The sequence below is a fragment of the Ursus maritimus genome, unplaced genomic scaffold (genome assembly GCF_017311325.1).
Source record: "Ursus maritimus isolate PB19 unplaced genomic scaffold, ASM1731132v1 scaffold_2, whole genome shotgun sequence".
Taxonomy (NCBI): domain Eukaryota; kingdom Metazoa; phylum Chordata; class Mammalia; order Carnivora; family Ursidae; genus Ursus; species Ursus maritimus.
The window spans coordinates 39,243,672-39,313,256 of record NW_024424452.1 but is presented as its reverse complement, the minus strand read 5'-3'; the positions used below and the strand labels follow the sequence as shown (position 1 = coordinate 39,313,256).

Sequence of the window (69,585 nt, the reverse complement as noted above, 5' to 3'; positions counted from 1 at the left end):
TAAAATCCAGCAGCTAGGACAAGTCTTCTTAACCTTTTAGGGGCCTTTGGACCCTTCCAAGGATCTGATGAAAGCCATGCAGAAATGTGCTTATTTACGCAAACGCTCAAAATGATGCTTTCAACTCAGCTCCGTTTCAGAGACGCACGGATAGGCTTCAGTGCATGGGATTAGCAGCAGCAATGGTGAGGAGGACTCAAGAGTGGGCATCCTGGTTGGCCAAGCCAGATGATGCCAGTGGCTCTCACCAAAGCAGTCTTCTCCATGGTCTTTGCCTGGTTTCTCCTTCTGGGCATTACTGCCTGGCAAATGCCTTCCTCCTTCCACCTTTCCTACCCCTCCATGTCCCATCAGAAATTTTCATTCTGTGCAGTGATTGCCCCATTCATCTGGTTGGGAAACCAGAGACTGTGGCAACTTGGGAAGGGAGGAGCTGTCTCTGCACGACCTAGGGCCATGGCAGCTGGCCAAAGCCTGACTTGCTATAAAAGGGAGCCGACACTGAACCCTGCATGTCCTCTGTCAACTCTGTTTCGGGGAGACCTGGTAAGTAGGACTGCCTGAGTCTGCCCCATGCTTTGGGGCTGGGCCCCCAGTGGGGAAGGCTGGAAGTGGAGCAGAGAGGGGAGAGAAAGCTCAGGGAAGTCTGGAGCAAGATCCAGAGCTCCTGGAGGAAGACGGTGAGACAGGGCTAAAGACAGAGCCGGGTCCTCTAACACTGTTGTTTGGCTGAGGGCACAGGGAGAGTTGGCAGGCACTGTGTGTGTGTGGACCCTTCCCCTCCCACACCCCTTTCCATCGTAGCCTTCGGAAACCCATAGCCACCCACTGGGCTTAGCTCTTTGAATGGTGCAGGCCAGGACAAAGCCGTTACTTGGGGTAATGAGTATCCCTCCAGTCTTCACTCTGCTGGGGGCAGAGGCACCACCCCCATCCTGGGATTTCCAATGTGCCCCGTGTTCCAGGTGGAACAGATCCTTGGGCACCATGCTGACGGAACTGGAGAGTGCCATGAACTCCCTCATTGATGTTTACCACAAGTACTCCCTGGAGAAGGGGAATTACCACGCCCTCTACAGGGATGACTTGAAGAAATTGTTAGAGACAGAGTGTCCTCGCTACATGAAGGTGAGGAGGGGGCTGGGTGCGGTCGGGGTTTTCTGCCTGGCTGATGAAGCCCTGGGTCCCTGGTCCCCCACACCACCCTATGTAGACAGCCATGGCTCGGCTTTTGCCAAGGTCTTTACACTCCGGCTTCTTTCTCCTTCATCTTGACAGAAAAAGGATGCAGATACCTGGTTCAAAGAGTTGGACGTCAATAGTGATGGTGCAATTAACTTCGAGGAGTTCCTCATACTGGTGATAAAGGTGGGTGTGGCCGCCCACGAAGACATCCACAAAGAGTAGCAGAGCCCTGGGCCCTGGGGCTGTCCCTGCAGAATAATAAAGTAATTGATACCTCAGGCCTCTTGTTCTGTCTTGCCTTTATCTTGTCGAATGATGTTCCCAGGGCATGGAGGGAGGGCTGGAAAACCCAAAGAAATGAAAACAAACCTCCATTGTCCTGGCTCCTGTCTCACAAACCCTTAATGCTTACCCTTCATCTGGTTGTCTCCCCACATTTTCCTCAAACTAGTCCTGTCCTTCCAGTCCCATCGTCCGGAGGCATTGGTTCTAGGAGTTATGGATTCTAAAAAGTCCACGACGCTGTAGCTGATGATTTTCCTACTTGTTCCCAAATAAGTGATATGGGAAGAGAATGATGTAAGGAAAACTCATATTCTTTCTTTCTTCCTTCCTTCCTTCCTTCCTTCCTTCCTTCCTTCCTTCCTTCCTTCCTTCTTTTAAGATTCTATTTATTTATTTGAGAGAGAGAGAGAGCACACAGAGGAGATGAGCAGAGAGACAGGAAGAGAATCTTACGCAGATTCCAAGTGCTGAGTGTGGAGCCCGAAGTGTGGCTTAATCTCATGACCTTGAGATCATGACCTGAGCCGAAACTGAGAGTCGGACGCTTTACTGACTGAGCCACCCAGGTGCCCCTCATACTGGTTTCTAAATTAAATTTTAGTTTAGAGCAAAATGTCTTAGATGTGACTCTTGGGAAGTTAGGGAGGTAACTAAGTAGACGCGCGTGTGCGAGGGAGCGAGCTGGGTTCTGTGTGTGGTGTGGCTGTAAGTGGGTGTCCGGAGTCCTTTACTAAGTAACACTAACAGTGCCCGCCCCGGTCCCACGCTTGTAATTTCTCCTCAGAGATTTCAGAAGCTTTCCTTCTCGCCCTGCTCTCAACCTCCCGAAGCGATGACATAATAAAGGGATAGGCAAATAGGCCAACGTATTCCTAAAGTTCAAGTCACAGAATAGGTGACTTGAACAGTCTCCGGTGCCTGGATGGCTGAGCCCTCTGCTTATCAGTGAATATCTACCTCCCGATCATCTCTGCATTTTCCAAGGCTGGTAAAATGGGAAGGCCGGTGATGAACGGGCACCTCTCACCAGAATCCAACCCCAAGCTGCGTTTCCAGGCTATGCCTTGGGAAATTTTGTTATGCCCACTTAAGTGGTGGGGCAGTGGTGCTAGTGATGGAGACGGGGGTAGGGAGCTGTCACCAGAATCTGTAAACCAGAGTTCTTAACTTGGTCTTCTGTGCGTCTCTGAAACGGAGCTGAGTTGAAAGCATCATTTTGAGCGTTTGCGTAAATAAGCACATTTCTTTTTTTTTTTTTAAGATTTTATTTATTTATTTGACAGAGAGAGAGACAGCCAGCGAGAGAGGGAATACAGGCACGGGGAGTGGGAGAGGAAGAAGCAGGCTCCCAATGGAGGAGCCTGATGTGGGGCTCGATCCTGGAATGCCAGGATCACGCCCTGAGCCGAAGGCAGCCACCTAACGACTGCGCTACCCAGGCGCCCCAATAAGCACATTTCTGCATGGCTTTCATCAGATCCTTGGAAGGGTCCAAAGGCCCCTAAAAGGTTAAGAAGACTTGTCCTAGCTGCTGGATTTTAGTGGAGAAAGCTGGGCTATTTCTACAATGGCTGTTGTTTGTGTGTAGTTGGACTCTGTGGGACATGTGCTGCTGTATCAGGCTCTCTCCCGCAGCCCACACCCCTTCCCAGCTCTCTTGCTCTGGAAGCTGGGGGTGCACTGTGCCCTGGGACATGGAGGCTGGCTTGGGGTCCTTCTGCATGCAGGAGGGACTGCGTAAACACGGCAGGGACGCTTCAGCCCTTCCTGGCGGGAGTGTGTGCCTCTGACCCCAGAAGTCTGGGCTGAAGAGGAACCCAACTCTGTGGGGGTCAGCTGGGGAAGAAGGGGTTCTTTGGAGAAGTCAGAAGTGCTTTGTGGCCAAGGGGAGAAGAGGAGGTGGCCAATTCCCCCAGGATTTCAGGAGGAACAAGTACTCCCTTCCCCCAACAAGATACCACTCAGATTAACTGGCTTCCAGTGCTCAAGAGGACTTACTGCAGATCATTGGGCTTTTTGTTTGTACTAGACTTTAATCATATAACAGTGGGAACAAGTGGGAAAAGGTAACAGCTTAAACCCTTATCCACCAACAAAGCTTTAGTTACTAGTCAGTTTGATTACCAGCTAACATATTGGTGAAAATGGTTGGCAGCCAGTAGAGAATTAAGATTGGGGCCTAAGGAGCCCTTGTGCACTGTTGCTGGTGGGAATGCAAACTGCGCAGCCACTGTGGAAAACAGTATGGAGTTTTCTCTAATTAAAAGTAGAACTACCTTATTCTCCAGTAATTCCACGACTGAGTAATTATCCAAAGACAACTGAAACACTAATTCGGAAAGATACACGCACCCCTATGTTTACTGCAGCATTATTTACAATAGCCAAGCCACGGGAGCAGCCCAAGTGTCCGTTGATAGATGAGTGGATAAAGAAGACGTGGTATATATATACCATGGAATATTACTCAGCCATAAAAAGCAATGAGGTCTTGCCGTTTGCAACAACATAGATGGACCTAGCGGGTATTATGCTAAGTGAAGTAAGTCAGACAAATACCATCTGATTTCACTTACGTGTAGTATCTAAAAAACAAAACAAATGAACAAACAAACAAAAAGCAGAAGCAGACCCATAAATACAAAGAGCAAACTGATGTTTGCCAGAGAGGAAGGGGGTTGGGAGGATAGACAAAATGGGTAAAGGGGAGTGGGAGATACAGGCTTCTAGTTCTGGAATGCATACGTCATCGGGATAAAAGGCGCAGCACAGGGAATACAGTGAATGGTACTGTAATAACATCATATGGTAACGGTAGCTACACTTTTTTTTTTAAAGATTTTATTTATTCATTTATTTATTTGAGAAAGAGCGAGCGAGAGCGAGTGAGCAAGCATGAGCTAGGTGAGGGACAGAGGGAGAAGCAGGCTCTCCACTGAGCAGAGAGCCCAATGTGGGGTTTGATCCCGGAACTTCAGGATCATGACCTGAGTCGAAGGCAGACGCGTAACAGACTGAGCCACCCCGGCGCCCCAAGGTAGCCACAATTCCTGTAGATGTCAAATCTTTATGTTGTACATGTGAAACGAATATAACGTTTTGTATCAACTATACTTCAATAAAAATTGAATTAATTAAAACAATTAACAGATTGGGACCTAGAATGGGATAGGGAAATCTATCATCAAACATGGAGATGGGCTTCTGCTGCGCAAGTGGAAAGCTCAGGGACAAGGTTGCTTCCTCCTCAGTTTTCCTGAAAGACAGCTTTATCCACCCCCCAAAGCACGTGCTTCCATCTTGTTAGGGGCGTGAACACACTCTCTGCACTGCAGAAACAGAGATGTGGTTCTGAGAGGTACTTTAAAGGTGAGCCGTTGGCCCAAATGTGGCCCAGGCAAAAGAAGATAGGAAAGGTTACAGGTTCACCAAGCTGTAGCCCAGGCCTCACTCAGCATTTGGGAACTGTAATGAGAGAGTGCTCAAAAGGGGAGAGCAATCCAGCTTGTCTCTCAGTTATCCACAGTGATGGTGGTGGGGGGGGTGTGCACGTGTGTGTCTGAGTCAGGGCGGAGGCAACATATCCCGGTGCCTTTGATTGTCCTTGAAAATGCACTGTTGGATTTGCTGTTAGTGGTTTCTTTGGGCAGGGATTTACCATTATTAATTGTTTGCCTTTAGTTGAAAACCCAATAAGTCTGCTTTCTCTGAGCCAGCTTGGAGAGACCATGGAGAAGTTGACCCGGATGCCCTCTGGAGTTTCACCGTAAGTGATGGGCCACTGATTGTGAAGAATCGCATTGACATGGGGCTGTCAACAGTTGATCCTGAATTCATGGTTGGGCAGGGGAGGTGGCTCAGCTGGCACTGGCAGCTTGGAGAAAGAGGTGGAGTTGAGGGAGGTAGTCGTTGGAAGCTTATAACTTATAAAAACACTATGCCCATTACAGGAACCACTGGGCAGAGTCAGACAGGTGTAGCCCAGAGCAAGGTGATCTGGTTTCCTGTTTCCCCAGCTACAAAAGAAGAACGAGGCAGTGGGAAGTTGAGAAATAAGTTGTTTAGCAGGAAACCTCATGCAATATTTGAGTCCACCAAGTAGACCGGGGCTCAACAATTGAGGCAGATCCGGCCGCTGAGAGTTCCGGGACTGTAAGGATGACCTGTCTGAAATCTGCTTCTCCACCCAGGTTCTCCACCCAAGGCTCCTGACTTTAGCCAAGTTCCTCATGTTTGTGACAAAAGTCCTAAGGTGCATGGAGAGGGTTTGGAATTGGACAGTTGGTATCTAGCAGCTGAACAAAAGAGCTTATTCCAATGGAAGAGACTTCCCCATGCATCCCTCCACCTGGGAGCCGCAACCCCTCGGGTTGGGTCCAGATACCAGCCTATTCTCTGGCTGCCTGACCTGGGGAATGCAGCCTAAATTCAAATGGGCTGAAGAGGGCAGGGAAAGCTACCAACACTTACTGGGCTGCTGCTGGGTGTCAGCATGGAAGGAAAAAATCATCTCGAACCCAGAAAAAGACAAAATGGTGGTTGCTGACATCTTTGATCTCATGCTAGAGTCTGTCTGAATAGAAGCAAGTCCTTGTGACTCATTATTCTTCCATCAGTTGAAACTTTTGGGAAAAGTACCATGGTTGGCACAGTGTATTTGATTAACAAATCAGAACGGATACAGCTTGATGAGGTGATAGGATTCCATAGCCTCGTAGAGATGTTAAACCTCTGTCCTGGTGTTTCACCCTATTGGAAGTTGAGTCTTACATCTCACTTAAGAGTCTGACTTCGGCATTCCTTTCCTGACCGTGTATATCCTTGAATACTCTTCAAAGCAGCTTTTAAAAATCTTTGCCGATTCTCTCATTACTGAATTAAAACAAGAATTTTGATGTATATTTGTTGATAATTTTGCTTTTTAACACTAACTAGAGTTTATGATGGTTTATCTTATTCATTTCTCATTACAACCTTATGAGAGAGGTAATTACTGTTTCCATTTTACATAGAAGGAGATTCAAAGAAGTTAAGAACCTTGACAAAATTTATTAATCTGGCAGGTGGCAGAGCTAGGGTTGGATCCCTGACCGTCTCCAGAAGAGAAACCTTGGTTAAGACCCCAAAATGCTCTCTTCTAGTGGGCTTCGATCCTGAGTGTGCACAGGACAGCCCTTCCTCTGTGTTTTCTGGCCCTTTTGTCCTCATCTGCTGCAGGGTCTCTGCCATCCAGGGGTGGGGAGCAAGTCACAGCAGGTGCTAGAACGAGCTTCTCACTTGGGCCCCTCTCCCCTGCCCAGGACATCGCCAGGCATACCTCAGAGCCTGAAAACTGGGTTTTTTCCTGGTGTGAGCAATCCTCCAGACATCAACAATAGAATAAGAAGATTAGCATCTTGATTTCCCTAAACTGTTAGGGGCCGTCCCAGTGACAATTCTCCTTTCTTCTTGAGTTGGGGAGCCTTCCTTCCAGTCTTAGGAGCTATGGAAATTCCCATGAGAATAATTCTCTGACTTGCAAAATTGAGGTCTGAACTGGCTGCTCAGGTCAGGGCGTGGACCTTCAGTAACTCTTTCCAACGACCGTAGCCATCTGTCCTTCAGAGGGCAGGAGCCTTCTCTTGCCCCTGAACAGGCCTGCTTCACAGCTGAAAGCATGGAGCTGTCCTGTAGCCAAAGCCCATACAGAGGCCCCTCACGAATCCAGCTCCAGCAAAGCCTCCATCCAGTTCAGCTTCCTCAGCATTGTGTTTTGCTATGGCACATTTTTTAACACTGTGCTTTCTAGTGTAAAATGTCTGACCAGAAGAGTAGGCTCTGGGTTTCTTTCCTGTTTTGGTCCTAAAACCCTCTATGATAAAGTGTATCTATTAAGACCAAATCATTAGTATCATACTTAATGGAAAAACATTAGACATTTCTCTTTAATAACAGGAGGAAGACAGGATGCCCCCGTTACCACGTCTATTGAATAATTGTATCGGAGGCCCTAGCCAGCGTTATAAAACGAGAAAACATAAACGAGAAGTAATGCGAGCTCTGGAGGCACTGGCTGCATGAAGGAAAGGAAACCCTTGCAGAGCACTCCCGTTTCTGCATTTCCTTGCCTCCTCTGTGTCTTCTGAATGACTGCTGCTCGGGCGTCTGAAACTCCCCGGCTAGGAGCGGGACGATGGTGCTGGACTCCAGGACTCTGGAGACATTGCCACGCCTGAGCCCCCTCCTCTAGGAAAAGGTTCAGAAATTTAGAAATTCAATCTGAGGTTGGGACCTCAAAATTAATTTCTGAAAACTTCCCTTTTCTGTTATCTGTCCTGGGTCTCCCAGAGAATTAACTTTTGAACAAATTCAAAAAATATGTTGCTTGCCTTCTTTTTCCTTCAGTATTTTGCCAACCACTCTGTGCTGTCCAAGGGTTTGATTACCAAAAAAAAGAAAAAAGAAAAAAAGAAAAAAAAAAAGAAAAAGAAAAAGAAAGAAAGAAAAAGAAATGTGCCTTACTGAAAACCAGTTCACAGTGAGGGTGGGGGATGATCCCCAGGAACCCTGCAGGGGAACCTGAGTGAGGAGCAGGTTTCGTCTCCTGCAGGGCAGTAATTGCTCGCATTGACGCACAAACCCCAACCCCTGCTTTGTCTGAGCCCCCAGTCCATCTGGGGAGTCTCTGATGGGCCTGGGTGGGCCAGCTCCTGGTACAGGTTCTGAGCTGGTGGTATGGGATTCACACACAGGGCAAGTCTTCACCCACACCGTCTCATCCACAGGGTCATGGACTCCCCCCCCCCGCCCCCGTTCTGGGGTTCCTGCAGGCTGGGAAGGGAGGGCCCTTGATTCCTGCTGAGGGATCCCTCTTTTGTCTTCTCCTTGTTCTCTTCAGTAGGATGCAGCCTGGGGGAGTGGAGACCTCCACTGACATCCTTTTGGATGGCCATGGGACCTTCGCCTGTGTTTCTGCAGCTGCGGGCAGAAGGAGGCCTTTTTTATTAACTAAGTTGAATCCTTGTGGGAGGGGGAGCTCCACACTCTCATCTCCTACGCACGTGAGCCTTAGCGTCTGGAATGCTAAAGGCAGATTCACAGAATGGGCTCAGGGCACCAGAAAATGGCCACCTTCTCCACAGGTAAAGTGAAGGGATGGCCGTTTTATTTTTTCAAGGCCCTTAGAGGTTGTTTCATAAATAGCACCTTCTCAGACCTTCAGAGCTTTAGACGTTCTGACTGGATTGATGTTCCCAGTGGACCTCAAGCCCTAGCTTGGTGTCCTGGCCTCTACAGGGCCCTTAGCTGCTTTCTCAAGTGAAGTGTGTCCCTCTGTCTTTTCCCTCTCGCAATGGACCAAAGCCTTCTCCTGCCCTTCTGGAATTAGCCCTCAGTGCTGAGCCCTTTGTGATGGGTTGACCCCCCCCATGACTGGGCATGGTCGAGCCTGCCTTGTGCTCCATTGGGCTTTCTCCACATGAAGACCTTAAAGATCCTGCAAGGTGTCTCATGACCTCCTTCATTGCTCCTTTTCTCTGATGTCTGCCACTCTTACAACTTTCAGCCTCGTTCCCAATCCCGTATGGAATGCCTGCTCCTGGGGCAGCAATGTTTAGACCTGTCAACCACACTGGTTCCCGGCACCTCACTGGCCCCACCACTTGCCCTGGGGTTTGGTCGGAGTCACAGGGTGGCTTCATTCCTGGCATCCCCACCCACCCCACCCAGGCACTGTGGGCCAGCCCCTCCTCCTGGAAGAGACGGAGCGTCTTAAAAAATTCAGTCTAAGGTGTAGATCACTCTTGAAGCACATGTGATCACTCTGCTGCCTCACCTGGGGCTCTCAGAGAATCAAGTCACGTGGCAAACAAACATTCTTTCGTTTCCTTCTCTGCTCGGTGGACTATCTCGCCAGTCACCAAGTGCTTGTCCAGGGGACTAAAAGCACCCTGTAGATTCACAGGTGTTTGTGTTTTGTTTTGGTTTATAATGAACTTAGATGCTTCACGTAGTCTTTTTGCATGTTTCAAAATGATACGGAATGTAGTAGCAAAGGGAGGGAAAGAAAACCAAATAAAAGCAAGCATCCCGCAGTTCTTGTGGGGAGGTGGTGCCATCGTTGTTCGGTGGGTGTCAGGTTATGGTTCCCGAGGACGAAGAAGCTCTGGGTATCTGCTGGCTTGTAGTTAACGACGTGGCATTGGGTACGTCAACCTTTCTTAAGAGGGTGGCTCTAATGGTAGGTGTTCTTACCACAACCACCAAAAATAAGACAAAGGGACACAAGCAAACTTGCAGGTGACGGATGTGTCTATTACCTTGACTGGGGTCACAGTGTCCGGGGCGTGTGCATACGTCTGAACTCATCAGACTCTACGCGTTAAATACGTGCAGCTTTGGGATATCAATTATACTTCGGTAAGGGTGCAAAAAAATGGAGTTACTTTCACCTGAAAAAGAAAAAAGAAAGTCAGCATGGACCTTGGGCAGACGCCCCCACCTGATTTCCTACCAGGATCACAACCTTGTCCCAACATCAGCCATTTAATTCTGGAGGAGCAAGTACCCGGTGATGCCCAGTAAACTGGATGGGTTTCCAAAATGCAGCTGCGACATCATTCAACCCTTCAACCCTTCAGGATAAAACTACCATAAAATACCATGGATTCTTTGCCCTGTCAGTTGTCTGGTTTCTCTCTTGTGGCTTCCCCCTACCCTGGGCCTACACCCCAGGGTTATCCTTCTCCATTGTTAAGACCTGTTCTGCTTTTACGTGCCAAGGGGGCAGGGGGCTGGGGTCTCACTCAGTGGTTTGCCTAGAACAGTGGCTTCTCGTGGCTCTGCGGCGTGGCTGCTGAAGCCCAGTGATGCAGTCTTAGGGATGAACATAGCCCGCTGCTGCAGGGGTGGCCTGGGTCCACATACAGGCCTCAGTGATGCCCCTGTGGGGCCCTGGGGCTCTGTTGCTCCTTTCAGTTCATGCTGCCATGGTAACCGGGCTAACACAAAGCTGCAGGGGAGTCTGTATTTTAGAGGCCGTGTTAACCTCTCTTCCTCCTTGCTTTGGTTGTGGTCATCCTTGTCCAACCTGAAACCCCTTTCTAACTGCCAATTTCAGGGATTATGATGGGAAAATGGGGGAAGGTATAGAGGAATTGGTGTCTCACTTCTTGAAAACCCTCGCATCCGTTTTGAAAATGGACCCAGTCATTAGCTTTGCATCTCAGAACCACTTAGGGAGAGGTCTCCCTCCCCTTAGCCTCCTTCCTCCATAGACTTGAAAGATCTTCTGTAAGTTGATCCTCTGATTGCCAAAACGGAGGATAAAGGTGGAAACTTATTTGTTCAAACAGACAAAAACACTAATTTGAAAAGATACATGTACCCCTGTGTTTCTTGCAAATAGCATTATTTACAATAAACCAGACATGGAACCAGCCTGTTTCCAGTGACAGCTGAATGGATCAATGAGATGTGGTGTATATTTACAATGAATATTGTCCAACCATGGAAAAGAATGAAATCTTGCCATTTGTGACAACACGGATGGGCCTGGAGGGTCTGATGCTAAATGAAATAAGTCAGACTGAGAAGGATAAATTCCACTGTATGTGGAATCTAAAAAACAAAACAAATGAACAAAAACAGAAACAGTCTCAGAAATACAGAAAACAAACTGGTGCTGGGGGGGGGGATGGGTGAACTAGGTGATGGGAAATACGAGGCACAAACTTCCAGTTATAGAATAAATAAGTCACAGGAATGAGAAGCACAGCGCAGGGCACGTCAACAACCCTGTAGTACGTTGTATGATCGTAGGTGGTAACTACTCTTACTGTGGGGAGCACTGAGTAATGTATAGAATTGTGGGATCACTGTGCTGTACCCCCAAAACTAACGCATTGTACGACAACAACAATTCAATTAAAATTTAAAATTTGCCAAACTCCCACCCCTGACAGCCAGTAGACAACTGTGCAAAAGATATGAGACAAACCCCGAAGTAGAAATGTAAGGAAAAATGTTCTCATACAGTAAAAATAATTTCAAATTCAAAATGACAAAGGAGCAACACCTCTGCTTCCCTGGCGCTCTTGCTCTGTCTTACCAGGAGCCTGCTCTGACTCTGACTCCCTGCAGGAGAGCCCAGGGACGCCTCTGCTGCTTCCCCTGTGCCTGCCCAGCCAGTGGCTAGCGGACACAAAAGCAAGGGGAGTGTTGGCCAGGTCCCCCTGCCCCCCCTCCCGCCATCGCTCAGAGGCTCCAGCCCATGCAAGGCTCTCTCCCCACCTCCAGGGATGGAAACCCTTTAGATCCAGAGTCTCCCATCCTTTAAAGCAATGGCTCTCCCCCCAACCCCCCAGGGAAGTGGGAGTTCATTTCCCTCTTAGAGATGGTAGCTGTATAGAAAGTGCCTCGTGGGGGCACCTGGGTGGCACAGTGGTTAAGCGCCTGCCTTCGGCTCAGGGCGTGATCCCGGCATTATGGGATCGAGCCCCACGTCAGGCTCCTCCGCTGTGAGCCTGCTTCTTCCTCTCCCACTCCCCCTGCTTGTGTTCCCTCTCTCGCTGGCTATCTCTGTCAAATAAATAAATAAAATCTTAAAAAAAAAAAAGAAAGTGCCTCGTGAGGGCAGACACTCCTAGTTACTGTCTCGGGGCTGACTTGCGCCCTAAACCCAGCTTGGTGGCACCATCCTGCCCCCTTGGGTCACCCTGTTCCTCCTTAAGCTCTGGGTGTGCCTCTTCCCGCTTCTTGGGTGTGACTAAAAGAGTCATTTGGGTTGTCACGAGTACTTTCTTGGATATTTTTATTTTTTTTTTTAGCTGTTGCAAAAATTTTAATTATAAAAGGGTGTTGTACAAGGCGAAACTAGACTCTTTCTGGTGATACTCCTGAAACTAATGTGGGTGACTTTAAATTTTGATACATTTCAATTTGATGTAATTTAATTTGATAATTCCAAACTTACAGAAAAATTGCGAGTATTTCGCAAGAAACTCTCATATACCCTTTCTTCAGATTTACCAGCTTAATCCATCGTCTCTCTACATCACACAGATTTGAAATTGTCGTGATGGGCTTTTTTAAGGTGACTCCATTAGAACATTAGAACACTTATGGATTCCGAATTGAAGTTAAAAGGTTTGAATTCATGTTTTTATTAGTAGTTAAAATTTTCTTGCACCGTGCAAGGTTTTCCAACATTGTCAACGCACTTTGACTAACTTTACAGAGGGAGTTGCAAAATAATCTGTATCAATTTGGCTCAATATTTATTTGAAAAGTTTATTTTTTGTTGTATGGTATGCTATTACTCTTAGTACATAAGTGACTCTAGGTGTATTTTTTTTAATTAATGGACTCTATTTTTTAGGGAAAGTTTTATGTTTATAGAAAATTGAGCAGCAAGTCCCGAGCCCTCATGCGCCCTAGGTCCTCAGGCAGTAACATCCTCCCTGAGTGTGGTACGTTTGCTACCGCCCGGGAGCCAACAGTGACACATTAACTAAAGTGCGTAGTCTATTAAGGTTCACTCTGTGTCCGTTCTGCGGGTTTGGACAGAGGTATGAGGACGTGTCTCCAACACTGCAGTACCGTCTGCATCAAACTATGAACAGAGTAGTTTCCATGTTTTTCATTCTCCTTGGCTGCCCTGACCATCAGCCTTCCTACCCAGTCCTGGCCTAGAGGAGTTCCTGTCCAGTGCGGGAGGCAGGGCCAGCCCAGGTGGTGGCCAGGAGGCCGTAAGTCTCAGGCACAGACTTTGGGGCCCCTGGAACACCAAGGCCAGCAGCAGGACACCAGGGAGCCAGAGGAAACCTTACAGAGGCTTGGCCCTTGGGGCTAATCCTACCTTTTCATTAGGGCCCAGGTGCGGGGCGGGGTGGGGGGGGGGAGGAAGTGCAACAAGTGACATCACTCTACATGCCAAGAACTGCGCCAGGTGTCTGCTCTGTGTTGACTCCTTTGTTTTCTCCAAGGCCTTGCTGGTGGCACAGATCTGGGGCCCGTGCTTGGGTGGGTGAAAGGGGCTTCCTTGAAGGGGAGGCTGGAGAGCAGGCTCCTCTACCAGGGCTGCTGTCAGCTCTCTTCCTCCTTCTTGAAGCCCCAGTGGCCAGTGGCCAGTGGCCAGGCCCCCAGAAGGCTGGCCTGCACCGAATGACCCACCTCCAAGTTAGATAGGTAAGGTAGAAGGGAAAACAACTGTAAAGACCACATTTTACTGTTTTCAAGCACGTTCTTACATATTCTCCCAGTTGAGCTGCAGAACGACTCAGAACTAAAGGAGGACAGTGAGATGACCACACAAATGAAGAAACAGTCTCACAGATGTCAAGGGCTTGCCCAAGGGCTCAGAGCTATTCCCCAACACCCTTCCACAGCTTCCCACTGAGGCCTCCAAAGCAGCCCGTCTCAGCGCGGAATCCGGGTCACTAATCTTGGCCTGATTGGCGCTCAGCAACCCCCACCCCTCTAGACTCTTCAGCCCCCATCCCACCCCTGGCCCATCGGTGGTGAACTCCCCGTATTATTATTTAGGAAGGTGTCTGCACCCACTTTGTTTCAATTTCGGGAAGGCAGACACAGAATTTGTGCTCGTCTATGTCTGAGTCCGGCACGGCACTTTCCACACTGTGGTTGGGGGTGTGGGGGTACATGGAGGAAAGAATTTTTGAAAAAGCTAGTCAAGAATTGACTGTATTAGGCAAAAAACTGGAGGGAAAAGATCGGGATCTTATATTAGATTGTCTAAATCTGCCCCAAATTATATTTTTTACAAAAGGTATGAGCATGTATTATGTTTTTTTTTTTTTAAGATTTTATTTATTTATTTGACAGAGATAGAGACAGCCAGCGAGAGAGGGAACACAAGCAGGGGGAGTGGGAGAGGAAGAAGTAGGCTCATAGCGGAGGAGCCCGATGTGGGGCTCGATCCCACAACGCCGGGATCATGCCCTGAGCTGAAGGCAGACGCCTAACCACTGTGCCACCCAGGCGCCCCTGTATTATGTTTTGATAACCAGAAAAACCCTCTTCTGATTTAGGGAAAAACATACATCAATGACAAAGTTCTTGAAAGCAGACAGATTTGGGTTTGGTACCTCAGTTCTCCAAACTAATTTTCTTCATCCGCATTACGGGCACTCACCGCACAGGGCTGTCTGGAGAATCAAGTGCGGATTTGTATAAAGCAGTGTCTGCAGCGCGCAGCATGTGCTCACCTTTTAAAACACAGAGACTTAAGTTTTTTAGAACAGTTTTTGATTTATGGAAAAGTTGAGAAGACACTGTAGAGAGTTTCCAAATACCTGCACACAGGTTGTATTAATACGATACATTTGTTACAATTGATGAAGCTTTCTTGATACATTATCATTAACTCAAGTCCGTGCTTTATTAGCATTCCTTCAGTTGTAACCCAGTGTCCCTTCTCTGTTCCAGGAGTGCTTGGCCACTTTGATGGTTTTTATTATCGTTATTGTTTTTGTTGTTTAGACACTCAGCAAACGCCTCTCCCCAGTCCTTCCCTTTCCAGGTAGGTGCCACCCAGACAGCATACCCTGTTCCTGGGGTTCTTGTTCCTGGGGTTTCCTAGTAAAAGGCCACAGTTTAGGTCAGGGGACAGAGCTGAAGACTGGGACCTGCCCCAGAACTGAGGGCCCCTTGGGTGGGGTGGTGGGTTTGGGGGGTTTGTGTCAGGCTGAGCAAGCGTGGCGTGGGCCATGGGAGCAATGAGGGGGCTCATGTTGCAGTCAAAGCCACAGGGTAGAAGCTTCTGTTGAGCAACGAAGCATTGTCTAGCAGTTGCCTCATGATGAATCAGAGAGATTTCTTCACTTGAGGTTGAAGGTGAAGCCTGGAGTGCCTTATAAAAACCTCCCCGGCTCAGTACTTCTCACCAACCCTGGCTTCTTGCTACATTTCCACTCTCCTGCACACTGAAGGGTAAGTGTCCTGTCCTTGGTTCCGGGAGGTTCATTGGGTAGTGACTGCAGGTAGCAATTGCAGGCTGTTGGAAGCCATAACCTTCTGCTCGCCAGAGCACCTCTGGACTGACTGCATTTTGGACTCAAGGAGACCAACCCTTTCTGTGCTAGGTAGACCCAGTCTCAGCACCCAAGGGTGGTGAAGGTGGAAGGGGCTGGTGAATGTCTGTAAGAGACCTGTAGCCAAAGTGCCATCACCTGGAGGAAGGGAACAACCTGGCCAGCCACCAAACCCCTCCTGGGTGTGCTTGATCAAAAAACTACCCTCTGAATTATATTTCCTAGGAGAGAGGGGGACATGGAACACTGGGGCAACGGGGGTCGATTCTTTTAGACTTTAGATAGCATTATATGCACCCACCCCAGCCTACCTACAAATGAAAAAATCACCACAGATCAAACGGAGCATAGAGAACACAAAGCAGATGCAGGGAAAGTCATCACTTGTCTACACCAGAAAGCGAGGAGAGAGGGGAATGTGGGCGGGTGGGCGAGGAGCTGCCCCAGACCTCCCGTGTCTCCTAAAGGTTGAGAAGATGACTAAGCTGGAGGACCATATGGAGGGGATCATCAATGTCTTCCACCAGTACTCAGTCCGGGTGGGGCATTATGATAAGCTTTCCAAGGGTGAGATGAAGCAGCTGATCACAAAGGAACTTCCAAACACCCTCAAGGTAGGTGATGCCTCCCTCATCCAAACTCATCCCCTGAAGGGCTGGGCTGGGGTCACCCTGAGGGTGCTCTCCTGAGCTGTGGGATGGGGGAGTCTCCCTCCCTCCCTCCCTCCCTCCATAACTCACTCTGTCACCTCAGGCTCTATTCACCTCTCTCTCTGGGGTTGTTCCCTCACCTGTGGGGATTCGCGAGCTATAGAGACCTTCCAGGTCGAGACTTGTGTGGCTCTAGGCTAGCTCATGACAGCTGCTTCCCTGTTTTCTGTCTCATCATGTTGGATTCTCCAACACAGTTTTGGTGAATGAGTTAATGTCCCTGGGCCTCCCTGAGCTGAGCTTAGGAGAGTCTGAGCTCACTGTCTCTGATGTCCCCCTCTAGAACACCAAAGATCAAGCTACGATTGACAAAACATTCCAAGATCTGGATGCTGATAAAGATGGACAGATCGACTTTAGTGAATTTGTAAACCTGGTGGTCCGTGTGCTACTGACTGCACATGAGGATATCCACAAAGAGTAAGAAGCTCTGAGGGGCTTTTCTCCAGCAAAGTTCCCAAGAATAACTTTCCTTGTAATCACTGAAGCCCCGCTCTGCACGTGGGAAGTGAGAGTTAATAAATGTATTCTCAAAAAGTTCTTAGTAGTATGCACTTTCTTTCTTTCCATGGCCACGGTCCCTAAACTGGAGAAAACCACACCCCTGTGATTCTGGCAGACCTCATTTAGAGCCTTGGGACCCCTTTATCTGTTAGTTCATTTGTTCACCAACTATTAAATGTCCGTTGTTCGGCTCCTTTATTCATTCATTCAACAAATATTCATTGAACATCTGTGAAAGCCGGAGACCAAAGACACACAACCCCGTCCACCTGGAGCTTGTGTTCTACTGGGGAGGGATAGCAAACAAACAAAAGCCCATCCTACGATACAGGGGTAGGCGAGATAAGTGGTATGAAGAAAGCTAAAGAGGGAAGTAAGGTTGGGGCAGGAGGGAAAGGAGAGGCACTCTGGCTTAGTGTAATGCTCAAGAAATGCATCTGAGCAGAAACCCAAGAAAGGGAGGAGAACAGCTTGCAGATATCTGGGCCAAGAGTTCCGGGCAGAGAGAGGCCAAGTCTCTGAGTTGGGCACACACTTGTCCTGCTCAAAAACACGGCACAAAAGGCAACGTGCAGGAACTGAGGTGGGGAGTTGCAGGTGGTGTGTGCCTGTAGGAAGCAGGGAGCAGGGAGCAGGGGCTTGCAGACCTTGGGGCAGACTTTGGATTTAAGTGTGCTAAGGACCCACTGGGTGGATTTGAGCAAGGGAGCAAGATGATTTCATTTATGTTTCAAAAGGGTTACTCTAGCTGCCTTTGTTGAGAAGAAATTGTAGAGGGCAGACCCCAGAGTGCAAGCAAGGAGAACAGTGAGGACGGATTCCCTGGATTAGCACTGGCCAATAGGAACACAATATGGGCCATGTTTGTGATTTTAAGTTTAGTTGTATCCACAACTAAAAAGGTGAAAATAAAGAGGAAATTAATTTTAATAATAAATTTTATAAACCTAATAGATCAAAAATAGTATCACTTCATGGGGCGCCTGGGTGGCACAGTCATTAAACGTCTGCCTTCGGCTCAGGGCGTGATCCCGGCGTTATGGGATCGAGCCCCACATCAGGCTCTTCCGCTATGAGCCTGCTTCTTCCTCTCCCACTCCCCCTGCTTGTGCTCCCTCTCTCGCTGGCTGTCTCTATCTCTGTCAAATAAATAAATAAAATCTTTAAAAAAAAATAATATCACTTCAACAACATAGAAGTCATTTTTTCTAAGGATTTCATTTATTTATTCTTCAGAGAGAGAGCAAAAGGCAGAGAGAGAGAGCGAGCACACAAGCAGGGGGAGCAGCAGGCAGAGAGAGAAGCAGGCTCCCCGCTGAGCAAGGAGCCTGATGTAGGACTCAATCCCAGGACCCCAGGATCATGACCCAAGTTGAAGGCAGATGCCTAACTGACTGAGCCACCCAGGTGTCCCCAGAAGTAATTTTTAATTTATTTTTAGAGAGATTGAGAGAGAGAGAGAGAGAGAGCACGCTAGTGGGGGGTGGAGGGGCAGAGGAAGAGGCAGAGGGAGAGAATCTCCAGCAGAATCCACGTTCAGTGCAGAGCCCGTTGCAGGGCTCGATCTCACGACCCAGAGATCATGACCTGAGCTGAGATTAAGAGTCAGATGCTTAACTGACTGAGCCACACAGGCGACCCAACAATATAGAGGTTATTATTGAGATATTTTCCATCCTTTTCTTTTTTCTAAGCCTTTGAAATCCAGCTTGCATCATGCTCACAATCACTCTTCATGAGGCCAATGGTTATGTGTAGTTCATGGTGATAACCCTGGAAGTGCAGCCCTAACCCGCTTGAGGGATGAGAGGGCTGGACTAGGGTGGCGGGCATCCCGGTGGTAAGGGGTAGTGAGGCTCTGCATACACTTGAAGGCGGCAGTGAGAAATCAAGGATTACTCCAAAGATTTTTCCCTGCGATAGGGGCTGGATGTTGAGGACACAGAGATGAGAGACAAAGTCCTTGCCAGGTGAAAATCTGAGCAGCAGAAATCCCCATACAGTATTGTATTTGTTTTGGCAGGAGTAAGCACAGGGTGTCATGGGGAACAGGAGAGTGGCTCAGCCTTGTGTGTTGGGGTCAGGTAGGTATTCTGGAGGAGTAGACCCTTGAACATGAAATTTGGAGTAGAACTTTGAAAGGGGGAAAATGATGCAGAATTTCCACGAACCTTTCTTTGATTCTCTCAAGGGTGTGGGTAAGGGGTAGGAAGGCGTTGGGAGCAGCAAGGGACATAGGAGCAGGGAGAAGAGGGTTAGTTCTACCCAACACAGGGTATGGCAAGAGAACACTTCACTGGCCAGCCTCCCTCCTTACTGAGGTCTGGGTCAAGTTCTTTGTTAAATGCCCTAGAACTGTGCCTCTCTCCTTCTGGATTCTTCTCTCCTGTTGTGACTCAGCATCCACTGGTGTGATTGTTTAATGTCCGTCTCCTCTATAGACCAGGGTGAGCAGGTGCTGTTTCATTGTGCCTGGCATATGATAGGGTTTCATGAACATCTCTTACATGAATGAATATATGGAAATTGTTATGATTATTGGTTTGATTCTGTATAAATTGTCCCAGGAGAAAGGGGAAGGAGCATGGCCTCCGAGGGCAGGAATCATCTTCTTAAGGGACAGGGTCAGCTTGCCCTGGTGAGAAGTGAATTCAGCAAAAGTCACTGGGGGCGTCCCTGCCTTCAACCCCTCTCTGTGCTGAATTCGGTCTGGGGAAGATGGGGTACCCCTTTGGAGTCACACTCCATGTAGTCGGGTGTCAGAATACCTAAAGGTTATGGGCTGAACGTTTGTTCGCCTGCCAAAGCGATGATATTTGGAGATGGGGCCTTCAAGAGGTAATTAGGTTTAGCTCAGGTCATTAGGGTGGGACCCTCACAATGGGATTAGTGCCCTTATAAGAAGGAGAAGACAAAGAGAGGGAGAGTTCTCTCCATGAGCACACATCGAGAGAAAGCCACGTGAGCACACAGCAGAAGGTGCTGTCTTCAAGGTGGGAGGAGAGCCCTCACCATGACTCAACCATGCTGACACCTGATCTGAGACTTCTAGCCTCGAGAATGGCGAGAAGTACATGTGTGCTGTTAAAGCCACCAGTCTATGGTGTTTCACTCTAGCCACTGAGGAGACTAAGACGTCATAGAAGCAGCCGCCAGGGCCCAGCCTTGGGCTCTCCCAGACCCGCCAGTGGCTGCTCCATCTGGCTCCTCACCAGCAGGAGGGACAGGCCAGAGCGTAGAGTTTGTGACAAAACTTGAGAAAGATTAGGTAATTTTCTGGAGCCTAGGTATGACAGATAAGAAGGGGAGCTTTATATTGGGGAAGGGGTGGGCCTGCCTTTCAGTTTACTCACTGCCAAGCCCTGTTGAGGCAATGTGTAGGAAGCTGGGATTGAGGACAGAATCCAGGAAGTGACAAGTATCGACCACTGAGGCCTGGGGTTGGAGGTTTGCTGGGCCACCCGCCACATCTGTGGGATGTAGATCTGAGGTAAAGCTGAGGCAGGAAGAAAGTATGGAGGGCTGAAGGGGGGGCGACGTGGGATTGGCAGAAGAGGAAGGAATTCAGGACCCAGAGAAGGGAGTCTTGGAATGGCCCCAGCCTAGATGACAATGGGGAAACATTCAGAAAAGCCCTCACTTGCTGGATGACCCCAGTGGGTGAAGCACTTTGCCTCTCTGGACCTCTGTTCTCTTTGTTTTTGAAGAACCCAAAGGAATTAAAGAAATTCATTTTGAATATTTTAGACTAGATGAACACTCAGGTGTCATCCAGTTTTAATATCCCAGATGCTTTGATGGAATGGAGGAGAACTTTGAGTGGGATCTAGAAGGGTTGGAGGGAAGGGTGTTCTTGGGCACAAAAGGGTAGTGGCCAAGAGTATGAGGGTTGGGGTTAGGGTTCTTGTTCAGACCCTATTTTTACCACTTAATCACTGTGAGACCTTCTAAGTCCCAGTTTCCCCATCAATAAAGTGGGGGTAACAGTGGTCCCTCTCTTCCAGAGTTGGTGTGAGGACCAGATAACCTAACAGAACATGTGAAGCACTTGGCACAGATCCTGGTGCCAAGCAAGCGCTCAACAGCCAGTGGCATTCATAGTAAGATGCCAGCTTGTACAGGAAGTAATTGCTGTCCCTGGGCAGCTACTCGCTACCCAAGCAAAGATTGAGGCTAATTTTAGGACAGAGTTGGATAAAGTTGACCAGTGCTGGACAGGTAACCAAGGGCAGTTAAGCTGCATCTTTCCCTAAAGACCTTGAAGCTGCTGGACCAGGACCAGGCTGTTGTTGCACAAACCAGAGCACTCATGTGTCTGTGACCATCTCTGAGATACAGAGTCTTATCAGAATGTGGTAGAAAACAACAACCAACCAACAGGAACAAAACCCAGTGTATTTGCTGTTGCGAAAACATTCACCAACCATAATTTGGCTTCAAAATAGCCAACTGAACCACTGATTGAACTTAAATTCGATTTAGAGAGATGTTAAGGCCCCCCAAACTTGGTAAAAATTCATCAGCCAGAGGCACCTGAGGGCAAGAAAGGCTCCCAGCCTGAAATCAAATGTGTCTGGTTAACCTTCCAGCTCCACTGCTTCTTGGCACTGACTTTGAGCAAGTGGCCTCCCTTGTCTGAGCCTCAGTCTTTCCACCTGGAAAGTGCAATTTGGACTAGATGAAAGTGCGGAGCCTTGTCCCCAGATGATGGCCGGCATCGTGAATCAAGCGGTTGGACACAAGGACTGTCAGAACCACAGGATCACAGAGACTGGACCTGTTCTCTGCAGCATCTTGCCATCAACCTCCTGCCCACCACTCTGAGTTCGGGTCTCTAACTATTCCGGAATGTTCCCCAGTTTCCTTGTGAACTTTCAGACTTTTTGGATTCTGCACCTGCTGTGCTATTGTCCTCTTTGTCTGAAGTGGCCTCTAGTCCCTTTAAGGCACCTACTCTGTTTAAGGCACCAGACCACTGAGATCCAGATCTTTTGCTTGCCCACCAAGGTTGTATCCACCGGGGAGCTCACCCGCTCACATCCCTCACAGGTTTCCACCCTCGCATCCACAGTAGATTCATGGAACTCTGGGGTTTGCCTGCCCATCAGGATTAGTCTGACAGAGTGCTCTGGGCAAAGACCTTATTATTCGATAAGGGACACCAATACCACTGTCGTGCGTGCAACACCTTGCCCTTCAGAAAGACATCTCAGGCGGGCTGCTGGCACACTGTAAGCCAAGCTAAGCCAAGCCAAGCCAACGTGCATACTGGGAATTTGGAAATCAGGAAAGGATGTGGATTCAATGGGATGGCTACCAGGAGCCTAGTGCAAAAATGACTAGGAATCAACATTTTTACTTGGCCAATATAAAAAGTCATCTAAGTCAAAAGAAAGCAAACTAGATTATGCTTCTCTGATTTCTCTGATTAGCTAACAGCACTGGGCACACAGTAGCTCAACTCTTGCACTTTCAAAACTCACCTTGGTATTAATCTGCAGGTGCTTACCTTGGCCTTCTTTCTCTCTCTCTCCACCTTCACTGACCCCTAGAAGACAGGCAGATGGTGGCTCCTCTGTGGTCCCAGGATGCCTGTGGTTATCGCCCACCTTAGTTTTTCTTTGACCCACACCATGATATTGAAAATATCTATTTGGGTGTTTGTTGCCCCCATTAGGCTGAGGGCTCCTGGAGGGCAGGGACCTAACGCTGTATTTGATGTGAAGACCAGGCTCGGTGCCGCAGCTTCCTAGCTGCTCCCCACGCTTCTACTCTGGTCCCCGACCCTCCTCCACACAGTAGCCAGATGGCCTCCAAATACAATCACACTGTGTCACTTACCTGATTAAAACCCACCAGAAGTTTTCCAAGGCTTGCTATCTGGCCTCATTTCCATCACTGTTTCCCCTGGGAGGCCCTGCCTGCTTCCCTGCCCCACTCAGCACTCCATCACATCTTCCTCTTTGATTTTCTTTGTGGCGCTCAGCACCTCTGAAACGATGAATTCTTTATTCCTTGGCTTGTTTACTGTCTGACTCTCCTCTAGATGTAAACTCAAGCGAGCAGGGACTCGCCTTCTTTGTTGGCCCAGCACCCGGAGTGGTGTCCACATGCAGCTGCACCTCAACCTCCAGCTCTGAATGGATGTTGGTTTTGTGGAATTGAGTTAGTGTTTTCTAACTGAGGACATGAGCAGCTGGTCCAAAGAAGAAAGTGAGATGCTTGTGGTGGTGGTGGAAGGGAGGATGGGGGCCCCATCACAGAGGGTTAGAGGTCTTGTGATGGGGTGGACTTCTCTCTCCCCTGACCTCAGCAATATTTGAAGGCAGTTGTTATGAACCCCCTTGCTTCTCTTTTCCAGGCTCAAGACCCTCAGCCCTTACTATTTCCCCTCATGATTTTCTTCTTCCACTATTAACGGGTGCTTCCGAAGCTGCCCATGTTCTGCTTTGGAGGAGACACCCCTGGCTAGATAGGACCCTGAGTTACTGCTCAAAGGCAATGCCCTTCCTAGAAACACCCCAGCTCCTTGGCACTGCACCCCACCTCCGAGACCAGGAGGGCAGGAAGCAGCATGAGAGGAGAAGACTCAGAGAGAGAATGTAGACTGATGGAGGGAAGAGTGTGCAGCCTGGAGAAGGGACGGCGGGAGGCAGAAGGAAGAGAGGAGAGGTGGACTGGAACTGGGCCCCATGCTGTTCCCTCAGGCCTTGGCAACAGTTCCCTGTCTCTCTGATCTGCACATGACAATTCTGGGTACATGGGCAAAAATGGGAATACATGGGGGTGCTCACCAGAAGAGATCAGCTGGCCCTCCCAGGTGCTCATGTTCCCTGTCTCTTGTGTGTGTGAGGGGATCTTTGAAGATAGGGTTTGGGGCCCAATCAGGCCATGGAACCAGCTGGAGTCTTGGGGTAGAGGAACTGTCCCAGGCCCAGGCCCAGGCCCCAAGAAGCACCAGAACTTGAGCAACCATCTGTTTCAGCTCTGCTGTCACTTTGGTAATTGGAATGTCAAAATCCATGACACAGGGCTTTTCTACAGCAACTTTGGGGAGGGGATGGGTGGGCGTGGAGGTTGGATTCTGGAGTTTTCCTCAGAGCAGAGTTTGTGTCAGGGTTGTGTAAAATTGCCTCACTGGGCTGGGGAAAGCTGAGGCTTCTCTTCCTGTCGAGGTCTTGGGAAACAGTGCAGAGTCACCCTCTTCATCCTGTAGGGTGTGGGGGGCAGGCCTGCCTGGCTGAGATGGGACACGCATATGTTGAGATCCTGGCTGGACTCGTCTTCTCTGAGAAGTGCCATCTTGGGCTCTCTTAGCCCCCACCGGACTATCCGGCAGCCTCCTCACTGGCCCGGGCCTGCTGGCTCATCCCCACCCCACATCCATCCCATAAAGTATCATAGAGAGACTTTAAAATATATGTATGGTTAAATTACATCCCTCCCTAAAACCCCCACTGCTCCTGCCCTCTATTCTCCTGCTGAGAGTGCAAGCTCCCAGCATAGACGCTGGCCTGCCCACCTGAGCCTCTCCCACCTCTCCTCTCCCACCCCCAGGGCTCCTCATTCCTGATCAGACCCCACATCCTCCCACTTCCAGGCCTCATTCCGAGCATCTGCATGTTTATCTGAGGATGCCCACAGTTTTGATGTGGGTCTAATATTTGCTCTTCCAGCCTCTGCTCAAGGGTCATGTTCCTACCTCAAAGTCCCACCAAACTTTACTCTCTCTAGCCTTTCATTTTCCATATTAAAATCATTTGAGGAGCTATGTTGTTTGCCCTGCAGGCCTGGGCTTCTTCATGACAAGGCGGGGCCTCTTTATCAGCGCCCCCCCATCAATGTGTGTTGAACGAATGAATGAACGGACAAACAAGTGAATGACGAGAAAGTTCACCTCTCCCCCCAGTTCTACAGCATCCCCTGTCCCCCAGCCCCAGAGCACATTCACAGCACTGTGAAGTGTCTGGCCAGCCACCGTCTCTTCCTCATCCCTCCCAGAAAGCCATCCAGAAGTTCAAGTTCTACTGCGAAGGAGTGGCAGCTCCTCCTTACAGGAACCCGAGGTAGTCATCTCATGATGGGCTCTGTTCTTTAGCCCCTGTGAGGAGGGGAAACCCCAGAAGTTCCTATTTCCCAGAAGGACTCCTTAATCACAGAGGGATGATTCTCAGGTGGGGTGGGAATCTGAACCCTCACACTGAGGAAGGAAGCCAGTTCCTCTCTACTCAATAGGACTATCTTTTTTGTTTTTAATTTTTCGTTGAAGTATAGTTGATGTGTAATATTACATTAGTTTCAGGGGAAGGGCTCGTCAGGGTAAGTGTAGTTACTATCAGTCTTTGCGCAACACTGTTACCATATTATTGGCTATATTCCCTATTACGTACTTTTTATCCCTGTGACTTATTTATTTTATAACTGGAAATTTGTTATATTCAAATTTACCTATTCCCCTTCACCTTTACCTATTCCCCTTCACCCGCCCCCACTGGTGACCACAAGTTTGTTCTCTGTATTTAAGTCCTTTAATGCTTTTTGGGGGGTTTTATTTGTTTGTTTTATTTTTCTTAGATTCTACGTATATGTGAAATCATATGGTATTTGTCTTTCTCTGTCTGACTTATTTCACCTAGCGTAATACGCTCTAGGTCCATCCATGTTGTTACAAACGGGAAGATCTCACTCTGCTCTATGGCTGAGTGATGTTCCATATGTGGGCGCACCACCCCTTCCTCAGCCGTTCATCTATGCACGGACACTTAGGTTGTGTCTATACCGCGTCTATTGTAAATAATGTCGCAATAAACATAGGGGTGCATGTATCTTTTCAAATTAGTGTTTTTGTATTCTTCAGATAAATACCTAGAAATAGAATCACAGTAACTCTATTTCTAATTGTGAGGAACCTCCATACTGTTTTCCAGAGTGGCTGCACCAATTCACATTCCCACCAACAGTGCACGAGGGTTCTTTTTTCTCCACATCCTCACCCACACTTGTCGTTTCTTCTCTTGTTTAGTTTAGCCATTCTGGCAGGTGTGAGGTGGTCCCTCACGGTGGTTTTGAGCGGCATTTCCCTGATGCTGAGCATGTTTTCATGTGTCTGTTGGCCATTCGTATGTCTTCTTTGGAAAAATGTCTATTCAGGTTCTTGGCCTACTTTAACATTTACTTGTTTTTTTGGTGTTGAGTGTATGAGTTATTTAACGTATTTTGGATATTAATCCCGCCATAGTAATCAGATATGCCATTTGCAAATATCTTCTACCATTTAGTAGGTTGCCTTTGTTTTGCTGATTGTTTCTGTGCAAAACCTTCTTAGTATGATGTCGTCCCAATAGTTTATCTTTGCTTTTGTTTCCCTCGCCTGGGGAGATATATCCAGAAAAATATTGCTAAGGCTGATGTCTAAGAGTTTACTGCCTATGTTTTAGGAATTTTATGGTTTTGGGTCTCACATTTAGGTCTTTAATCCGTTTTGTGTTTATTTCTGTGTATGGTGTTAGAAAGTGGTCCAGTTTCATTCTTCTGCATGCAGCTGTCCAGTTTTCCCAGAGCCATTTATTGAAGAGGTTGTCCTTTTCCCATTGTATATTTTTGCCTCCTTTGTAGAAGATTAATTGACCATATAATCATGGGTTTATTTTGGGGATCGCCAGTCTGTTCCATTGATCTATGTGTCTTTTTTTTGCCAGTACCATACTGTTTGGATTACTACAGCTTTGTAGTATAGTCTACAATCTGGGATTGTGATACCTGCAGCTTTGTTCTTTCTCAAGATGACTTTGGCTATTCAGGGTCTTTTGTGGTCCCATACAACTTTTAGGATTATTTACAGGACCAGTTTTTTGGAATGGAAGGGGCTAATGTGATAAAAGAGGCTGAATCACCTTCACCAGCTCTCCTAAAATCCCGCAGGGCTCTGCAAAAGTGGCTTGCTGTCAGACCTTCCCCTGGAGTCTAGAACTACCTCCTACTCCTAGACTGAGCTAGCCGAGAGAAGGCAAAAGGGAGAACTCTTGGCATCTAAGCTCTGTCCCCTGCCATCTTGCCCCGCAGCTGCTCCACCCTCTTCAGCAACCCCTCCAGCTTCCCAGGATCCTAGGACCACCCGACTTTCACTTGCTCATCTGTAATGCTTCATTCTGGCACCTGGGGATTTGACACAAATCAGTCATAATTTCTGCCTTCAGGGCCATCATCGGACTTGATAAGGGCTTCCAAGTCTGTGTTAGAAGTGCAGTGGTTGAAGTGTCAGAGAGTTCCACGGGCCTGGAGGGGCATGTTTGCAGAAGATGGTGGTCAGGGACGTCTTCATGATGGCAGTGATGGAAGCTCTGGGCCTCTACAGGTCCTAAGAGACTTGCTAGAGTCCAGGGTGGTGAGAGCATTCCTGGTGCAAAGGTGCGGAGGCTGGGGAAAGCCTGGACGGTCATTTAGGGAAAATGCTTTGAAGAAGTGGATGGGTGGCTGCATGGATGGAAGGGGTTAGATTTCCTCCGTGTCCCCAGAGATGTGGGGTGGGGGAAACAGGATTAATGCCCGGCAGGCACAAGGGGGCAGATTCTGACTTGGTGTGGCGAAGAACCTTCTAAGTGTCAGCGCCACATTAGGAAACTCTTTCCTGAAGGAGTCCAGGCCAGGCCACCACCTGTTGGGGGCGCCTGGGAGCATCAACCAAGCATGGGGGTGGGGCACGTTGGGTTTAATAGACAATTTTCTAACTATTTTCAAGACAAATCCTCTTTTTCAGAGGGAAGGTTCTAGAGTGCAGCAGATGCAGGCTGGTCTGACTGAGTGAAGTGGGGGTGGGGCTTCAGAGTCCCAACACCTTGTTGCCCCCTGCCTTCCAGATTGAGACTCAGGATATCCAGAAGCTTCCCATCCACCGGTTTTAACCCCTCCGCCTCCTCCCTCTTCTCCACACCATCCATGAGAAGAGAGCATGTGGGAAATTTTAGGACATCTGTACGGTCAGTATTCGTTGAGAAGCTGCCATGTATCGGCCACTACTCTGCGTGCTGGGGATAAAGCAGAGGTAAGCAGACGCTGCAGACTTGGCCCCCATGGAGTGCACAGTCCAGTGGGGAGGCAGAGCCACAGACATATTTGTGGCACATTGTGAAAAGGGAGGGTGGGCAGAGGGGTGGGGCTGCCCAGAGCATCCCCAGGCCGCCCAACTCCCAGGCTAGTTCTCTTTGTCTTACCAAGCTGCATTCAGAAGGTGACTCCTCCCTGGTCATGAAGGTCGGGGAGAAGGTCTATCAGAAGGTGAGTCTCCCCAGCTGTCAGCTCCCTAAGTCAGGCAGGGAAGGGACTGGGGGCTTCTAAACCCTACTCCCCAAGCTCACAGCCTGGAGCAGTTCCTGGAAACACCCTTATGCCCTCAAGTGGGAGCCATCAAATCCCTGTACCCACAGCAGAGGCCCCTGGACCCTTGGAGCAGAGGCCTGCACAGTCTGCCTGCAGACAGCCTGGGACCGGCTGTAGTCAGCCAGTGTGGGACAGTGGAAACCTGACTTATTCCTTCTTCCCACTCAGCAGTGGGGAAGGAGCCAGGACATCCAGCCCATGGAGAAGATGGGATTTGAGGCCCTTTCGTCTCTGCCTTATTATTATTATTTTTTAAGATTTTATTTATTGGGGCCCCGGGTGACTCAGTTACTTAAGCATCTTCCTTTGGCTCGGGTCATGATCCCAGGGTCCTGGGACGGCTTCTCCCTTTCCTTCTCTGTATGTTGCCTCTTCCACTTGAGTGCTCTCTTTCTGAGAGAGAAAGAGAGAGAGCAAGAATGAACAGGTGGACGGCAGAGGCAGAGGGAGAAGCAGACTCCCCGCTGAGCAGGGAGCCTGACTTGGGGATCGATCCCAGGACCCTGGGATCATGACCTGCGCCGAAGGCAGACGCTTAACTGACTGAGCCACTTCACCACTTATGGCCTTGGACTGGTTCCTTCTCCACTCTGTCTCACATTCTTCATTTGTGCAGGGAGTTCTGGACCCAAAGTCCAGCCTCCTCATGGTAGTGCTTGAGCCATATAGCTGCAGGGACATGATTGGAGCTCATTCTTCCAACCAGCAGGCAGGGCTCTTCTCTCTCTCCATCCTGCTGGGACTGAGTGCGCATGGGTCAGACTCCCCAACCTTCATCCGTGCCCGCACCTGCCCCAGTGCCCATCTGTGAAGAGACACCGATTTGCTCCCGTGGATTCAGAACTCAACTGATGGGCAAACACACCCGATCCAGCATCCCTCCTTAGCCACGGCCCATCTACGCGCACCTCTGGACAACTTCCAGAGGAATGAGGTCTTTTAGGAGACGACAGATGGTTGTGGAAGATTGTGGGCAGCACTGGGTGAAGTGGGGTCAGCGCTGGGTGGGGGGTGGCCTGCATGTCGAGGGGCAGGGATACTCCCTCTTTTGCTTTCTGTGGTGACGAGCGCCAATTTGACGGGCAGTACAGTCCTGAGCTGGACTGAGGTGACTGGGACCTGAGTGGTGGGGCCTGAGGTCAGAGGTGAGGAACTGGTCAGGGAAGTGAGTCCAAGGGGCTTAGGACAGACCCACATTATTGTGGCTTCTTACTCTGTTATTACCAGAAGAAGGGGTTGAGCAGTGAAGGGGCAGGGTCATGTACCACCCAGGCCCCTGGAAGGATAGGTTGGGAAGGGGGTGGTGGAAGAAGCACACAGCGCACTGGCTTGGAGGAAGACTTTATTTTGCCCCCTGCTCCCCAGCCCCCCAGGTCCCTAGCTAAGGCAGTTTGGCCTCTCTGTGGCCCTAGTTAGGCAGGGGCAGGGTGTCCTGGCCTCCTGATTAGTGGCTGTGGCCGTGGCCATGGCCACCGTGGCTATGGCAGTGGCCCTGGCCACCCTCCCCAAAGCCTGGCCCGTGGCTGTGGCCTTCTCCTTCAGGGGCATTCTTGTGCATCTCCTCGTGCGAAGCTACCGTCAGCCTGCCCACTAGGATGGAGAACTCCTCGAAGTTCAGCTGCTTGTCTCCATTTGTGTCCAGGTCCTCCAAGATCTTGTTTATGGCATTGTCATTCTTCTTCTGCTTCTGTGGGTGGGGGCGACAGGGCAGTTAGGGCTGGGCGTGACCAGCGCTGGGGACAGGGAGCTCGGCCAATGACCCCAGGCAAAGGCACAGGGAAACCTGGCCTCCTAGACCTTAGTTAAAAAGTTAAAAATGACCACTGACAGATGCCCACAGTCTAGAGGGTGCTGAGCGTGTGCTAGACACTTGCCGATTTATTCTGCACGGGACCGGAGCACTACCATTCTCTCCATCTTACAGAAGAGGAACTGAGATCAAGTGACGTCCTTGAAGTCGTGCAAGTAGTATGTACAGAAATGTCACCTCATTTGGTCTTTATAACAAGCTCAACAGGTAGCCTTGGGTGTCTTCCTTGAGGAAACTGTCTTAGAAAAGGGGACCTAGTCTGTGCAAATTGACAAGGCTTGGGAGCTGGAGGGTGGACACGAGCCCAGCCTTGTCCCAGTCCCTCCACCTGTCTGTCCTGCTCCCTCCCCTTTTCCCACCTCTCCCTTCCCTCTCTAGGTTACTCATAAGTGACACTCATTTCGACCTACATAGAGGGGAAGTGTCTGAGGAGAACAAGATGGTTTGTACCTTGTGTGGGGCCAGAGAGCAGTGTATGCTGTCCACTGACCCCAAAGTGTGATGAAGTATGCTGGGGGGAGGCCGGGAGGTGGAGGATCCAGTCTGCAGTTGGTTCCACTCACTGGCTGGGGAGGCTCAGCTGAGCCCCCTCCCCAGACCCTGTGGGTGCCCAGCTCAGCCCCCAGGCCCTTCCCACTCCTGCAGCACCTCCACACAGCCTTCTTTTCTGCACTTTTCCCGGTTCCCCGGGCAGAGCACTCACTCTGCAACAGCTGCTCAGCAGGGTCTCAGCTTCCCCCTCCTGGACAAGGGAGGTGGGTGGCGGGACAGGTGTAGGAGGCACACCGAGGAGAACCTCGCCCCACTAGCTCTTGGCTCTACCCTCTTCTATCTGTCCTGATCCAGCATCCTGCTTCCCAGTGTCCGCACCTGTGGGGAGCTGTCAGCATCCCCCCTGTATCGCCTCCTGAGCTGTGTGGGGCTTGGGGAGGGCTGCCACTTGCCCCAGGAATGGAACTGAGACCGGAACTCAGACACCTCACCTTTCTTAGTCCAGGCCTCTGTTTCCCCAAAGTTCCCAGACTTGTAAAGAAAACTAAAAGATCGGATGGAACCAATCCTTTTTTTCCCTAGAAGTGCCTAGTCATTTGCAGATCAGGGAAGTAAACTAATCATGTTACTGAGTGCTCTGTGCGCGCCACTGATCGTCAGGCTGCTTTGCCACACGCGGTGGATGCGTTTCCTACTCTGGACCCTCAGGGTTAGGGAGCCCCTCAGCTCTTGCACTCTGAGACCCGGCTGAGGGTTAGCGTCTTCTCCGCTTCTGCCAAGGGTTGTCCTCTGTTGCTTCCCTCCTTGATTCAGGTGTCAACTCAAAAGTCGCCTCCTTGGAGGGGGCCTTCTTGTCCACCCAACTAGTCAGCTCCCCCCACCCCGCCCAAATCATCCACAGCGCTCTCTCTTATGTCCTTTGGGGCACTAACGGGCATTGGATTTATCTGTGCTCTTTGCTGGCCAACGTCTTTTTGCTGCGTGTGCCAACAGTGGGTCCCTGTTTGCCACTAGGCACCCCTGTCCGGGACAGGGTCCTGCACCAGCATACACCGCCGGTCAGTCTGCTCTTTAAGTTGGAGCAGCTCTAGTGACGGGGCGCCCGGTGCCTCTGCAGGCTGGGCTGAGGGAGTTGGAATTTCCTCCTTGGCCCCTGCAGAGTGTACCCCCATGCCCCAGCCTTAGCCCGGACGCCCCAGGCTGCTCCAGGCCTGCCAGGAGCCTCTGCCTACCTTGAGGAAGTTTGGCAGTTCCTTTTTCACGAGCTGTTTCAGTTCTTTCTGGTTGAGTGTGTCCGGGTGCCCCAGCCGCACAGAGTACTGGTGGAAGATGTTGATGATGGTCTCGATGCTGCATTCCAGCTGCGACAACTGGTCCGCCATCTTCCTGCACTCTGAGGAGTGACAAGCCAGGGTTCAGGTGTTTAGAAGAAAAGGCTGCTGGGCTCCCCTGACACCTCCCACAGGCCGCACGCAGGAACAGCAGGAGAAACACGGAAGGAAAAGAAGCTCGCAGCTGGTCTGAGAGAAGATACTGCCCCACATAGGGTAGGGGTGGTTTTAGAGTATCTGGAGAACGCTGTGAGTGGGCATTTGAGGACAAGAGGCCCCCACGGAATACGGTCCAAGAAAATGTGAGGGAACTTTCAAGTGGGTGGGTCAATCGAAGAGGGCTTCCAGGAGGAGAACTTGGAGGAGGCCTGTCGTGGCGGGGAGGTGAAGAAGGAGTCGGGGTGTGTGTGGGGGGGAAGCTGAGAGCTCACTTACCCAAGTCAAGGAGCCACACAGAGGGATTTGACAGCGCTGTGTGCGTCCAACATTTATAGGCAGCTCCTGGCCAGATACTCAGCTCTCGTGGGAAGATTGCTTCACAGGTGAGCAGTGTGGTAACCCTGAGCTGGACTGTCAGTGCCAGGAAAGGGGCTGGGGCGGGACAGGAAATGTTCACAAAGCTCTTTTGGCCTTTTTGTGAAATGCCCAGCCCTGGGCCTGGAGCTGGTTTGGGAGGAAGCTGGCTGGGTAGCTTACTTCCTCTCCATCCCAATCCCCTGCCCCACCTGAGCAAGCCAGCTGCCTCTCCCTTGGCAGCTCTCACTCTCCCCCTGCTCCCATTGAGGTTGGGTCAGTCAGTGGCTGCTGGTTCTGCCTCCCCCATGCATGCAGCCCAGCAAGGCTGGCTGAGCCTTCCTGTGACTGCCTGGCTCTGTGATAAGCAGTCCTTGGAGGTTGAGGTCTTGGCATGCGGTTCTTAGACTCACAGGGCGTGAGTTGGTGTTAGGAGGGTTGTCGGAAGTGCCCCACCCCCTTGTATTATAGATGAGGAAACCGATGCCAGAGAGGGGCCTGCTTGGTGACACAGCAGGAACTGGGCCCAGACATCCTGGTTCTTGGTTAAGGGTGATTTCGATCACACCTCCCTCTTGCAGTCTGAGTGAGAGATCCTCAGGGTGAATGCGTTTCTAGAGCCAAGCCTTTAGAAACCTACAGCCTACAAGACAAACATTTTTATGTAGCTTCTCTTTGGGCAAGACCTGTCCCTCCCTGGCTACAAACCTCCCTTGCCCGGGGAAGAAAGCTGAGCTGCTTAGCACAGCATACAAAGCTCCCCAGAAACACCTGCCCTGCCCCTTACCCTCTCTTCCTATTCCCTTCCAGCTCCTCCCCTGGAGTCATAGGGGGCCCACCTGCCACATGCACCCCAGGCCTTTGTCTTTGGTGCTCTCACCCGAGTGCCCTTTACCCATGACAGGATGCAGTCCTACTGAGGCCTCATGGCTCGGTTCAAATGCCACCTCATCCAGGAGCCTGCTCTGATCTTCCCGATTGGAAACAGCTCTTCTTCCCCCAACATTGCTCCCACACCACTTCTGGCCTCAACACTTTCTCTCCTGGGTTGTGTACCTGTTTTGCTTTTGTCTGACAATTGCCTGTAGATCCTCGAGGGAAGTTCTTCATGTTCCTACCCTCCTGAGCACACAGTCCAGGGCTTGGCAGATGGGGGACCTCACATTTGCTGAAGGATCATGTCCAGTCGTGGCAGCCTCGCCACCCCTTGACCCAGGAAGCCTGTATGGAGGACTTCACAATGGGTGCTGTCCTTGAAGCTGTTGCTCTGTCCAGCCTCCCCGCTATCTGGGAAGATGTCCTCTTCCTCCTCTACCAGCTCCTCTGTCCCATCTTCATGGACCCTTCTCTCTCTTCCAGCCCCTTTTCACTGCTCGCCCTTCTGAAAGCCCCAGGCAGCCCCCGTGTGTGCTGCACATTGGCCCTGAGCATGCCCTGCCTTGCACTGCTGAGATGGCTCAGACTGGCTGTGTGACCTTACGCAGTTTACTTAACCTCTCTGGGCCTCACTTCTTTGTCATTAAAACAGGAAAATAACAACCTATCTTGAGAATTGAGACCGTAGGTGTGAAGGTGGAAGAGCTCAGTAAATAAGAGGCCTTCTTACTAGTTACTGCCTCACTCATTAATACAAATATTGGTTGGACACCTACTATGTGCAGACAGTAGTGCTAGATGTTGGGGGACTTGATGAATGAGTCATAATACATGGAGGGGACATAATCTTATATCTTGCATTCCTAATCACATCTTAAACTCCCGGGAGCTAAGGACAGGGCCTGGCACAGTGCCAAACACACAGCAAATATTCAATAAACCCTTGTTGAATGTGTGCTTGAATGACTGAGTAAATCACCCACGATGGAATGAACAGTGCAGGACGAGGTCTGCCCTCCGTTGTTTGCAGCAGTGGAGGAAGCTCAGGCTGTTAGGGAATCTCTATTCTAGGTGCCCCAGCGGTGCCTGGGGTGCCTCTCCCATGCGCCCCCACAGTGCCCTCTGCTGGCTCTGCCAAAGCATGTTTCACTCTGGACCAAGGACCCCGGACAGGAGCTTGCAGGAAGAAGGCACTGGAGCATCCTGGGGAAGCTGCTGGGCTTGGGAACAACAGCACCATCAGTAGGGCAACTTGTGGCAATTCACATGGGGCCTCCAGGTGGGGACACTAGGGAGTGGTGGAGACTGTGGCACATGGGATTGTTTTTACCTTGAAGGAGCAGCAGTACTCAGCCTCAGGCTGTGGTGGGGAAGTGGACCAGGTGTTGTCACATCTCCTGAAGGCCCAGAAAATATGAATTTTTATGCAAAGGCTCCTGCTTATAAAATTTGTCAACTAATTTTAAAGAAAAATAAAAACATTAACAATGAGGCATGGTGTGTGCCAAAGACAGCCTGACTGCCGGCAGATGGCTTGTCATGTCTGCTCCACCCGTGCTGCTGACTGGCAGGCCTGCCTCCTCTGCTTGCCGGGGCTCCTCGGGGCAGGGACGCTGCGTGAGTCACTTCTGCGGTCCTAGGTCAGAGCAAGGCCCGGCTGCAGAGGCGCTGGATGAACATTCGTTGAAGGAGTAAGTGCAGGAGTGCGCGAATGCATGAATACCTGAGGAAGCACGAAAATGAGCACTGCTCTGTTCCCTGTGACGTTCTGTAGAGCCCTTGTCTGTGACCGCAGAGCGTCGAGTCAAGATGTCAGTAAAATGGGGGAGGTGGAGAATACGACCAGCAGCTGGTGGGCGTGAGCAGCTGGACAGGCTTTGAAACAGAAGGGAGTCTGCCCCTGTGCATCGCAGTGGGTTTCCTCATATCAGAAAACCATCGTGGCCCATGGCCCCAGGCTAGTCCCAGCTCAGGACAGGCTAGGGCTGAGCTGTGGCGGTCCTGACACGGGCGGGCCATTTCTGGTTCCATCGATCGCTGCCCCAATGCCATCTATCCTCCTCACTGCCAACCAAGGCCAGATGTTGGGATGTGGGGTGGTGGGTAGTGGGGTCTTCTCCTTGGGGAATCACAGAGCTTCCTGCTAGGGCATGCTATGGGGCCGTTCTGGTTCCAGACGGTGATTCTGGAGGCTGCCATTGAAAGAAAAGGGTATGGTTTCCTCAGCCGTGTTTGAAACAATTAAGCAACCGTGTAAGCGTGTCTTCCTTCCTGGTGCCCAAGACCAAGAGTGGGTCTGTGTCCCCCTTCTCTGCAGCCATCCTGCTGTCGTCCCTCGGGGAAGTTTGTCCCTTCTAACTTGTCCGTATCAAACCAGGTATTATAATGGGGCTGTAACACAGGCACACAGGTGGACCTTCCCCAGGCTCTGTGTCCTTCAGCCTGCAGGGTCCTCGGTGAGAGCTCACAGCTTAGTGAGGGGCTGAGAGCTGGATTCTAGTCCTAACTTCTCCACACTTACTGGATGGGCTTTGGAAAAAATTTCCATGTCTGGGACTTCCTTTTCTCATTCATTAAGTGAGGAGGTTGATTCAGCTGGTCTTTAGGTTATTTCGAGCATTGACTCCAGGTCTCGATTCAGCCTTGGTGGGCTTCATGAATACCACAGCCTCATGGCCCCCAGGCCCCTGTCTGACCCCCAGGTCCCTGCTGCTACCCTGCAGATGAAGTCAGGTCCCCCCTCCCAACAAAGCAGCTTGAGCCTGGGACCAGCCCTTTCCAGGCTACAACCTGCTCGTCTCTCCCCTCTACAGCCCTATCCCTCATGCCCTCACCCTTGCTGCCCTCCCCCTGCACATCCTCTCCCCTATACGCTTTCCCTCCATACCTTCCCTTCCTCCTTGCCTCTGTCCTGCCCAAGACTTCCAGATGCTTTTCCATGGAGATTTCACCTTGGCCACTTCTGGCCCCCACTGCTCATTCTATGTATATTAGGGTGGACATGGGTAACTCTGACCACTTCCTGCACCTTTGGGCTCAGTCTACATCAAGCTTTGACTGCTCCTTGTGTCCTTCACTGAAGGCTTGACCTGAGGTCTCTGAGACACCCTGCCCCCTGCTGCACTGCTCTGGCGTCCGCGGCGTGGCCCGTCCAGTAACCTGGGTTCTTAGATCCTCCAACTGCTGCGTTCCCAAGTCCAATCACTGCCCCCTGACTCCACCTCAGCTGTCCTTCCCCACACCCACTGATTTCTGGGAAGCTGTACCTTCTAAATGGAAAACTCAGTTGGTCCCTTTTCTGTGTGTGTCTTCTGTTTTTCCAGTCCTTACTCCTCTCCTATCTCTTGTAGAACCTGGTTTTTGTCCTCATTATGTCCTTGAGTTTCCAGATCCTTCCACTAATTCCTGGCCGGTATCTCAGTATCTCCTTGTTGGCTTCCTCTGCCTGTCAGGAACGCCTTGGAAGTATGCAGCCCTTTATGGAAAGTAAAGGGCTTTCACATGCATTACCATGTTGGCGTTTTAAGTACTGGGTTGTGGGGCTGCCCTAGTCGTGTTTAACTCCTCGAAAGAGGGTGTTCTCATGTTTGCTCATTCTTGGATGATAAGTCTGGTGTGGGAGAGACATCTGATAACCAACCACTTGCAGAATAATAGGAGTGACTGACTTGGTTTTGGTGGAACCTATGCTTATAGGTTATTGCCTGTAATTAAGAAGTTGTGCAGCAGGGAGAATGCAGAGAAGAAAACGAAGGAGTTGGGGAGGAGTGATGGAAGCAGGAGTGTGAGAAGTCACCTGGGGATTAGCAAGGCGTGTGCTGCTGCCTTGTGGTAGGTCTGCATCAGGACAGCCCGTGGCTAGGGTTAGGGTTAGGGTTTGGGTTAGGGTTCTGGGTTAGCTAGGGTTAATTTGTTTGCCTTTTAATAAAAGATGTCAGTGCTTAAATAAGACATTTTCTTAGAGTATTTTACAGTGAGTAAAAGTTAGCATGTATCCCAAAAAGTTGGGGAGAAGAGCCAAACGTTCCAAAGCAAGACCTAAGTCAAAGTATCGTGACACTTACTTTTTATCGTCAAAATAATTAAAAATATAGTTGCTCTGTCACTCTTCTCACAGATGGATTCCCTGGCCCTTTCTTTCTGATCTTGGCTGAAAAGCATCTTCTCTGTGGGCTTCCTTAATGGGCCTCTCTGAGTACGATGGCCCCCTTAGCCCGCACAGTTCTCTTTTTAGCCTGCATTCCTTCCTACCGTTGATCCATTTAGTATATCCCACGCTCTTTGCAGGCTCCCAGGTAGGACTAGAGCTATACTTTTACGCTAAGTAGATACTCAATAAGTATTTATTAATTGAACAAATATGACTTTCTTTTTTTTTTTTTAAAGATTTTATTTATTTATTTGACAGAGATAGAGACAGCCAGCGAGAGAGGGAACACAAGCAGGGGGAGTGGGAGAGGAAGAAGCAGGCTCCTAGCGGAGGAGCCTGATGTGGGGCTCGATCCCGTAACGCCGGGATCACGCCCTGAGCCGAAGGCAGACGCTTAACCGCTGTGCCACCCAGGTGCCCCTGACTTTCTTTTTAATTAAAAATATCAATGTTTCATCAGTCAATTTTTTACCTTTTTCAGAACGTATTTGGAGAAATCCATTGCTCCATGGATATACGCCTGTCAGTGCTGTGGCTTTGTTACGTCTCCTGTCATCCTACCCTGAGCTGCCGGGAGTGCTCATGACCCATGTATGAAGCCCAGCTTCAAACCCTAGGGGTGAGTTCTGTGGAGGTTTTTTGGGGGATATGGGGGGTTTGTCCTATTGGACACCACCGTGTCATCTGGGGCCAGAAGTGAAGTGAGCCCCCATCTCTTTTGCTCTGCTTTCTCCATCTTCCTCTACCCTCTGTCAGCATGTGGGTCTCCCACCAACCATATCTTTGCAGACAAACTCTGAGATGGCCAATGGCTTGGGACTCCTCTGACACCACAAAGTCTCATTATAACCAGTGTAAGAGTTTCTGTGACACTGACATGACCTTTGTTTCCAGAATATGCCACATGAAAAGTCACGTGAGAGCCTGGGAGTCCTGAAAAGTTAAATGGGTGATTGTGCCTCTAGCTACAGCCCCTCTGGGGGATCCTGCTGGAGGCCATCTCAGATCTCAGTCTGGCTCTGTCACCAATTCGCAATACAATTTAGGTGAGTCACTTAATCTAAGCTTTAGGCTCATCATTTGTAAAATTAGGAAATGTATTTAGATTAATTTATTCATTCAAGACTATGTAATGAGCTCCTATTAAGTTCTAGGCAGCCCCCAGGATTGATTCTATCTCAGGAATTCTGACTCCCGTCCTCGCCGCTCATATGACTTCCCCCATGTGACACAGTGGCTGTTCCATGGGAATTCCCTAGGGCAACATTGGACTAGCAGGTGTCTTCAGGGTGTGCCCTCTCGCCATTTGATGTGGCTCAGGGGCCACGAGCAATTCCGAACCCAAACGCAAGGTTTTGGCTAATTTGCCTTGTGCTGTCTTACTTGCACAAAAATAGCAGTGCCTGGATCAGGCCTTTCCTGCAACAGCTGAGCCGGCTTAGTGAGGACCTTGCCCAGGACACCAGCCCCATGACACTGAGGGCATTCCTAGTCCCCAGTTGAGTCACGCAGTGCAGCAGGTGATTATGCATCAGGATGGAGGATGCAAAGTATAGTTTCACTGAGAACATGACAAAAACACTTAAGTGACAGAATAGTATGTAATTAAACATATATATATACTATGTAAGTGAAAGGAAAAGTCAACAACGGGGTCAAAAAGAGGAATGGGAGTTCCAACAAGCAGGCTGGAGTAGTCGGGGCTCAGGGGTGTCTCACGGAGGAAGTGACCAGGAGACTTGTCACTGGTTACCACAGTGCAGCATCAGGGTATGCGCTCTGGCTGACCCGCGACCGCAGGGGTGTTGGGGACATTCTAGCTCCAGGCAATCTACAGACTGCAAATCGGCCTGAGCTTAGCCTCTGTGGTCTGTGTTCTTTGTGCCTGGGTGTGGCTCTTTCTCTGCTGTTTGTTTTGTTTTCCTCTGAACTGCACTATTTTGTATGCGTTCAGTACTGTCAATTGACACAAATTCTTTCTGAAAATGAGTGGAATATCAGTCATACTTGTTTCCTAAGTAGATCTAAATATATTCAATAATAATAATAGCCTTTTCCCGGGCCCCCTGGGCCTTCATCTGCTTGTCCTAAGACCAACTCCCAGAATTTAAAAAACATATTATACTTTTAACATTTTCAAAGAATTAGTTTGGTTTTTTAAAAAAACTCAACAATGTCACACTTCTCATAATCCATAAAATAATCTGTAAACATTGAATGAGCAAGGTTTAACAGGATGAAGGAAGAATTGGCTTTGGGGTGGGGTTTGCGCTAATGTTTACTCACTGTTGCCCCCGCGTGGCCACTCTTCAGATAGCAGTTGGCAGAATGTGTTACAATTTAGCAGATTCAAGAGAGAATAAGGTAGAATGAGGTTGGTCCCTGGATTCCCTAGCTCCTAAAAACCATCGTATAATTTATAAGCCATATTCTAAATCAGAGTATATCTTAGCTAGACATTAGGGTTATGTCAGGGTCAAGTTGCATACATTAATTATGTACAGCTTTTTGTATGTCAATCATACCTTTATAAAGTGTATTTTTAGAAGATAAAATGGGAGAGAATACAGTCACTCAAAGCACTGAGCACCTTACCTGTCTCAGTAAATATGTAAATAAGCATAATTATTGTTTAGCCTTAGCAGAGGACCGAGAGCTGGTCCTACGGGTACTTGGCAGGTGGCCTCTGTAGCCAGCTGCCCATCTCCCTCTGCTGCACCCACACCCAGCTCAGCACGTCCTCTGCTATGCTCAAGGGCAGCCCACACAGAGGGACCAGGTCCAGCTGTGGCTCCCTCCTGTCAGGCATGGCTTGCTTCCGACAGGTAGAGAAGGTGGCCACTCGTGGACACGTGACATTTTCTTTTGGTTACTTGCTATCTGCCTCCCCTTTCTGTCACCGTGGTCCTTAACCTTCAGCTCCTGTGAGAACCTGGGTTTTCAGGGTTCTGGTGACATTTCAAATATGCAGATCTGTGTTGCCTTTGTTCCCTGTCCTTGGGTCTGGAGATAAAGGTGAGAAAAGTCATCATACTGTGAAAGCAACAAAAATACATACTAAGTGTGCTCAGCCCTCGGTAGCTCAGACTTGAAGGAAATGGCAAACTGCATACCTCATGTCATACACACCCAGCTTTAGGGACTCATATAAGCATGTACAATGAAATCGTACTGAAGGAAATCTTGTCACTGACCTTTTGCCTTGCAGCAGACAGTTTGGCGTGAAAGTCCCTAAGAAAACGTGTTTTTTAGAGTGTAAATGTAAAGTATGTCTCGTGGGTAGGATCCGTTTCTTCTCAGTGAAGGTGAGATGAGCAGATTCCAGCTGTACTTCCTTCACTACCATCAGGGGTGTGTGTGGGGAACCCCAGAGGGCTGGCCAGCTCGGAGGGACTTACAGCCTTTGGTGTCTCACTGCAAGGATGGCGGGCTTCCCTGGTGGTCTGGGTCTGGCCAGGCCTGAGGTGAATGAGGCAGAGGGTGGGAGGTTGGTGACATAGTTTTGCCCAGAGCTGTCATGGCAGATGGTGGTACAGGGGGAACAGAGGGCCAGAGCAGACCTGGGTGATCCCAAGGTGCTGGCTGAAGTCTTGGGGCCAGGACAGCAGTTGCTTTTTTCTGGTGCCTGTTCAACTATTCAGCGACACCGCCCTCTCCGGCCCTGTCATTTCCAGTCTGGCCAATGCATGGTCACAGTGACACACGTAGCCACACAAGGACATAACTGTGATTATCCTCCTGGAGCGTTCCCGGTCCCCCTGCCCCTGCTCGGCCGACCCTGCACACCCCCAGTCCTTCTGAGCATCCCCTGTAGTGACACAGCTGTGACCATCCTCCTGGAGCGTTCCTGGTCCCCCTGCCCCCTGCTCGGCCAACCCTGCACACCCCCAGTCCTTCTGAGCATCCCCTGTAGTGGCATTTTCACACCATGCTGTCGTTTGTTGTCTCTGGGTCTGTCCTTTCTGCTAGGAGCAGATCTCTCTCGCAGCTGCCTGGCTGGATGACAGGTGGATGAATGGTTTCGGGATCCTTTGTCCTGGAACAGCAGGCATCCTTCAAAACCCTGATGGGCAGGGTGAGTCTCTGTCACTCAGTGTGCCCCCAGCCTCGGTGGAACATGGTGCCCAGGACGAGGGATTTGAGAGTCCTCCCACATGAAGTTTGTTCTGTGAAGGTGGATTCCTTCTGCTATCATTATGTAACCACATAACGTGGCTGTTTCTGTGAGACAGAACGCGTGCTCCTGTATTGTATTCTCCTTGCATACTGTGGCTAGCAAAGAGTAAACTGTTCGCATTGTGGTTCAAAAGCAGCCGCAGACCACACATAACTAACGTGTGTGGCTGTGTTCCAGCCACGCTTTATTTACAGAATACAGGCGGAGGTCACGTTTGGCCCATGGGTGGTAGTTGCCCACACCCCAGATTTGCAACCTGATGGACAATGGGTGAGAGGGCTCTTGTTTTCAAATGGCAGAGTGGGCGTACACTGGGATCTATCCTGCCTGAGCCTGCCCCCTAAATTTGAAAGGAAAAAGGATGATAGCGAGATTGGCCAACAAGTAACACTTCAGGAATTGCCCCGTATTTATCTGTATGCCTGGAGCTTCCCACCAGAAGTTCGTCTGTGTTGAATTACACATAGGTATTGTTTTGCTGAATATGTCCCCGTTACCTGGCGGGTATATCTTGCGGTTTATATACCTCGCAGATGGTCACCTTGTTCAGGCCGAGACCGTGAGCACATTAATGGTTCTCGTGAGTCAGTGGAGGACCTATTATGTGCGAGCCTCAGGACGAGTTTGGCTCAGCCTTTAGCAATGTTATTGAGCACCTGGCTTCCTGGGCCCTCTGGGGCACTGGCACTGGCCTGGCCTCGGCTGCTTCTGCAGTCGTGATGGAAAAGCATCTGGCCTGGGTGGTCCATCCCAAGCTTTGCTCTGCAGGCCGAGACCTGAGGTTCCTGCCACCTCATTGGCTGGGACCAGGTCACATGCCCATGGATGAGTCAATCTCTGGCACCAGGGAGTGGGACCGTGGAGACTGGCACAGGTTGTTAGGTCCTCTGTTGTAATGACTTTTCTAATTGCTGTGGTAGCAAAGTCTTCTGAGTTGCATTTGTTAATAAAACTGGTATTGATTTCTGGTAGGGAGTGGGTCCAAGGTGCTGGCTTAGTACCTAGCACCTCAGTCCCGGCACCTCGGTACTACTGTATTAATCTGAAGAGACAGGGGCTGAGAATGAGCAAAGTTGATGGAAACTGGTCTGGAATGCACAAAGTAATGGTGTGTGTGTGTGGGGGGGGTGGTTATGGGGATTGAGGATAATAGCTCTGGCCAATCTGTATCTTCAATTTACCTAGGTTCAAGAAGCTGCGAGGAATCCGTGGTGGTTCACCGTCAATAATTTTGCAGATGAAGAATATGCCTTTTGCATGGAGTATGGCAAGACTTGCTCCAAGTATTTTCTAGTTTTGTACAGAAGTCGGGGAGAGCGGCACCCTCCATCTGCTGGGATAGGCGTGAGAGTCTGAGTGCTCTCAAGAAGGTATCTGGCTTTCGCAGGACTCACTGTGAGCCTGCACACAGGACTGACGAGGACACTTAAAGGTTTTGTTCTAAGGATGGAGTATTGGAAGAATGTGGTGCACCTCGTAATCCTGGGAAGAGGACAGATCTGGAGTCCGTTGTGGGGTTGCTTCGTGAGAGCGGTGGTGATCTACAGCGTCCAGCTAACGAGATGTCTGTCCTTTATTAAGTCGTGGGTGTGGTTTCTGTGACTTTGTCCTAACGGCTGGGCTTTCCAAGTAGTGGGATTTTTTACATCGCCGTAATAGTTGGGCCCCTGAGAGTGGGCAAGTCCCGTTCTGCTGCTGAGAAGTGTGTCTCTAGCGGTTGGAGTGTGTATTACAGGCCTATAGGTAAAGGGTGGGGTGGTTACAGTGGGCAGCAGGTTATTGTTATTAATGATTTTTACGGGTGGATTCCATATGATGAGATGTTAGATCTTATGAATAGGTATCCTCATTAAGTGCCCATAAGGAATGCTTTTTCTGAGTTAAATAGATTTTTTTTTAAATGGTAGATATATTTTTATTACTTCTAATAGCCCTCCTTGTATTTGGTATTCCGATGAGCAGTGCATTACAATGTTGCCTGCATTTTATCTGTGTGTTGATGAGGATTTGAGTATGGAAAATTGTTGTCAATGCCCCCACAAATTATACACTGGCACATCCAAATAATAAAATTTTATTTTTCACAACAAAATAGGAAGTATCCTCCTGTGATTCTTAGTTTAAACCAGGGGTGGGAGCCCTCTTTTGGTACTGGCAATGAGTACCTTAGCCTTTCCTAGGAAACATTATTCCCAGATTCTACTGGGAACTTGGTCTTTGTTATTGTGGGAGAATCAGGAGTCAACAAATTATTTGTCTCCTGTTTCATTTTCCATGAATATTTCCACAATATTTGGTTTCATACCTCTACTATTGTGCAATCATCCCAAATTTGTTACTGGCTCACCCTTCTCTGCAAAAGATATGTTTGAGCCAAGAAAAAAGCAGCTTCTAGGTGACTGGGAGATTCTAGGATGAGAATGCTGTTGGTAGGGAGTTACTGTGACCCTAAATTCTGAACTAGCTTCTGATACACAGACTAAATAGATTTCAGTTTTAGAAGCTTTCAGATAGAAATTTTGTGTTCATGATGACAGTTGAAGAAATGTGTAATCCTTAAAACTAACCCCTAAATTTAACCCTAAAACCTAACATGAGCTTAAACCCAAAACTGGAACCCCAAATCCCAAACCTGAAATCGAACTATAAGCCCGAACTCTGAACCCGAGCCCTGAGCTAGAACTTTGAGTCATGACCCCTGAACCCTAACTCCAGCTGGAGCCCAAACCCCAAATTTGACACTGAACTTTATCCCCTAAGCCCTAAGTCTTAAACCCTAAACCCAAAATCATAAGCCTAAAGCCCTAAACCCTAAGTCTTACCATTACCCTTAACCTAAACCCTCACTCTCACCCTGATCCAAAACCCAAACCCTGATCTAGAACCCTGACCCAAACTTGAAACTGAACCCAAACCCAAACCCTTAATCACACTTTGTTTATGCATTCACCATTGATAGATATTTGTATAATTTCTACCTTTTGATTATTGTGAACATTGTTAGGGTTGGGGGTTAGGGTTAGGGTCTTGGGATGGGGTCAGGGCCAGGCTTGAGATCAAGTTCAGGTCAGAGTATGGGTCTGCATCAGGGCCAGTGTCATGTTCAGTGCCACTGTTTGGGTCAGTAACTGTTGTCATTCCATATTGTTTCCCATTAAGTGTTCTTTAGCTATTTTTGGAGACGTTGGGGGATATTGGGCTCCATTCAGCTTGAATTTTCAGAATTTAATGGACTCAGCTGGACCCAGGGAGGGAGCAGGTGCTTCCATTGAACGGTGAGCTCACCTGGTCCTGCACTGCCTCCACCGCCTGCAGAGGGCGCAGGACCCCAGCTCCCACCCGCAGCCGGACATGCGCAGACGCTGTGACGGAGCCTGGCCTCAGGACCCGCTGTGTTGGCTTCGGGAGGTCTTGGGTCCGCGCCCACGCTGACAGGACCCGCTGTGGAGGACATGGGGGCAGCGTCCACACTGACAGGAGCCGCAGTGGAGGACGTGGGGCAGCGTCCACACTGACAGGAGCCCTGGCCTCCTCAGGACCCGCCGGGGGAGGAGAAAGTGAGGAGAAGCCGCCTGAGCGGGGACTGCTGCTGAAGGGGTCTATGCTGACAGGACCCCGGGGAGGAAGGGCGCGCTGTGTAGACGGTGGGGTTTCCGTGGTTTGTGTGCGGTGACATGGGGTCCTGGGTTGCTGTGCGCGGGGCTGTCGGGTCTCCCCTCTCTGGGCTCGGATCCGCTGGGCTGGTCCGCGGGTCTGTGTTTACGCGCACACGGATCCGGTTCCGGGGGCTCCGCAGGCAGTCTGCAGTCAGGGAGCCTCCGGCCGCCCACCTGGTGCTCGTGCTCCCCCGGCCTCGGCCCCGCAGGGTCCTCCCCGCGTCCACACCGGTCCGGGCTGTCGGTTCGGCGTCTGGAGGTTCGGTAGCGACGGCGCGCGCTCTGCAGACAGACGGCTGTGGGGAGAGCAGATGCTTTCACGGCGTCGGTTCTGCCCGGAGCGCAGTGTCTTCCGGTCTCCGCGTGCCTGTCGTCGGTGTCTCCGGGTGTCCGAGGACAGGGCTGTCCGTCTGCCTCGACGTCTGTCGTCGGTGTCTCCGGGTGTCCGTCTGTCGTCGGTGTCTCCCGGGTGTCCGAGGACAGGGCTGTCCGTCTGCCTCGACGTCTGTCGTCGGTGTCTCCCGGGTGTCCGAGGACAGGGATGTCACCTCCTCGGTTAAATTTGCTCCTGGGTATTTTGTTCTTTTTGATGCAGTTGTAAATAACATTGTTCTCCGGTATTTCGCTTCTGATGGTTTGTCATGAGCACATAGAAATGCAACTGATGTTTGTATATTGATTTTGTTCTTGGCAAGTTTATTGAATTTATTAGTTCTGTTAACCTTAAACGAAAACTGCCAGTTATTTTGCCAGGAAAATGGGTTTACTTGGGAATAGCAGAGACTTGCAATCTGGGACAAGCAAGCTACCGCCACATCGCAGTCAAGGCAAGAAAAGGAGAGGAACATTATTTCATGGAGGAGGAGGAGGAAGAGGAGTTGGGAGGGTTGTTTTGAAGGAAAGTCCAGTGAGGAAAAGCAGGGGTTTGCAGTGATGGAGCGTTCTCACCGGCTGAGCTGCAGGGGTGGTGATTTCTGGGAGGAGGTGAAACCTGTGTCTTCCCGTTTGGGGCCTGTAACTGACGAGTCTCTTCCATGGAGGGTTCTACTGTGGGGTCTGTAATTGACAGTTGTTACTGTAGTTGACACTGAGTGGTCGGCTCCCCCGTCCAGCTTCCCCTTCTGGTGATCTCAGCCCACTTGACTGAGGTTTCCATTCATTTTCACAGTTCTAACCATTTTTTGGTGGAGCGTTGTGGAAAATTGGAATTCCCAATCCCATGGCTTCTACCGCCCCTGAGACACGGGGCTACCTATTTAATCCTCCCACTAGTCTCTTGCTAACATGTGGCCTCCTAAAAGGGAGAATGGCCTCTCCACGGTGGGTGAACTGGATCTGCGAGGACTTGGCCTCCATCACAAAGTTTGATATCATCTCTGTTTCTCTTGAGTGGTGCTGACATGGTTATTTGGAAAAGTGGTTTACTCCGTAGAGATTTCAAGCGTGCAGTAAAGTCACAGCAGCACAAATACTCTTTATCTCGACACTCAGATCCCCCAGCTGTTGTTTCTTTATCACATCTTTACCACGTGGGATGCTTCACTGTGTTTTACTCCAAACGGGGACACTCTCCCTTCGAACACTACATAACCCCAAATGAGGAAATCATCCTGGTTTCCACATTATAACCCAGACCACGGGCCCACTTCAACAGTCGCCACCTGCCCCACTGTCTGAAATGTCCTTTTCCATTCTGATCCAGTTTTCTTTTTCTGGAACTGCTCCCAAGACTTTCCCTTATTTGGGTAACCTTAATGGATGTAAAGAGCAAGGTGATTCCAATCTAGGTGGACTTTTCTGAATGGCTTATCACTGGGCCTGTTTTCAGTGTCCATCCACGTGGTGACATGTATCAGTCCTTCATTCACTTTTTCACTGTGACTAAACATAAATAATGTTTACCACTTAAAACATTTCAGGTACACAATTCTGTGGCCTTAGCCACAGTTCACACGGTTGTACATCATTCTCCAGAACTTTTTCTTTCTCCCCAAGGGATACTCTCTATGCGTGAAACACAAACTCCCCATTCCCCTGCAGCCACGTTCAACTTCTGTCTCTAGATACCTCATACAGGTGGAATCACATGGTGTCTGTCCTTCTGTGAAAGCCAGCATCCTGTCCTTGTTCCTGATTTCAGAGTAGAGCTGTCAATCTTCAGACTTGAGCATGGTGTTTGCTATAGATTTATTGAAAAAGATTACCCCTTATTCCTGCTTTCAGGAGTGTTTATGTCAGCAACAGACACTGGATTTTGGTCAGAACCTTTTCTGCATCAGTTAATATGACCACATGTTTTTTTTTTAATAATTTTTATTTTGTTATATTAGTCGCCATACAGTACATCCCCAGTTTTTGATGCAATGTTCCATGATTCATTATTTACATATAACACCCAGTGCACCATGCAATATGTGCCCTCCTTAATACCCATCACCGGCCTATCCCAATCCCCCACCCCCCTGACCACATGTTTTTATTTAAAAATTTATTGTGGAGTATAACATTGCTTGTTTTCAGTATATTGAATAACCTTTGAGATGTTTGTGAAGAGACACTGCTGATGATGCACAATATATTTAAGAGCTTTTGGTTTTGCAATTTTTCTGATGAGGTTTCTTATATCTATTTTGAGACAGGTGCAGGAATGTATTTGCTGGTTTTGTGATGATTTCATTGGGGTTGGTATTAGTGGTTAGCATTGGTGTTAGGGGTTGCTAGGGTTATGGTTGGGTTAGGGTTAGGGTTAGGGGTCTCCGTGTCCTCTTCCGCACAGAGCCCATTCTCCTCCAGTAACCAGAGTGATATTTTCGGAACATAACCTTTGGGCCTCTCTGTGGTCTGCTCCCCTCCTGCCCATCCTCTCCAGCCTCACCTCTCCCACCATGGCCTGCCTCTCTGTGGGCCACCAAAAGGTTGTGATTGTCCCACATGTGCCTCAGGCCTGAGTCCAAGCCTTTGCATTCACTGTGCCCTCTGCCAGGAGCACTTTTCTCTCCCCATGCTTCATGTCTGGCTTGTTTCCCCATTGACTGGGCCCCGAATTGCCCCGTGATGACCTGACTCATGTCTGCTGGTTGAATGTGCTTGTCCCCTATTTAAATGTAGTGCCTGCCTTCCCGATGTGAGCAATTTGCTAACCTGCCAGTGATGGGGCAGGCATACGGAAGTAGCCTTAGTGTCTGCACAAAAAATCAGTCTCAGAGGGGCTCACCAAACTTGCCTGATGATGGGGGAGCTGCTGTTCCCATGGTGGGGAGCAGGTAGTCCCCTCAAAGGGGGACCAGTCATGTGAGGCAGTTGGACAAGACTCCCAACTTCTTGTCTGGGGAGATGTAGACCTGGACTTGGAAGCTTACACCCTTGGATTCAAGCCTGGGGCCTAAACAAGCTCCTTCTTCTTCCAGAGGTCCTCTTTCCCCTTCCCTGCCCATGGGCTGGACCTGATTCCTGACCTGGGGGAGTTTGAGGGTGACCCCTCCTAGGAATACCAGTGGTTTACTGAGGACCTTGTCAGCAGGATGCCCAGTAGCCTTCAAGGGAGGACCCTACAGGAGGTGGAGACAGCTCTGTGGGGGCCGGTGACATCCCACTCAAAACGAAATGGGGCAGGTGGCCGGCCCTGCTGGTTCTACCCAGGCTGTAGGGCATAGAAACAAGGGCTGTGCCCCAAGGTGCTCCACTCCTGGCACGTGGGGACAGGACCTGGGGGTTTGCCTGGGAGCTCAGCACAGGGGGAGTGTTCCTGGCTCCAGCATGCTGGAGTCCATGTGGGGCTGCATGGGCTTCCAACCTCTTAAGCCTTAGGCACCCCTTTGTAAGATGGGGTGCTGATGGCCCCCATCTCTGGGAGCAGAAGGTAGGGAGGCCTCATGGGCAGACTCACTCAGGAGAGGCCAGGAGAGTGGCTGTTGCTTAAAGCAGCCCAGGGCCTGCCGCCTTGAAGAAGGTACACAGGTCTATGGCCCTCAGCTTCGGGGTCCTGCTGCCAGCCTCTGGCAGTGACCCTCCTCTCACCTTGTCCCCTGTCCCTGTAGCTATGTGGTCTTCCTGGAGCTGGTCCTGCAGACGGCGAAGAAGCACTTCATGGTGGGACACAGGGTCACCTACTAGGTCTTCACTGACCATCTGGCTGCCGTGTCCCATGTGCCCTTCTGGGAGGGCTGCAGGGTGGTGGTCCTCGAGGTCCGTGGCGCCTCATGGCGGACACAGGGTCACCTACTATGTCTTCACTGACTAGTCAGCTGCCGGGCCCGTGTGCCCCTCTGTGAAGGCCGGAGGGTGGTGCTCCTCATGGTGGACACAGGGTCACCTAGTACGTCTTCACCAACCACCAGCTGCCCGGCCTGTGTGCCTCTCCGGGAAGGCTGGAGGGTGTTGGTCCTCGAGGTCCGTGGTGCCCTGCGCTGGCAGGATGTGTCCATGCAGCACATGGCGATGATCAGCCGCTTCTGTGAGCAGTGCTTCCTCCGTGAGGTGGACGACCTGGTGTGTGCGGATGTGGACATGAAGTTCCACGACCACGTGGGTGTGGAGATCCTGTCCCCCCCTTTGTCACTTTGTACCCCAGTTTCTACTGGGTGGCCAATGAGAACTTCAACTACGCGCGCCGGCCGCAGTCCCAGGCCCACATCCCCAGGCACCAGGGCAACTTTTACTATATGGGGGCCTTTTTGGGGGGGTCAGTGGTGGAGGTTCACTGACTGACATTGGCCTGTCACAAGGCAATGAGGGGCGACCTGGCCAATGGGATGGAGGCCATGTGGCCGGACGAGAGCCACCTGAACCACAAGCCCATCAATGTGCTGGCCCCAGAGGACCCGTGGGACCCGCAGCTGCTGCTGGGATGTCCCCCAGAGGACTTGTGGGACCCGCAGCTGCTGGGATGTCCCCCAGAGGACCTGCGGGACTCGCAGCTGCTGGGCTGTCTCCTGGAGGCCATGTGGGACCCGCAGCTGCTGGGCTGTCCCCTGGAGGCCATGTGGGACCCACAGCTGCTGGGCTGCCCTCCCCCCACCCAGGTCATGAAGAAGCTGAGATTCGGGCAGTGCCCAAGAATCACCAGGACATCCAGAACGCATGAGGGGCTCGCCCCGTCTCCATCAGGGTGACCTCTCGGAGCGGAGCCATAAGAGCAGATTCCTTCTTCTGTCCCCTCAACTGTGGAGTCCAGCACTGCCCGCTCAGGCATGTCCAGGGCCCCTAGCCGCCCCCATGCACAGGAGGCCTCCTGGAGCACAAGTTCCTTTCTTTGTGGTCAGTGCATTTCTATAATTTCTGGGTCATTTGCAGCTGTGAATGACTCCAGTTTTATGTCGAATGTTTTTCTGTGTCAATGCTGAGCAACCATCTTTAAAAAGAACAATTGAGGGAAAAGGTTTTCTCCCTGGTTCTAGTAAACAGACACTGCCTGGTGGGCTGGGAATGGCCCTGCAGCAGCCTTGGAGCCAGAACGGGCCCTGACTGGGTCTTCCTCCCAGTCCCTGCACCTCGCGGGAGCCATGGGCCTTCAGGGTCAGAGGTGCGCCGAGCCACCTTTCAGACCCCCCAGTCCCCTGACCACCAGAGGCTGTGACTGCTAGCACGGCCTCCAGGAGCATGGAGCCCTCTGGGTTATTTCCGGTTCCTGCCTTGGTTTTAAATGGCTATTTCTGTGCTGGTGTTTGTGAGATGTGGGCACTGGCTCTGTCTGGATGCACATCCTGTTGGGATCCCTCAGTGCCCACTGGAGGGTTTGCACTTGTGGACTCTCTCTGGAGCATCTGCCTGCACTTCATCTTAGCAAGCATTCACTGAGTGCCTACTGTGAGCTCGGTCACCAACAAGGGGCAGAGCATGAGAGCAAGAACTAAGATACAGGGTCCCTGCTCCAGGGCCCTCCTGGGACTCGCGATGGCCCCATCCTCCTGACTCACTATTTTCCTCTTGTGGTGTAATAGACATACGACTGATACTGTTAAGCACGTTTCAGGGTACAATTCAGTGGCAATACGTACATTCACTGCTCTGCACCTGCCACCTCCATCCATCGCCACAACGTCATTGTCATCCCAAACTGAACCTCTACCCACGAAACCCTAACCCCCATTCCCCCTCCCCAGCCCCAGTACCCAGGAACTACTTCCACCTCTATGAATCGGAGTGCTCTCTCTCCCTCACGAGTGGGGTCCTCCATTATCGGTCCTTTAGGGACTGGCTTATTTCACGTAACACAGTGGCCTAAGGTCTGTCCTCATGATCCTGGACCTGACCCACTTCTCCCCCAAAGGAGAGGCTCAGCCCTCTCCTGTCTAAGCTGAGCCTCCTCTGCTCCCCTCATCTTCCTTCTCAGCCTGAAGATGATCCCAACCAATCTGCAGCTTTGAAGACCTGTTCAGTCCAGATGCCGGACACACCCCCCCAGGGCCTTGGGCCTCACCTACCCCATCTGTCCATGTCAGGTGCCTGCAACCCCCACCAGCCGGCCACCTGCACCTTCCACAGGTGTCCCCATCTCAGAAGAGGGAAACACCAAGTCCAGACCCTTGGAGACCTCAGTGACTTCTTGCTTACCACCAACTGTAGTGAGGTGGCTACTGGAGGGCATTCGATGTCCTAAACATTTAAAGGCATATGTGAGTCTCTGCTGCCCAGGGCAACGGGTAACAGTTGGGGCAAACAGAAACCAAGCAGATTCACTGAAAGAAAGGCTGAGTGATGAGGAGCATTAGGGAAGAAGGGCCTGGAAGCTCTGACTGTCCCCACCTGACCTTCAGATGCTCCCCAGTTCCTCCTGTGCCTCTGGTGTCTTCCTGGAACCCTGACCTGGCTGTTTTCAGACAGCTCGCCCAGTGGTACCCTCACTTTCTGGGAGGGGGTTGCTGGAATCCTCAGTGTGTCCTGCTGCCCCACCTGGATCACATTGTCTGGGCCATCTGAGGACCCAAGACTGGGGGTGTGTGGCCTGGAGGGATTCTGAGCAGAGCTGGTCGGATGGGAGGGCTGCAAGGCACAGAGGCAGGTTTCCAGAAAGCTACAAAGCTACCTTCCTACAGTTTTTGAATCAAAGCCTTGAGATCTTTAAAATGCCAGCAGTGTTACAGCATGGGCCAGAAAAACAAATGTCCCTGTGCACCCAACACCACCTAAACTATTGGCCATTTCTTGTCCCTTGAGCTGAGTACAAAGGATTGGGAGTGGGGGCTTGAGGGAGGGGTCCTGGGCCAGACTTTGTGTTTCGGGGACAAAGGCCATCCAATCTCGTGCTGGGCGTGAGGCAGGGGCCTGTGTGGAGACCCCAGCTGCAGCCACTGCTGTCTGCTGATGCCCCCTCAGCCCTCCCCAGTGCACCTGCTGCTGGGGGAGCGCCTGCCCCCTCCTCCCTGTGGAGGGCTCTCTCCTGCACCAGCGGTGCCTCCCCCCTGCAAGTCACTGCCAGCCTGCAGCCTGGGAGTGTGGATACCCTGATGGCCTCCAGTCCTGGGGACAGAGCCACTGCACGTGGGACCTGGTCTCCCAGCAGGCCTGAGCACCAGTCCGCCACGGTGCTTGCTCTCCTGCAGGCTCACTATGCCATGCCCTCCCTCAGGCCCCCTGGACCCAAGTCCTCCTCTGCTTGGGAACCACCCTCGGCCCATTCTCTACACGCTGGGTCTGGGAGTGGGTCATCTGGACCTTCTAGACTCGCGCTTCGGTGCCCGTGACATGGGCACAGTCCAGCCTCACAGACTGCTCAGAGGAGACCCAGCACAGGAAGATTCAGCCCGCTGCAAGGGGAGATGCCAAGTGACCCAGAGTGAGCACACAGTCCTTGCACAAAGCACGGGGCTCGCAGGGCCCAGCACAGGATGTGGGCACCTAGCCACGGGTCACAGGAAATCCCGGTGAGGGTGGCCCTGGTGGGGAGGCCACAGAAGGGTTCCAGAAGAGGCAGGCGACAAGGAAAACAACAGGAGAGAGCTTCCCAAGGAGGTCGATGGAAGAATCAGAGGATTGCAGAGGCCTTGGGAAGACTTGGAGGCCCTGGAGATGTTGGCTGAATCGCTGTCATTTGGTCAGAAAAGGTGTGTTACAAACCCCCATCAACACTGGATGATTGTCTCTTCGTTGGTTCTAGGAATCAGTGCGTACCTGCCATGAGAACTCACATTGCTTTGAGTCTAGGATATACTTACTTTTCAGGACTAGATTTTTCTAGAGGAAGTGCTAAGCATGGGTCTCTCCGTTCTTTTCTTTGTGCAACTGGCCTCTGTTTTCAGGAGCAGATTCCTGGTGCTCATCACCTCTGCTAACCCTGAGGACTGGCCCTTGTCACCTCCCACAGTGGACGTGACTGCATGGGTTGGGGGTGCTCACTGATGAAGCCCCAGTGCTCAAAAGAAAGAAAGAAAGAAAGAAAGAAAGAAAGAAAGAAAGAAAGGGAAAGAAAGAAAGAGGGAGGGAGGGAGGGAGGATGGAAGGGGTGGAGGGGAAGGAAAGAGGCAGGGGGAATGAATGACGGAGTGAATAAATGATGTAGGGAGGGAGGGTGTGAAACCACGGAAGTAGGGTCCCTACATCAGGAGCCATTATTTAGGGTGAGGTCCAGGGCATCATAGCCCGGGCCCTGGATGGTGGCTTAGGGCACGTCCAGCTGTCCTCCCAGTGTTGACCATCCTTCTCCTCGGACCTGCTGTCATCCTGGATCCTTTCTACCTCCTCATCAAACAATTCTGAATGTTCCCAGGAGCAGGGTGGCAGGAGGGGAGTCTCAGGAGGGGCTTCCCAGATCTGAGAAAGCCCCAGAGGAAGCTGTGACAGTAGCTACAGGGCATTCTATCATGAGGACTGGGACCGAGGATCCCATCCATCTCCTTGGGCATTAGTGTTGGAGCATAGCCTGCTCTCTCCACCACTGCTGTGATGAGCACTCCTGAAAATACATCTGTGAAAAACTGAGAGTTTTCAGGGGTGAGTCCGAGGACGAGCATGCTAGGTGATGGGTGCACCTGCGGCCTGGGATGGGTGCGGCTCACTGTTCTCCCAGACAGGGGTGCCCGTCACCCTTCTCTCCAGGGGACCTGCGGGGGACTTCTGTGTCCTCACATTCTCCCCAGGGCTGCTGGTCCCCGGACCAGACACCTGCGAGTCTGAGGTTGACCAGTGCTGCCTCCATAGGGTTTCCTTTGCCGGAGTCCTTCCCCGGGAGCTCCCGCATCTCTGACACATACTCCCCGCGTGCCTATCCTCCCCCTTGGACTTGCATGTGTTTGGTCTCTGTCCCTGTGGAACCCAGTGACTTGGAGCACGGTTTGGACCAGAGGCAGGGGAAACCTTTCTCTGGCCTTGGGTTGTGAGCAATGCTTTTGCCCTTTGTGGTGTGTCTACTAGCTTTCTGCATTTCCCTGGTTTCTGTGTGGGTCACAGGAAGAGCCAGCTGTTTCCTGTCTGAGGTCAGGCCGTGGTGTCCCAGCAGGAACAGGGTCTCCTGAGATTGTCCATAATTCCTAAAGTGGTCTCTATGATTATGTCTGATCTGTAATCCATCGGGGATTTCAGTATCGAATAAGGGAAATGCTATGTCAAATAACACAGAAGAGTCCCCTTTGAAAATAGGTGGGCAGACAGAAGGTACCTATTGTGATTCCACTTACAGAAACATCCGAACAGGTAAAGAAACAGAGCAGCTTAGGGGGTTTTGAGGGTGTGGGCTGGGGGAGAAATGGGCAGGGAGGGCTTCTGGTTCAGGGACTCCTTTGGGGAAGGAGATATTCTGCAGCAATGTTCTCTGGTGGGGTGGCACAACATTGTGAATATACTTAATGTGCATGACGTGTTCGATTGAAAACAAGTAATTTTACTTAAGACAAATAATAAACAAATAATAGGGGGAGGAGATGAAACATTCTGGTGGGACATCGGGTTCGGGTGAAGGAACTAAGGGTAATTGTACAAGCAGCTCTCCCTGTAGGGCTGTGGGCTCTGGATGTGGCTCTGGGAGCCCTGCAAGAGCAGGAGTAGGGGCAGGGATTGGGATGGGGCAGGGACAGGAGCAGGGACAGATGCAAGCGCAGGGACAGGCGCAGGAACAAGGGGAGGGACAGGGTCAGCAGCAGTGGCAGGTGCAGGATCCAGGGCAGGAGCTGGGTCAGGGGCAAGAACAGGAGCACAGGCAGGGGCAGGGGCTCTGGCAGGGGCAGGGGCAGGATCCAGGGCAGAAGCTGGGTCCAGGGTAGGAGCAGGAGCACAGGCAGGGGCAGGAGAAGGGGCAGCTGCTCTGGCAGGGGGAGGGGGAGGGGCAGCGGTTCTGGCAGGGGCAGGGACAGGAGCAGGGACAGGTGCAGGGGCAGGAGCAAGGGGAGGGACAGGGTCAGCAACAGTGGCAGGTGCAGGATCCAGGGCAGGAGCTGGGTGAGGGGTAAGAACAGGAGCACAGGCAGGGGGAAGGGGCAGCAGTTCTGGCAGGGGAGGGGGCAGGATCTGGGGCAGGAGCTGGGTCCAGGGCAGGAACAGGAGCACAGGCAGGGGCAGGGGAAGGGGCAGGAGCTCAGTCAGGAGCTGAGTCTGGGGCAGGAGCTGGGTCCAGGGCAGGAACGGGAGCACAGGCAGGGGCAGGGAAAGGGGCAGCAGTTCTGGCAGGGGAAGGGGCAGGAACCGGAGCACAGGCAGGGGCAGGGGGAAGGGGCAGGAGCTGGGGCAGGAGCTGGGTCTGGGGCAGGAGCTGGGTCCGGGGCAGGAACCGGAGCACAGGCAGGGGCAGGGAAAGGGGCAGCAGTTCTGGCAGGGGAAGGGGCAGGAGTTGGGGCAGGAGCAGGGTCTGGGGCAGGAGCTGGGTCTGGGGCAGGAGCTGGGTCTGGGGCAGGAACAGGAGCACAGGCAGGGACAGGGGAAGGGTCAGCGGTTCTGTCAGGGGAAGGGGCAGGAGTTGGGGCAGGAGCAGGGTCTGGGGCAGGAACAGGAGCACAGGCAGGGGCAGGGGAAGGGGCAGGAGCTGGGGCAGGAGCTGGGTCTGGGGCAGGAGCTGGGTCCGGGGCAGGAACTGGAGCACAGGCAGGGGCAGGGAAAGGGGCAGCAGTTCTGGCAGGGGAAGGGGCAGGAGGTGGGGCAGGAGCTGGGTCCAGGGCAGGAACAGCAGCACAGGCAGGGGCAGGGGAAGGGTCAGGGTCTCTGGCAGGGGCAGGGGAAGGGGCAGCAGTTCTGGCAGGGGAGGGGGCAAGAGTTGGGGCATGAGCTGGTTCTGGGGCAGGAACAGCAGCACAGGCAGGGGAAGGGGCAGCTGCTCTGGCAGGGGTAGAGGAAGGGGCAGGATCAGGGGCAAGAGCTGGAGGGTAGGAACAGGAGCACAGGCAGGGGCAAGGGCAGTGGCTCTGGCAGGCGCAGGGGCAGGAGCTGGGTCTGGGGCAGGAACAGGAGCACAGGCAGAGCAAGGGGCAGGGGCAGGAGTTTCATCCTTTGCAGGATCAGGAGCACAGGCAGGGGCAGGGGCAGGAGCAGGGGCAGGATTTGGGGCAGGGGCAAGAACAGGAGCACAGAGAGGGGCAGGTGTGGGGGCAGGAGCAGTGCCGGGCTCAGGGGCAGGCTCTCCGTGGGCAGGTTCTCCAGCAGGCTCTTCCTGCACAGCTTCAGGCTCTCCGTGGGCAGGTGCCAGGTCACCCGCTGGCTCCTGGTCTCCTGCTGAAGTCGCTGCAGGCACCACCCCTCCCTCTGGAGCTGCCCATGAACTTGGAGCCGGCTCTAGTTCCTCAGATGGTGGAGCAGCTGTGAGAGGAGAAAAGCTCACCCATGTGCCTGCCTCTCGTGGCCTTTGCAGAGACAGAACCCAGCCCAGGGGCGCCCAGAGAAGCCACAGCCAGGAAGGAACCTTCCCCGGGACGTCCCCCCGACTGCAGTCCACCCACTGGGTGCTCTGAGCCCAGTCCTTGCTTCTGGACCCATACCAGCCTCTGGGGGCTCCTCCCTGTGGGGCCAGCACTGACCCATCCCCACACACCACACACACCCAGCCCCAGCCTTCTCACCCTCGGGCTCGGCCTCCGTGGGCTCTGGCTCCTGGATCACACTCACTGAGTGAACGACTACTGGGGACAGTGGCCTGGGCGGAGTCAGAATCCTTCCCAGGTGATCCCCTGTCCCTGCTCCTGGAGAGAAGGGCGTGTCCACCAGCTTCCTCCCAGTGTCATCCGTGGCCTTCTGCAAAGACAGGGACTGGTAGCTGGCCCAGAGGCATCACAGCCCTGCCAGGCCATTCCCACTGTCCTCCTACCCAGTCCCCCTGCTGCTCCCAGATCAGACACAGACCTGTGTGTGCACAGCCCTGCACCTGGGATGCAGTGACCCATCCCTGCAGGGCTCGGGATAAACCTTGGGCAGAAGGGTGCAGCCCCCGCACACCCCGTCCCACCCAGCCAGGCTTGACCTGGGGTGTGAACATGACCTGCCTATTGGACATTGACCCCTCATCAGCCTGCTCCTGCTCCGGGTGACCCCACCCTACAAGACACACACACACACACACACACACACACACACACACACACACACAGAGGAGGGACCTGGGGCTGCACAGTCAGATCAGAGCGTGTGGGGCTGGGCTGGCCGGCTCTGGGCCTCATGGTGTCACCTTTTGGTCCTTCCTGCCAAATGGCCAGAGGCGTCGGGGAGCCCTGACACGACATCCCCAGCGAGGGGAAGTGTTTGCAGGGCGTGCTTTCCTCAGCCTGCAGCCTCCGGACTTGGGGATGCAACACGCAAACATGTTCTTCGTTCGAGGATCTCCAACGAAATGAGCTGGGCAGGGGGCTGGCTCTGGAATGTGGGTGCCTGGTTACCCGGGTTCCAAATTCTGTTGGGCTCTGTTGTCAGGGAAGTGAGGTCACCACTGCCTGGGGCTCCCTTGCCCGACTTCCTTCTCCCACAAGAGCCCCCAAGGGCCCCCCTCCCCCAGCTGCTCTATGCTCACCCTCCACCCCATGCCCCATCCATACAGTGACACCCACACCGCCCACCCACAGTCCCCAGGGGGCCTGGGTGCAGCCGGTGTCCCCACTGTGAGGACGCAGAGCTGGTTTCAGATGGGCTTCTGCTCGTGACCAGGGCTGTGACCCTGGACAGACCCTGTGCCTCTCAGGGCCTCCCCAGGCTCCCCATCTGCACAGTGGGTGTTCTGGCTTCTACTTCTAGGGACACCATCAGGGGTAGGACCTCACATACATTCCGTATCTGCTATCACAGGAGGCTGGGGCACACACTTGGCAATGCAAGGATGAGCCAGGGGCTGGGTGGGGCATGGAACACAGCTCAGAGGGGCTGGGTCTGCTCTGGGGTCCAGGCAAAGCCACCCCCCTCCTGCCTGTGTCCCAGGCCCCATGGGAAGTTTGCAATGAACGGATTCCGACCTTGTCCTCTCACGACAGACTTCCAGGGGCTCCCATCAGATTTAGGCTCAGGCCCTATGGCCTCGCCTGCGCCCATGTGCTGGGCAGTCTCCACAGTGGCTCCCGGGCATTCCCGAATCCTGGTCACACATCTCTGTGGAATCCCCTCCCCTTCAGAGTGGATGGCCTGTGTGACTGTGCTCTAAGGAAGAGAATGGGGCAAAAGGATGGGATGTCATTTCCAAGCTGATGGAGGAAAGTCTGTGACTTCTGGTTCCCTCTCTCCTGTGTTCAATCTCTGTCTCTGTCTCTGTTTGTCTCCCAGGAGCAGGATCTGTGGGCTCCGGGGGCGATGTGAGAAACGTCAGAAGTCTCCCTTGTCCCTGTTTCCCTCTCCTGTCCTGGTGCTCAGTTCCTTCCTCAGGCCTCCTCACCCTGGCCAGAGCACTGACTCTGGAACCTCTTCCAAATGGGGACCCTGAGGCTGCACCAAGGAGGGTCCTGACCTTGGTCCCCCGACCAGTGGTCACTGCTCTGCTCTACCCAGGTCCTCAGCCCCCAGCCTGCCCTCTGCTCAGAAGAACCTCGAGGGAGTACAAAGCATTTTCCCAGGACTGGGAGCACAGTGGGTCAGGGACAGAGATCCAAGGCCAACAGTCTCTTCTACAAGCCTGTGGGATCCTGGGGACAGCCTGTCTCTACAGCCCAATTGACCGTAGAGTAAGCTGAGCTCCCTCTGCACTAGGGGGGGTGTCTCTTCCTGCTTCCAGGTGCCCAGGGAGGTGATGGACACTGGACCCCGACCCTGTCCTCTCCCAGTGCCCTGGCAACCCCCCTAGGCCCCTTGGGGACCCCCTATCAGCCTGACGTGTCTCCCCTCCCCATGCTATGGATCTGGGGTATTGCCAGGAGTCCTGATGCCCCTGCCCCATGGCCCAGCTCTCTCTGACCTCTTTCTTCTCTCCCCCTTGTCACCTACCTCACTCCCAGGGTGTCCTCCCCTTTGACCCCCAGCTGGGCTGTCAGAATGGTGTGTGCGTGCACATGCCTCTACCTGCCTGGGGATGCCCAAGGTCATGTCCCCACATGGGACGGGGTGGGGAGCTATCCCTGAGAATCTGAGGGGCTCACCCCCAAAGTGAACCTCATGGGAGGGTTGAGGCTGGCCTAGGACTGGAAAGAAGCCCTGCTCCTTGGACTCTGCACCCCTCATTTGTCCTGGGCCAGTCCCTGACTCTCTGGACCCCAGGTTCCCAACTGTCCCTGAGGGTTGGACATGGAAATGCTTGAACGTGGCCACTCCTCTGGGGTAGGTGGAGGACAGGTGTACCAGGCACACAGGCCTCTCCACTGAGAGGGTCAGGTGTGCACAGGGGACCTGCGCACAGCACGTGTATCATGACCCCGCCCTGTGACGGACATGCACGAGACCCATGGCTCCACACCTGACTGGTCCCCCATGTTCCCTCACCACTGCCAAGTGCCCTGTGGCCCCAGAGTCCGCTGAGCCCCAGAACCATGCCCACCCTGGGCAGCAAGCTTCAGGGTGCAAGGCCAGGTGGGTTGGACATCTGGGGACACAAAGGTCACTGAATACCCCCCCACCCAGCTGGCCTGGAATGCAGACTCCCTCCCAGGGTCTAGCTAAGTGCATGGCTGGGCCAGGGGACCTGAAGGCAGCAATGGAGGCTGACTCAGGGCAGGGAAAAGATCAGTCCGCCCTTTCTCCTCTCCTCATTCTGCCTAGTCTTCCTGGCAGGACCTAGAACGAGGTCCAGCCTGCCCCTGGTGGCAGCCCTGGCTAGAGTCAGAGGGGTGGTAAGGAGGCCAGGGAGGAGGGGCCCACCACCAGGATGCCTGAGTGTGAGGGTGTTGTTACTATAATGAGGGACCCCATGGGTATTTAGGGATTTCAGCCCTTTTTAGACATGAGCTGGGTCCCCAGGACTGAGCCCCTGCCCCATCCTCCCCAGCCCAGACCTTGACTGCAGCCAGTCCTCCCTCCAGCTCCAGGAAATCCAGCTGCTCAGGGGCTGCAAAATTAAGCTGGATACCGAGCAGCCCTATGGGGCCTGGTTCCGGGTCTTGGAGCCCCACAGTGAGGAGAGGTGAGGCCAGGCAGGTGTGGGGAGAGGACAGAGTGGACTCTCCCTGGGAACCATGGCTCCCTGGTCAGCACAGATCCTATTGCGTGTTGGCCCTAGAGCACCCAGATTCCAGCTTCCGGGCAGGGTCCAGGAGGGAGACCAGAGTGTGGCTCCTGCTAGCTCAGACGTGTCGCTCTGTCCTGTAGCTACCGCCTGTCCCGCCAGCTGGACTCCCCCTCCTAGTGGACCAGCAACACCTTCAGAGCCAAGAAGAACAGGCCGTCATCAAACTCAGGGACCAGTGAATGGCTGGGCATGCCGGGGAGGGCTCTGGGCTCAAGGAGTCTCTGGGTGGGCTAGCGGGGACTTGGGAGGGCTGGCCTCCAGCTTCTCTGCTGAGCAGCCCTGTGACTGGAGCCATTTGCGTCCCTTCTCTGGGCCTCGCTCTCCTCCTCTGTGCAATGGGGTGATGCTGAATGATCGCTCCCATGGCAGGAACATGTGGGGTGCTGGTGATTGACCTACGCTGGGCACAGAGCCTGGATTGCAGAGCACTGTGGGGGATAGTGAGTGGGGGCACCAGTGAGCACCCCTCCCCCCAAAAGCAATCTAGTTCCTCCATGCAGCCGCCAGGCCCCTGGCTGGGAGCCCAGGAGCAGTGGCAGACCACACTCCTGACACGAGGTCCATGGGTGGCTCTTCTTCAGGAGTGGGGACACAGTGGGGACCCCAGGAGCATGAGGCCAGCCCCTCCCTCTGAGCGAAGGAGAGCAAGGAAGACTTTCCCTGGGTCCCCAAGGCCACGTAGGAGGGGAGGAGGCTGTCCCCATGCCCAGACAGCCCTTCCCCAGCACCCACTTACCTAGTGGGAGGGAAGCGTCCTTGCTGCACACAGTGAATCTGGACTTGAAGAGTACTGGAAATTCTGCTTCGGTTAGAACCTGAGCATTGGGGGGTTGGTTCTTTCACTTGCTGGGGCTGGCCGAGACATCATGCTCTCCAGGACTCCTCGAATGAAGAGCTCTTCAGTAGGATCCGCGTCCTGGACCTGGGGAGGGGAGAGGGACATGTTCCCAAAGGCAGAATGATTTCGGGTCGTGATCCTGGGCCAGGGCCAGAGACAGCCCCTCACTGCTCCCGACTCTAAGGCTGAGGGGACCTTTCTCAGGCACAAGATGCCCACTGAAGCGGGGACTTCAGAAAGGACACACACCTGGACAGGTCCTGCCCGGGACAGTGGCTGCCTTCCCCAGCTCTGGAGGAAAAGGGACATCCTCTGGCTTCTTTGGGTGGGAATCCTCCTGGAGTCTCATCTCCGCCCTCAGGGCTCCCTTCCTCTTGGACTTCAGGACTGGAGGGAGAGACTGTGGTGTGGCTGGGAAGGCTCGCCCCTGCCTCCTTCCATCTGCACACATCACTGCTCCCAGAAGCAGTGGGCTGCTGCTCCCGCCTGCCCCGCACACGGCTGGTGTAAGGCACACATTCCCTCAAGGTCCAGCCGCTCTGGCTCCGTCACAACACGGTGCCCACGGCTGCCTGGCTGGGCCACGAGTCCCAGGAGAGCTCTCCTTTCCGGATCAGGGTTCCTATTCCTGGAGAAAAGAGACCATCTGTTCTCTGCTGGGAAGGTGAATTCCTGGGCCGGGTGGCCTCAGGTCCTGAGGACATGGGGTCCCCACAGTGCCCCTGGAGAGAAGGGTGTGGGCACCCCTGTCTGGGAGAACAGTGGGCAGCACCATCCCAGGCGCAGGTGCACCCATCACCTAGCATGCTTGTCCTCGGACTCCCCCTCGGGAACTCTGGTCAGTTTTCAGTTGTATTTTCAGGAGTGTTCAGCACAGCAGTGGTGGAGAGAGCAGGAACGGAACAACACTAATGCCCAAGGAGATGGATGGTGGCTCAGTCAGGTTAAGCCACTGACTCTTGATTTAGCTCTGGATGTGTCTCATGGTTAAGGATAAGCCCACACAGGTTCAGTGCAGCGTGGGCTCAGATTCTCCTTCCACCTCCCTGCCTCTCTTGTCATTCTCGTGCCATGCGCTCTCTCTCTAAAAAATAAATAAAATGAAAATCACTTATTATGAACATATAGAAATCTTACAGAATGTACTTTTAAAAAATTGTAAAAAATCATTAATTTTGCCATTTTAAACATTTTCAGTATAAAGTTCAGTAATGTTAAGTATTTCACTCTAAATTTCTGGCAAATCTTCAAATTTTAATGTTAACATACTGTGCATATCAGTCTTTTTTTGACAGTATTTCTGGAGTCAATTCTGTGATTCATCTTAATAGGACACCCAGGCTTATCACAGAAGTGCCTCCTTAATCCCCATCAACTAGCCCCTCCCCACCCCCTCTCCAGGGACCCTCAGTTTGTTCTCTATCATGAAAATTCTCTTATGGTTTGTTTCCTTCTCTGCTTTTTTTCTTTTCCCTGTTCCCACATGTTCATTATTTTCTTTCTTAAATTCCACATATGAGTGGGATCATTGGTATTTGTCTTTCTCTGACGGGCCTTTGATGTCTGCACCCATTAAATCACAGCTTCCCCCTTTTCCCCCTTCCCTAATCTCCTGGTTACTACCAGTCTAGCTTCTATTTCTGGAAATATGGCTACTTTGGAGAGCTCCCAGCTGTGGATTCCTACAGTATTTGTCTTTTGTGAGGGCTTATTTCACGAGTCGTGTCCTCAAGGTTCATGCATGTTGTAGCAGGTGTCAGGATTTCCTTCCTTGGTAAGACTCATGATATTTCTTGATGGATAGACCACATTTGGTTTATCCATTTACCATTAGTGGACATTTGAGTTGCTTCTACCATTTGGCCGTTTGTCTATTGTGAAGAGTGCTGCTGTCACATGGGTGTGCAAATATCTCTTCCAGAACTGCTTTCTATTCTTTTGATATATACCCAGAGGTGGGATTGCTGGATCATACTGTACCTGCATTTTTAGTTTTGAGATGCTTCGATACTGTTTTCCATAGTGGTACACCATTTTCAATCACACCATTTGCAAAAAAGTTCCACTTTCTCCACATCTTGCCAACATTGGGTGTTTTCTGTTTCTGGTTGTCTTTTTTTTTTCCAGTAGCCGTCAGAATGAATGTAGTGATATCTCTGTGGTTTTGGTTTAGTCTCCTCTGTTATTAATCATATTGAGTCATATTTTCTTATGCTTGATACAATTAGATATGTCAATTCAAGTCCTTTGCCCATTTTAAATCAAGTCATTTTGATTGTTTTGTTATTATGCTGTAGTCTTAAGTTTCTCTGATATTTATGTCTCAGGACTATTACAGCTCATATCATCGGATTCTATATGATTTGCAAATACTTTCTCCCATTCTGTAGGTTTGCTTTTCACCTGTTGTGTCCTGTGATTCACAAGTTTTACTTTAATGTAGTCCTTTGCCTTTTATTGTTGTTGTTCTTGTTTTGGTGTCTACTAAGAAATCATTGTCCTATCCAGTGTCATGAAGCTTTTCCCCTATGTTTCTTATGGGAGATGGACAGTTTTAGGACTTTCATTGATGTTATGTTCATTTCTGTAAAGGTGAAATGTCCATCTTTGTTCTTTACATGGGAATATCCAGTTCCCAACACAATAATTTTTACATTTATATTGTTAGAATTGTATTTTATTTTTTTTATTTGTCAGAGAAAAAGAGAGAGAGAGAGAGCACAGCAGGGGGAGTGGCAGGCAGAGGGAGAAGCAGGCTCCCAGCTGAGCAAGGAGCCTGATGTGGGACTTGATCGCAGGATCCTGGGATCATGACCTGAGGTCAAGGCAGACACTTAACTGTCATTGCTGCTATAAACATTGGGGTGCAGGTGCCCCTTCAGATCACTACGTTTGTTTTTGGGTGGTAAATATCTAGTAGTGCAATTGCTGGGTCATAGGGTAGCTCTAGTTTTAACTTTTGAGGAACCTCCATACTGTTGTCCAAGAGTGGCTTCACCAGCTTGCATTCCCACCAACAATTAGCAAATTTGGGTTCCTACATCTGTCCCATTCCTGAGGATGTCCCACATCCTCGGCAACATCTATCATTTCCTGACTTGTTCATTTTAGCCATTCTGACTGGTGTGAGGTGGTATCTTATGATTCGTATTTCCCTGATGGCAACTGCTGTGGAAAAATTTTTCCTTGAGTCTGTTGACTATTTGTATCTTCTTTGGGAAATGTCTATTCATGTCTTCTGCCCATTTCTTGACTGGATTATTTGTTCTTTGGGTGTTGATTTGGTAAGTTCTTTATAGATCTTGGATAGTAGCCTTTGCTCTGTTAAGAAATTTGTAAAAATCTCCCCATCCTATAGGTTGTGTCTGTTGGTTTTGTCGACTATGTCCTTCGCTGAACAAAAGCTTTTTATCTTAAGATTAAGTCCCAATAATTCATTTTTGCCTTTGTTTCCTTTGCACTCTGGAGACGTGTCTAGCTAGAGTCGCTGCAGCTGAGGTCCAAAAAAGTTGCTGCCTGTGTTCTCCTCTAGGATGTTGATGGATTCCTGTCTCCATTTAGGTCTTTCATCCATTTGAGTTTATCTTTGTGGACAGTGTAAGAAAGTGCTCAGTGCCATTCTTCTGCATGTGGCTGTCCAATTTTCCCAGCACCATTTGTTGGAGAGACCCATCTTTTTCTGCTGGATATTCTGCTTTGTTGAAGATGGGTGACCATAGACTTGAGGGTCCATTTCTGGGTTCTCTATTCTGTTCCATTGATCAATGTGTCAGTTTTTGTGACAGTACCATGCTGTCTTGATGATGACAGCTTTGTAATAGAGCTTGAAGTCTGGAATTGTGATGCCCCCAGCTTTCCTTTCTTTTTTCAACATTCCTCCGGCTGTTTGGGGTCTTTTCTGGTTCCATACAAATTTTAGGATTGTTTGTTCCAGCTCTGCGAAAAATACTGGTGTTATTTTGATAGGGATTGCATTGAATGTGTAGGTGTTTGGGTAGCAAAGACATTTTAACATTTTTTTCCCTCCAGTCCATGAGCATGGACTGTTTTTCCATTTCTTTGTGCCTTCCTCAATTCCTTTCATAAGTGATCTATACTTTTCTGAGTATAGATCTTTTACCTCTTTGGTTAGGTTTATTTCTGGGTATCCTATGGCTTTTGGTGCAATTTTAAATGGGATTGATTCCTTGATTTCTCAAGCTACTCGACCTTTCAGTTGACCCAGTGGTAGTTGGGTTGTAGAGTAAGTGGAAGTTCCACATTATCCCTTGTTCCTTAACCTACTGTTGTATTTGCTTTCCTGTGAAGCGGGTGCCGTGATCTGATTTGATAATGATTGGGATACCATAGCAATGAATCCAGATTTCTAATGCTCTGATAATAGTGTTTAAAGCATTTTTTTCTGGCAAGAATAGGAGAACACTATTTTTGACCATGTGTCTATAATGGTACATGGGTATAGTTTATTCTTTGATACAGACAAGGGTTGGTTATATTCAATTTGTATATTTTGGAAGAGTCTGTCGGCTTTGACTTTATGTGGGGTATTCATTAAAGATCTCTTGGCTTTAACTTTGGCAATCATGGCGTTCTCTCTCTCTCAGTGAGTCGTTTGGTAACAGTATACATTTTGCTTCCTCTATGTTCTCTGTTATGCCAGCATGACCTCCTTGGTGATGTGCCCATGCAATGATCATATTGATTGCCATATCTATGTGTTCCGGTTTCACTTATTCCGTATCCTTCGTATTCATGGATGGTTCCATTTTGAATTGTTTTCCTCTTCTGCCAAAAATCATTGGTTTTTAAATGATGTTTTAGTATTTTGGCTCACTCATTTTCTAATGAGGTTCTCTGCCTAGTGTTTAATTTGGTTACTTTAAGAGTTATTCTTCTGATGTACAGAAACATGCATGATGAAGATGGGGAAATGTCAGCCAGGGCTAATTTTTAAAAAATTTTATTTATTTGACAGAAGAGACAGCCAGCCGAGAGAGGGAACACAAGCAGGGGGAGTGGGAGAGGAAGAAGCAGGCTCCCAGCTGAGGAGGGAGCCTGATGCGGGGCTCAATCCCAGAACTCTGGGATCATGTCCTGAGCCGAAGGCAGAAGCTTAATGACCGAGCCACCCAGGCGCCCCAGCCAGCGCTAATTTCTGCCATATGTTCTTAACTCCTATGTTCTTATTTTCTACTGGCAGTCTTTTCTATTCTTCCAACCACAGTTTTGTGTCACTAGTTACTGCCATGAGTCACGAACAGGTACTCATTCTGATTTTCTTGAACAGATTCATCAATCACCAGTTTTCTAGCTATTTGTTTTGCATGTTGTGCTGACCCTCATTGGATCATTAGGACTGTCTGTCTGCTCCTACTCAGAAAATATCATTTCATTGTAGTAGGACTTAAGGTCAGGAGTGGTTCTGCTTTGTTCATCTGGAATCTGCTTTTCCCACTCCAGGAGAATAGCCGGAGTTTTGTATCGTGATGTCTTTTCTTTTCTTTTCTTGTCTTTTTCTTTCTTTTCTCCTTTCCTTCCTTCCTTCTTTCTTTTCTTTCTTTCTTTCTTTCTTTCTTTCTTTCTTTCTTTTCTTTCTTTCTTTCTCTATTCTTTCCTTTCCTTTCCTTTTCTCTTTTCTTTTCTTTTCTTCTTTTCCTTTCTATTGATTTTCCTATTGAATAGGTCCAGCAGCCTTTTGTAGGGCCTCTGGCCGGAGCCTCAATTAGTTGGTATCTGTTCTCAGAACATGGGAATCTCTTAGTCAGCAGTCAATCAGTTAACTTTGAGGTCTTGAAGGTTTCAGTCCTCAGAGACCATGTTGCAAAGTCTTGTGAGTATAGGCATTCTAAGGTATGCTCAGAGCCCTGTGCTAGTACCAGTGTGTGACAATTTCAGACAGCATTTTCCAAAGTACCTCTTGAGTCTCCGTCCATGTCAGTTCCCTACACTTCCTTACACTAGTTATGTAATCAGTGTGTTTCAGGATAATCCCCACATGTGATTTTTGCTCTTTCCTACCAGTCCTATCTCTTTCTGATCTTCTTCCTTTATGGTAGGGGTTGGTAAGCAACCTATGTGGCATATGACGTGGTGTGGCAGTTGTCTGCCTTCAGAGGACAAAATTATGCCTAGAAATTGTACTGTAGTTTGAGATCCTGAGCCCTAACTTAGGTCAATTGTCCATCCTCTGAGTGTCGTGTTCCATCACTTGACTTGGATGCTCGTCTGTTCTCCAAGTTGTCCTCAGAAATAAGGATGTCATCCATCTGGGAATACTGGTTTGTGTGTATGTTTTGTTTTTAGAAGAGGTCTGGATATTCCTGAAAATAATACTGTTAATTACCCTTTTGAGTATTGGCGTCTTTTGAGAAACATCCATTTTAATTTAATTGTTTAATTTAATTTTTAGCGGTATAATACATCGTGGCTTTTGATATAATATTCAGTATTCATTACTTCCAGTATAATACCCACTGTTAGTCATATCGTGTGCCCTCTTCAATGCCCATCTTGAATTTACCCCTCTCACCACCTATTTCCTCACTTTCCTCAGTCTGTTTCCCAGAGTCAAGAGTCTCTATGGTTTGTCTCCTCTCTGATTTCTTCCCATTCAATTGCCCCCATACCCCTATTGTCCTCTAATAAGCTATTCCTTATATTCCACATATGAGTGAAATAATATGATAATTGTCTTTCTCTGATTGACTTATTTCACTTAGAATAATCCCTTTCAGTTCCATTCATGTTGATGCAAATGGTAGGCATTCATCCTTTCTGATGGCTGAGTAATATTCCATTGTGTATATGGACCACATCTTCTTTATCCATTCATCTGTTGAAGGACATCTCAGCTCCTTCCACAGTTTGGCTATTGTGGACATTGGGGTGCAGGTGCCCCTTTGGATCAGTACATTTGTATCTTAGAGATGAATACCTAGTAGTGCAACTGTTGGGTCAAACGTCTTGAGGAGCGTCCATACTGTTTTTAAGAGTGGGTGTACCAGCTTGCATTCCCACCGACAGTGTAAGAGGGTCCCCTTTCTCCACATCCTCTCCAACATTTGAAGTATTCATTTTTAAATAGACTGGCTTTTTTTATAGGATTGATGCATAGAATTCACATTGGCTGAGTCTTTGTCAGTGTGTGTGTTGCAAATGCCTTTGCTAGTCCACATGGCTTGCCTTTTCATTTTCTTAGCGGTCATGAGATAAGGAGAACCGTCACATTTTTATGAAGTCCCACTGGTGCTTTTCAAAAGGTTGAGTGCAGTCCGTGTCCCACCGAGATCAACATTTTCTACACATCTTCCAAGTGGTCTAACATTAAGCTATGGTCCATCTCAAATTTCTAAATTCCATTTTTAATTCTAATTGTATTTATAGACTATTTTGGATTTTCTATTGTACACCATCATATTATCTGTGTATAGTGACAAATTATCCCCTCAATTCTTATACCTTTTGTTTCTCTTACCTTATAACTCTGGGTAGATTCTCAATGCAATGTTGAACAGAGCAGCATTGTTTGAGATTTTAATATGCCTTTCTCAGTATCTGCTAGAAAAAGCAGACAAAACATGGTAACAAATGTCACCTAATTGACATATATGGAACATTACCTAATAAGTGCAAAATACATTCTTTTCTAGTGGTCACAGAATATTACCCAAATAGATGGTATGCTGGGTCACAAATCAAGTCTACAATTTTTAAAAGCCTGAAAATTAACTAGATTCATTCTTAGACCACAGGGAATTAAACCTGTAGTCAGAAAAGAAAACCAAGGAGATCCCTCAGTGTTTAAAAATTAAATGTAACTTTGCTGCATATCTAAGAAGTCAGAGGGAATCAGAATGGAAATTCTCCACCTTTCCATGTCAGGGCTCACAGACAATGGCCCTCTATCTGTGAAGAGCCCTCACTATCCTAATCTAGATGGGAGTTCAGCTTCAGAGCTCTGCCTGACCCAGCCACGCTTAGCAGCCTTGGCCTGTGCCTCCGCCCCCAGCTGCCCTTTCTGGTGGCCCTGAGCTAAGGGGGACAACATGGCCATATGGTAATGGGAAACTCCCCACTCCTAGTGATGATGGTGCTGTTGTATTGTCCTC

At 50.7% G+C, this 69,585-nt stretch overlaps 3 protein-coding genes, 1 long non-coding RNA gene and 1 pseudogene across 5 annotated transcripts; 4 read left to right on the top strand and 1 right to left on the bottom strand.

Annotated features, from left to right (window-relative positions):
* Positions 1-403: 403 nt before the first annotated feature.
* On the top strand, positions 404-1,463 carry S100A8 (S100 calcium binding protein A8). The gene is made up of 3 exons (XM_008696675.2): positions 404-546; positions 966-1,128; positions 1,279-1,463. The coding sequence occupies exons 2-3, from the start codon at positions 988-990 to the stop codon at positions 1,405-1,407; spliced, it is 270 nt and encodes an 89-aa protein (XP_008694897.1). The 5' UTR covers positions 404-546; positions 966-987; the 3' UTR covers positions 1,408-1,463.
* Positions 1,464-15,244: 13,781 nt separating this feature from the next.
* LOC103668435 (protein S100-A12) lies at positions 15,245-16,750 on the top strand. Its single transcript, XM_008696676.2, has 3 exons — positions 15,245-15,399; positions 15,968-16,114; positions 16,494-16,750. The coding sequence occupies exons 2-3, from the start codon at positions 15,977-15,979 to the stop codon at positions 16,632-16,634; spliced, it is 279 nt and encodes a 92-aa protein (XP_008694898.1). The 5' UTR covers positions 15,245-15,399; positions 15,968-15,976; the 3' UTR covers positions 16,635-16,750.
* Positions 16,751-29,415: 12,665 nt separating this feature from the next.
* Positions 29,416-32,319, bottom strand: S100A9 (S100 calcium binding protein A9). Its single transcript, XM_008696677.2, has 3 exons — positions 32,159-32,319; positions 31,625-31,785; positions 29,416-29,777 (listed from the first exon to the last, which is right to left on the bottom strand). The coding sequence occupies exons 2-3, from the start codon at positions 31,772-31,774 to the stop codon at positions 29,535-29,537; spliced, it is 393 nt and encodes a 130-aa protein (XP_008694899.1). The 5' UTR covers positions 31,775-31,785; positions 32,159-32,319; the 3' UTR covers positions 29,416-29,534.
* LOC121103889 lies at positions 32,126-43,516 on the top strand. 2 transcript variants are annotated; one of them, XR_005836177.1, is made up of 4 exons: positions 32,126-32,265; positions 37,744-37,881; positions 38,157-38,308; positions 42,625-43,516. It is a non-coding gene; the product is annotated as an uncharacterized LOC121103889 (long non-coding RNA). The 2 variants fall into 2 exon arrangements; XR_005836176.1 differs by lacking the exon at positions 38,157-38,308.
* Positions 43,517-48,928: 5,412 nt separating this feature from the next.
* On the top strand, positions 48,929-50,229 carry LOC103668726 (annotated as a pseudogene).
* The last annotated feature ends 19,356 nt before the right edge of the window (positions 50,230-69,585 follow it).

Coding starts and splice junctions, on each gene's coding strand:
- S100A8 (XM_008696675.2), top strand. CDS start 988: ATGCTGACGGAACTGGAGAGTGCCATGAACTCCCTCATTGATGTTTAC. Junction 1,129..1,278: donor AGTGTCCTCGCTACATGAAG/GTGAGGAGGGGG, acceptor TCATCTTGACAG/AAAAAGGATGCAGATACCTG.
- LOC103668435 (XM_008696676.2), top strand. CDS start 15,977: ATGACTAAGCTGGAGGACCATATGGAGGGGATCATCAATGTCTTCCAC. Junction 16,115..16,493: donor AACTTCCAAACACCCTCAAG/GTAGGTGATGCC, acceptor GTCCCCCTCTAG/AACACCAAAGATCAAGCTAC.
- S100A9 (XM_008696677.2), bottom strand. CDS start 31,774: ATGGCGGACCAGTTGTCGCAGCTGGAATGCAGCATCGAGACCATCATC. Junction 29,778..31,624: donor AACTGCCAAACTTCCTCAAG/GTAGGCAGAGGC, acceptor CCCCACCCACAG/AAGCAGAAGAAGAATGACAA.